This window comes from Eucyclogobius newberryi, unplaced genomic scaffold (assembly GCF_026437365.1).
Source record: "Eucyclogobius newberryi isolate DKJ021-1_F unplaced genomic scaffold, fEucNew1.0.hap1 SCAF_7, whole genome shotgun sequence".
NCBI lineage: Eukaryota > Metazoa > Chordata > Actinopteri > Gobiiformes > Gobiidae > Eucyclogobius > Eucyclogobius newberryi.
In genome coordinates this window covers 31,048,443-31,101,679 of record NW_027316389.1, presented here as the reverse complement: position 1 = coordinate 31,101,679, position 53,237 = coordinate 31,048,443, and the positions used below count along the sequence as shown (strand labels likewise).

Genomic DNA, 53,237 nt, shown 5'->3' with positions numbered 1-53,237 from the left:
CTTTTTTAAAAAAAAATGTTTTTGTTCAATTATACGGTGTTTTGCAATGTTGACTGTGAGAATATTTATTATTAGAAATAAAACAATTAACAAGCTTCATTTGTACATGTTGCCTTTAAATATCTGCTTCACCGGTAGCTAATGTCCAATTTACAGTAAAACATTTTAGAAAAAAATGTCATTTGTAACTTTGAGTAAGATCTCAAAGCCCGACAAATGCCACTTAAGGTTTACTTTAGAGCCACTTGTCCCTGCAATTTCAAATCCTTTTCTATAATCCTTAATTATAGAAAAGAGTGAGTTTAACACACTTTCATCAGCTAACAGTTAGTTTGGGATATTGTTGACCATCCTTTGTATTCACTTTTTGTGCATTGTTTAGCAGTTGTTTACCGATTAGAATTGAGTGTCTGGAAACTCATTTTTTTGTAGATTCACGCAAAATCTAGCGAGAACTGTCTGTTGCGCCCATGGATGTATTATAGCTTGCGCCCCCTAGTGGCTGCTCTGTTGGCGCCAGGTGCACTGCGCACTCACCCATCTGCTCCTCGTTAGCGCAGAACGGCCCCGACCACATGTTGCTCAAGAGGTTTGTTTTTTCACAACAATATAAACAAAACTGTAGAATTGGTGATCGAATTCGAGCAGAATCTGAGATTATATCACATTTAAACATGCATATTTGTCATTGAGATAATAAGTCCTGGTTTACATTTGCTGGTGAATAAAACAGGTAACTTGGCACGCTAGCTTCAGTTAGCATTTTGTTAGCGGTCAACGCCAGAGCAGGTGGAGAAAATTGGCGGTAGTGTTTTCCTCAGAGTTTTGAAGAACCTTTCGTTGAGAATATTTAACAAGGTTTTTCTTTATGTTACAGCCATTTGTACCAGAATCGAACATGCTGAAAATATCCATCTTGAAGGTAACATCAGGTCTTTGTATTTTTACATGGTGGTGATAAAATTGTTCTTTAGGGCAACACCAATTTGAGCTCCTTTCGTGTAATGCTACAAGTTTCTTCACTTATCATACAATTGTATGCTTGTGTTGGTACCACAACTACAGAGTTAAGTTAATGGACATGCAACCTAAACATAAACGTGAGCAGTACTTAGGGTTGCCAACTTGCTCAACCCCAAATGAGGGACACTTTCTTCCAGGTGGCTCCAACAGCTGACCAACAATAATGGAAATTGCAGGGTTTCATGAGCCATACCATAAACATACTAATTTCAGTGTAATTTGGGCAAACTACTACTGTACTTGCTTGGATGTATTGCTCATGTGAATAGTGAAGACAATTATTACAAGTTTCTCTCAAATGTCATGTTAGCATCAGACTATAACCATATGCCGCTGAAAAGCTTTAGGTTTTAACCAACCATTGTCAAACTACTACTGTATTGTCTTCTTGACTGTCTCTGTTGTTATCCTCAGTTGTCTGTGTCTTTGCAGTCTGTTTCATGGACCTCCTCTTACCCTGCAGTAAATGACAGAAACAAATCATTTTTAGTTTAAGAAATACTGCCCCTGACCTCTATGAGGTTATGTGTGGGGCATAAATAAGAATTTTAAATTAACAAAGTCAAAAGAAGACTCACCATCTAAGTTACTTCTTCCATGGATATTTCTTGCTACTCCTACTCAACCCTCCTCTCAGCACACATCAGCAGTCATCCACAAGAAGGATGCCCTTGCGCAGCAGCAGCTGGGTTTTTCTCCTCACGCCAAACTCCATTTTCCGTGCGCCTCGGTTTTACCTTCTCCTTGGCACGCGCGCCGTTTCTGTTTCCCTCTTTGGATATGAATAATACTTGATCGCTGGTGGTGGAAGTCAGAGAGCGAGGACAGGCGAGGTATTTCAGTTCAATCTAACCTTGGATTAGCGCGCAGCAGCCGCTGTTCGGCTGATTGGGTGAGACTCGAGTTTGTCACGGTAATTACAGGAAGTGGAGCTCTGAGATGCGCGTGGTAAATGTATCAGGCTGAGAAATAGATTTTCAAAGTTAGAGGGCCCCCCTGGCCCCTTATCTAAAAAGTTAGGGGCCCCCAAACAATTTCAGGGGCCCACAAGCGCGTGCGGCATCGCGGCGTCATAAGAACAAGATAAATGTGTTGTTTTAAACCTGGTTATTAGCATGTAAAACAATTTAAAGTACTTTTATCTTTTATTTGATATGAAGGAAGAGCACAAATACTGAATTCATATAAACCAGAAATCATGATCTTTCAATACTGTTTAATTCAATATAATGTTTCTTAGATACAAAATAAATACTGTATACAGCGTTTGACACAAGGAGATCTTGTGGAATATATAAAATCACAGCCTACAAAATAAACTACTAACATATACATTGCCCCGATGCTAACAACTCAACTCCAAAGGGGGCGGGCCCTTGGATACTTCGACATCGACACAGCTTTTGTTGCAAACAACTTTAAAAAGACTGAATTGTGGACTGAGAAGAGATTGACGCCCGCCAACCTAGATATCACTTTTGGGGCAAAATTAGACCAGGCATTTCCGAGTACAACCGAACGCGACCGCAAAGTGGCATGTCTGTCAAAACAAAACTTAAGCGATGAAAATGCCCCAAATATGGCCAAATTACTAGTTAAATCTTGATTTTTTTCGAGGAATTTCGATACAGGGGCACGGCGGGCCCCCTCCTAATTCAAACCCCGGGCCCGCCGGCGATTTGAGGGCTTACGGGCCCCCGTCTATTTTGCAGCCTGTGTATGCGTCAAGTTCAGTGACACTCAGTAACGGTTTCACACACACGCCAACAAGCAGCAGCAACTGTGTCCCATAGCAATGTTTGCTTTTAGCACGTTTACAGTGGCCAATTATTGGCCGGCGAGGCTGTGATTGGAATAATATGCACCCTTGTGGTGAGGGGGCCTATGTCTCCACAGACCTGACTTGTAACTTTTCTACTGAAGGGTCCGTCCCCTGCTTTTCCAATGGAAATATTTTTTGTGAAGAACATTCCCAAAAAAATTAACAATTGATCTATCACTGGAGATTATTCCAAAAGGAATCTTACCTGCTTTAAAGGCTATATAAAAGGTGCTCTTTTTCTAAATATGATTTTTGTTTGGTAGAATAGCACTTGTGGTAAATATTTATCATAGTTTTACTTCTGTCAAGTTGCAGTTTGTGAAGACATTTTGAAAAATAAAGTTTAAGTAAATTACATGAAGTGGAGCCAAGTTCTAAAACCCCATGTGAATCCCCCCAGAATCCAATGTGCCATTGTAAACCGAGATAATTTACACTTAACTGATATACTTTTCTGACCGTTTTAACAATTTTCTGCCCATGTCCAACCAGGAAGTAACATTATAAACTTACAAAAATCCTAAAACAAAAATGGTTAAACTGGGGACAAATAAGCAAAATGTAAAGTAAAACCTGAAATATAATTGTGTTCACTACGTTTTAGTGAAATATGTCATCTAACCTGTCTTATAAATGCCAACATTTCTCTTGCAGCTAATGACTGTTCAATACTGTTCATAATTGCAATGCAATTATGCAACTGCCCCTTTAGTTGTTTTGCAGTGCATAAAGCACGAGTAGCAATGTTCATCTATTGACCAACACAAGTCACAGAACTGCCCCACTGTCTGATATGCCAAATCTAATCCAAGTTATGCCTTTACTCGAAATGAGCTTTAACTTCCTGTTGTGAGTCTGAGATACGGAAGCCCAAAGACCAGTCGAGATCAACTTGTAATTCAATTAACTGGCTAAAGTGACCTTTTTACTTGAAATAATAAAAGATTGATGTTGTATGAAGACAACTTATTGCTCACCCTGAGTGCAACAGTCACCGTAACATTTTGATACTATGCGGCCACTTCTATTATAGTATAGTATTAAAGGTTGAATGGATGATTTTTTTGGCCCAAATCGGAGTCTTTTTTCCTCGTGGCGTGGACTGCCGATTAGTCCTGCCGATTAGTCCTGCCACGTATCAATCATAAAACTCACCTACCGCTCACCTGCAGCCGCGTGCGGCTCGTCCCACATTTCCGCGTGTCTAAGCACATTGATCTATCATAATATAGTTCCCTCAGTGTACGGGGCAAAATGAAGACGGAGAAAGACTGTTCGAGCTGCCTCAGAAGTAGACGGAAATCTACGGGAGACGAGAGATGCGATGCGCTAATAAACAAGCGCACGTGTGTGTTGTATCAGTCCGCACGGGGGAGTGCGCATGCGCACTTCCGCCTGCGTTCTCAAATCGCCGAAAAATCGTCCATTGTGCCTTTAAGTATTGTTGAATGCTTTTTACAATGCTGTTTTCTTCAGGTGGAAAGCCCTGCGTTCCTCTGGGGTCGTATTGTGGGGGCCACTGCAGGTGACGCGCAGTCCATGGGACAGTACGATCACATGAAAGCGGAAATTAACCTTTTCTACCATGACGTCACCCAGGACCAACACAAACTCGATCTCAATCACTCATCTTTTGAGAAAGGACAGGTGAGAAATAACCTTTCTATGGCTTGGATTTATGACCCAAACCACAGTCGCACTACATATAAGGTCAGGACATTTTATCCCTGCCCTTTCCAGTGTATACTGTCATTTTGTTCTTGACAGAATTTATGCTACCTAAAATATGTTGGCCATGAACATCTCCAGACAGCTTGTCCCACTGCGTTAAAGCTTAATATTGATGGGACTTATTAAAGGATTGAGATGGTCCTGGTTTTAACTCCTGGGGGGGTGTGGCCTTTCTGTGTAGAGTTTGCATGTTCTTGTGTCTGTGTAGGTTTCCCTTACCACCAAAAACATTTACTATAGGCTCCTCTCCTCTGGGGCCAAGACTCCCCTGAAAAAGAGAGGCTAAATCTCATTGGGACTTTCCTGGTTAAATAAAGATCAATAAACAAGTGAATGTTTCCTTCATGAAAAGTGCTTGTGTGCCCAAAATATGTGTGCATTCTGGTGCTGCAACGCCAACTTTGGCATTCCACGGGTTCATGCTCAAGGATGACGTGCTCTCCAATTAGCTCCCTTGGTCAGGCTGAGAAATAGATTTTCAAAGTTAGGGGCCAGGGGGGCCCCCTATCTAAAAAAGTTAGGGGCCCCCCAGCAATTTCAGGAGCCCACAAGCGCGCGCGGCATCGCAGCGTCATAAGAACAAGATAAATGTGTTGTTTTAAACCTCGTTATTAGCATAAAACAATTTAAAGTACTTTTATCTTTTATTTGATATGAAGGAAGAGCGCAAATACTGAATTCCTATAAACCAGAAATCATGATCTTTCAATACTGTTTAATTCAATATAATAATGTTAAAGTAAAGCGTTTGACATAAGGAGATCTTGTGGAATATATAAAATCACAGCCTACAAAATAAACTACTAACATATATACATTGCCCCCATGCTAACAACTCCAAAGGGCGGGGCCCTTGGATACTTCCACAGTGACACAGCTTTTGTTGAAACAACTTTAAAAAGACTGAATTGTGGACTGAGAAGAGATTGACGCCCGCCAACCTAGATATCACTTTTGGCGCAAAATTAGACCGGACATTTCCGAGTACAACCGAACGTGACCGAACGCAGCGGCCAATCAGATGCTTACTTTCATCGAAATTAGATCACGGACACCGCTCGGCCAATGAGAAGCGAGAATACTACGAAGTGGCATGTCTGTCAAAACAAAACTTAAGCGATGAAAATGCCCCAAATATGGCCAAATTACTAGTTAAATCTTGATTTTTTTCGAGGAATTTCTATACAGGGGCGCACGGCGGGCCCCTTCCTAATTCAAACCCCGGGCCCGCCGGCGATTTGAGGGCTTACGGGCCCCGGGCCCCCGTCTATTTCGCAGCCTGTTGGTGAGCTCATTTGGACGAATCCACTTACGGCACAGGCTTTTTAGGCGATAGTAGGTAGGGGACTCTCCTGCAGGAAAAGTGGGAGAACAAAACTGTAAGTTTCCAGGTAAATGGCAAATTTTACCAACAAGGTGGCTTTCAAACCCGGTGGCAGTGAGCTGTATTCTCCCATTGCTGTGTTCCAAAGCTTTTCCCGACAGGAGTGGCACAAGGCAACATGCTCACTCAGTCTCTTGCCATTTCAAGTATTTGCAATTTGCTCAAACCACAGCAAGTCATTCTCTTTATCCTCTCCACACTGGAGGAAGATTCGGCTCTATTGCATATGGTCTCCTCGCCATAGGTAGTAGATCCAGGTCACTGGCTTTCTCTGGCGGCTGGTGGAATTCTGTTGCCTCCCACTGAGGGCGCCTTGTAGCAACAGGGGTTGGTAGAGCGAAGGCTGGGACTGCTCATACTGGAGCTCTCAATCCCAGGTCCAGCTGATGAAGTGCAGTGAACCCCAGAGCCGGCGTAGCTCCTCAAGTAGACCCACCTTTCTTCTGCTGGCCTGCCATAAAGTCCCTCATCAGACCAAGGAGCTCACCCATAGGTTGTAGAGTAGCACCTCCGTCTTCATGAACTATCCTTTGGACAACAGCATCGACTGCATACTTCTCTTCCAAATTTCTTTGGGAACGGAGTGCTTTTCTCCTTCTTTGACTAGTCATCCCACTTCTGACAAAATTCATAATTTAACAACAGTTTTTAAATTATGAATTTTCTCAAAACCAAAAGAAAGTTTGAAGAGTGCTATACAAAGATATTGATGAATAATTTACAATATTTACATACAACAGCAGATAATAATAAACCACCATAATAAGCTCTCATATCTAAAATAAAATTACCGCAAAAATAGGCACCCTACACTGACGTCACTATCCTGCATGTGAAGACACTTAACCCGGAAGTGTGCGAGGCGGTCAGTTTGACAGTGGGAACGTCGAACTGGAGATGGATAGTGGCAAAATGTTTGTTACTGAATACAATTATGTACATGGATGATTCATCAGTATCAGTAGCCTAGTGTGCGCCCAAGAAAACTGGGATGGGATTTGGTGGTTAACACAGAGAACTGCGGAGACGGTCCAGGAAGGAAATTGATAAACTGTTTGGCAGGTACAGGGCTTAGGTCAGGCTACTCTGTCACAGTCATGCTTGGGGACACAACAACAATTTGAAATGTATATCCGATATCTACAAACTATATGAATAATCAAATGTGTTTTTCCAGGTCTGTGTGGTGTACTGGCCTGCTATAAAGTCATGGTGTCGGGCAAAGATGGAGGCAATCATCACAGACTCTGTGTCCAGTCAGGCTCGATGCTTCTTGGTTGACTACGGAGAACAGCTTGTAGTGTCCACAAACCAGTAAGATTACATTAGAATACAATATGTTCATTACTATTCCTTAGACTAATTTGATATGCTTCATATGACAAAGTGAAGGCTGGGGTGCTGCTTTAATAATATTCTGTACGGGTACAAACAAAATTTGCTCATTCACAGGAATAAAGTCTGGTTGCCCACCTTAACAGCAAACATTTTAATGTTTTTTATTACAAAAGAAATTGGAAAAATAAATCGACCAGTGCAGGGTTTAATTGGACCTAAATTATGACTGAAATTGGATCATTTTTATTGTCATTTATTTATTTTTGTGCTATGTGGAAGAAATTATGTGAAGCTTCGTCTTAAAGAAGCTCATTAGGCCCGAGCGCCACAAGCTGGCGAGAGGCCTGTTAATCTTGTAATGCCGTGCAAAGCACGGCTGTGAAAGTGCGCACATAGTGCGCACGAAATCGAGCGCAAAGCGCTGGCCCACTTCCAAACACTCACTAACGCACTCCTTCACTCACGCACGCCCCGTGCATACTAATTAGTAGTAGGAAAATGGAACATTACCGTTGTAAACGGGCGAAACCCGTGCAAAAGTGCGCACTAAATGAGCACTTTACATTCGCGGTCGTCATCCCCATATAAAGCACTCATTTGCAAGTAGCTCACGAATACGTTCCCCATATCTTGCATGTTCCGTGCATATAAGCATGTAATGCAAAAATTGAACATTATTACTGTATAGAGGGCCAAAAACACAAAGTGGGCGGAGCCCACTCAAAATTAACGAAAGTACCCGTCAGTGACCAGGGACCCACAAAAATGTATAGTTTATGATATTTGAAAAATGGGAAACATTGTTTTCGCATCGGAATATTATTCTTTCTTTGTTCTTTCTTTCTTTCTTTCTTCTCGGGACCAACCCCCCTATTTTTCACCCAGTGAACATTGACGAAAAGTCACAAAAATGTGCACACCTCTAAAAATCGTGCCTCTCTACATTCTGGCTATTTCCCTTTTCTAAAATAAAAAAAAATTGGCGCGTCAGCGCCCCCAAATGTACCAAAAATGCATTGAGATAGGAAATGACCCAAAGAAAATCTGATCGTAGAATCATGAAATTTGGCGCAGAGGTAGATGGTGACAAGAGAAGTAAAAAATATTATTACGGCAACGCCGTCCACCCAACCAAATGTCGGCCATATTGGTTCAAAAATGGCTAAGCATGACTCGGGAGTTTTTCCAAACGTCGTACTTTTACGAACTCCTCCCAGGGCGTTGGCTCTAAAAAGCTGAAATTAGGTGAAAATGGTACTGAGGAGTGGGACATCAAGTTATTCAAATTACATTGATACCTGTCACGGTCTCTGAGCGGCGAAGCCGCAAACTTTAGCTACAATTTCAGAAATCTCCCAAATTTAACATTCCTGCCGTTTGCGCAGATAAAGTCCGAATTGCGTCAAATTACAATCAGTTGTTAAACTCTTTGCCCTAAACCTACTTGAAGTGAAATTAATTAATTTGGTGCCACAGCGCCCCCTACAGATTTTATATGGAGGTTAAATGTTCAATTTTGCGAAATTATCTGAAATTTGACACAAAACTCAATTTTGGCATACCCATCAAAAAAGTAAATGAAACCCATGTCATAATTGTTACGGCTTTGCTGTAGCGATGACCGAAACCTCCCATGTTATTCCAATGGGGAAATCGCCAGAACATGTTTACACTTAATACTTTCACCAACTCCTCCCAGGGCGTCAGCCCTATCAACGTGAAATTTGGTGAGACTCATCTTCAGGTGTGGACCATCAAAAGTTATCCACATTTTTATTCAGAGTCACGGTGTCTGTGCGGCAAAGCCGCACATTTTGCCAAGAATTCAAAATAAAATTGCTTTTTGATGGTAAAACAAAGGGGAGAAGATATGACAGCGTCACAGATTCAGCAGTAGGCGTAATAAAAGGACAATTGGGGCGCGGAGCGATAATGGCGGCGCTCGCCATTCTCTTGCGGCGTGGCGAGGGCCGATCATTGCCGCTTGCGGCTATATTTTAACTTATTTCTGCATTTCAAGGGCTTTTTTGACGTAACATTCTTCATTGTTTGTTGTTAGGATTCGAGTGATCATGCCAGACTTCCTGCTGCTACCATTTTGGGTCCAGAGGTTCCATCTTTCAGGAATAAGACCAACACGACTTCAAGTGTGTGTGAATGAGGAAAATGCAAAGATGACGTGAGGCTCAACACAAAATGTATCTCAGTACCGTATACTGTAGAGCCTAGGTCACTAATACAACTCCAGTCCGTATCCGAACCCAAGTGCCGTCTCGTCCGGCCCGATCCACTGCCAGGAAACTCCTCTTCCACCCTCTCCTCTCCCTCTCTCTCTCCCTCCCCCTCCCCCTCTCACTCTTTCTTTCTCCCCCCTCACTCCCTTTACCACCTAGCTCGCTCCTAACACCAGCGCAGGAGGATTAGAATGCATCTCACATGAGGGCTCTCCTCTGCATGTTAAGCTTTAGAATGAGTGTTTTATTACAATACGACTCATGTTCAGCTCCTCTGCATAAAGGTGGAAAAGGTTTTGCCTGTAACACTGCTGCATTCAGTGAAGTTTTGTGCAGATGCTCTGATCAGTGCAAAAGCGGTTTTCTGCTTTACATGTCAGCTTTATATTCTACCTACACCTGTTGAGTGTTAAAAGCAATACAAAAATATAGGTTTTAAGGTTTATTTCTTATGTTTTTGTAGACCATCTTGTCACTGGGACAGCTCTGCTACACTTTACTTACATAATCTCCTTCAAGGTAAGAACATGTGATTAAACTAATATGCATTCTTATTTTAGCACTCTGCAACCAAGATATTTTGATATTTTTTTCCACTTAAAGGCTCCACTCAAACGGAAGCTGTGTTGTATGGAACAGAAGATGATTCAACATCAATCCAGCTCTATCTCATGTTTGGTACAGTTAAGGTGAAAAAACTGTAAAAATACAAAACTACTGCCTTATTCATATTACACAGTGCATACATTTTATGACACAAGTCTGCTAGTATGGACATGCAGTATGTATGTGTAAAATGCATTTTTTTCATTGTAGATTTGTGTGAATGACGAACTAGTGGCCAAAAAGTTTGCTTACTACAGCAAAGACCCAGCAGCGGCAGCAAGTGGCTTGGATGAGGAAGATCGAAAGCCAATGATGTTATCCTTCAACTTCACAAAGCAGGCTGTAAACTATTTAAAGCCTCTACCAAAGTCTGCTCCACAATCTCCGCCATCTGCAGGTAAAAGAGAAGAGCTGCATTTTGAATATGAAGCTGATATTTTTGAAATCTTTTATATTTAACAGCAACCTGCACAATGGATTCAATAGAGACATGCACTAGGCCAGCAGATGCATCTCAGGTGAGAATTACCCATGTTTTATACTTTCAGAAGGGCCCGACCAATATTTTTTGCCGATATGGACACTTGGATAACTATTAGCCAAACTCTGGCCAATATTATACATTGCTTTAAATCTTAAACTCTCTAGAATACAATCATATTGTCCAATTTACTGACCAATATTTAGCGCAGCTCCTTTTTTTGGTGCAGTAGTTTTCTTGTGTGTCTGAGACGCCGTAGTGCAGCTGAATGTAGCTCCAAAGTGACGCTCCTGTTTAGGTCTTCAACTATAGATTATTTTAGTAATTGAATAATCTTATTGATTTTTTTTTTTTTTTTGATTAATCAAGTAATCTTATTTTGTACATTCGTTAACTATTAAAAAACACATTTTTAAAATCAAGTTTTTAGTAATTAACAAATAGAGTTTCTGCTTAAAATAACACATTCTTAATTTCAGTTTGTCCCCAAAATGGCAACATTTCACTTCACCAGTACAAACTATTCTATTTGTATATAATGAATATATATAAAGGACTAATTTGTCACCAGACTGTAAACAGTTATTATAGCCTTAAAGTAAGAAACTTGTTTGTAAAACTGTATGTTGAGTGAGACGCCTCAGTGATCCCTGGTGTTTTGGGCTGTGGCTCTCCACGTTGTCATTTTTCGGCGTTGGTTTCGTGTGCCGTTCACTTTAGCCCAGTGTCATCGCGGCTGTTTCCATGGATGTAGAGGCTGTTTCAAAGCACAACAGAGGAGAGAGCGCTGTATTTTAAACTTACGATTGTGACTGTGATAGTGGAGCGGGGGGTCCAGGGTTGTAGGGCAGGGCTGGAGTTGCAGGGTGTCTGCGGAGTTGCAGTTCTACCGTATTTTCCGCACTATAAAGCGCACGTAAAAGTCTTTAACGTCCTCAAAAGCTGTCCGTGCGCTTAATAGTCTGGTGCGCTTAATATATGGTTTATTTCTGGTTGTGCTTACTGACCGCAAAGATATTTTGTGTGGTACATGGTGTATAAAGAAGATATGGGACACGAGACGCCGATGCGTGACTATATTTACAGTACTCCGGAACCGGAAGTCCCAACAACATATGTGCAAAGCATTCTGGGAACAGTAGTCTACCTGCACGCGGCGCACGCGAAACTTTGTCAAAACGTAAAGAACATTTTCAGTCAGACACAACGCAGACACCTACCGGTAAATGAAGGACCCCAAGATGGCTGCTGCCAAGAGACCATTTGAACTCTTATATTATTAGAAATGCGTTTATGCGGGCTAAATTATCAGTCAACTGTCGGAATCAAAAGGCCAGAGTTATCACTGAACTGCCGCGTGGGTCCGAGATGCGGGATCACATGACCAAAGAGATTTTTAGCACGGAGCACTATTGGCGCTTTGGCTGCTTTTACCATTATGCGCCCCAGCAGACATTAAACCGGGACACGGGACGTAAACAATCGGGGCTGTCCCAGGTAAATCGGGAGTCTGGTCATAGCTGTGCGGGATGTACTTCGGCGCATTTGAAGGATTTGATGACGAGGAATGAACTGAAAAAGTGAGTGTATTGTGTTGTATTTTACGTGTTGCAACTGAACGAGGTTGGTAGTTGTTGTGGATATGCTAACTGTCTTTTAGCAATATCAGACAGTGTTGTATTTTACGTGTTGCAACTGAACGAGGCTGGGAGTTGTTGTGAATACGCTAACGTGTCTTTTAGCGGTAGCAGAGTGTGTTCTGTGTTTGTATTTTACATGTTTACAAGTGATCTTGACTGAGAATTGATTTGGATATGCTAACATGTCTGTTAGCGATAGCAGAGTGTGTTTTGATGTTGAACAATGTTGATCTGAATGAGTAACGCGTTTCATAAAGCTCAACTGACTCTGACTTATCCGTCTGTTTTGTTTATCTTATGCGCTTAATAATCCGGTGCGCCTTTTCGTGCGCATAATACGGTACTCCTTTCTCTGACTGAGGCAGCACTGGATTTAAATACTCTGAACTTACGTGCAGACGTTATCAAAACCATTAAGCCTCATTTTCTCTGCAAAATAAGATGTTTTTACAGGCCCATGACCCGTTTACATCGCTTTTTAACGTGTGAAGACCGTGCCTTCTGTGGCTGCCGTGAGAAACCATTTGGCTCAGTCTGAGCACGTCACTTCACATGGCTGGTAGTGGGGATGCGTACTGGTACGACGGACCGAACCGGACTTGTAAAAACGTTTCGGTCCAAAAAAAAAACAAAACCCCGGTGAATCGGTTCTGGACTCGTGGGTTCTTGTCTGGGTCTTTGGTGTGGGTGTGAATATGAATGAAATAGCTTAAGTGTTATGTTGTGGTGTGATGTATTTGGCATTAAGTAAATACAAAGTCAATTATTGCTTAATTGCTGCATTCATTAATTGGAGTTTATATTTTGTAATAGTATTTTGTATTCATATTCTACAGTTGTCAAATATGGTCTGGTGTTTAATGCTTCTAATATGATGTATTATTTGATGTGTTGTGTAAAATATTTTTATATTCTTTTTTTGATACTGCTAAGTTGATTGCTTTATAGTGGTTCTAGTTGACTTTTATGCTAGTTTTTGTAACACAGTTTTACACTGTTAATTATTTACACTGGTGTATTGTCTGATTGAAGGGTTTTACCTGACTTTTTTTTAAGGGTTTTACCTGACTTAATAGCCATTAATGCCAATGGCTCTGCAAAATTAATGAGTGGAAATGTATCTAAAGGCAAAACATTGTATCAGATGAAACCGCTGCTTTGACCGCTTGACCCAGACTGACTCTGTCAACAACACTCGACATGCTCTTGTTCAGAAGTTGTTCCTCAAGTGAAACACATGAATTTGTGTTAACTGTTAAAGGCGCAATGGACGATTTTTCGGCGATTTGAGAACGCAGGCGGAAGTGCGCATGCTTCTGAGTCAGCTCGAACAGTCTTTCGCCGTCTTCATTTTGCCCCGTACACTGAGGGAACTATATTATGATATATCAATGCGCTTAGACACGCGGAAATGTGGGACGAGCCACACGCGGCTGCAGGTGATCGGTAGGTGCGTTTTATGATTGATACGTGGCAGGACTAATCGGCAGTCCACGCCACGAGGAAATGAGACTCAGATTTATGCCAAAAAAAATCGTCCATTCAACCTTCAAGCTATAGTTTAGCTGCTAGCTAGTAGCTTGTGATTTGTAAGATGTAACTTCTGTTAAAAACACTGCATAAACCAGGCAACTTAATTTAGCCAAGTAGCTTGTGTTATGCTGTTATAACATTATGCTAATATGGCATGGGTTTAGGCCCGGACTCATTAGGTCTGGACCTGAACCTAAACCTAAGCCTTTGGATTTGAATCTGAACCCGAACGTGGGTTTAGGTATGCATCCCCAGCTGGTAGATGACACATTTGGCTAAAATCATAATACTACTATATTATGTTTTTAACTAAAAGACTAGCGGGTGAGCTCGTAGTTCTAGGCATGTTTAGAGAAACTCGTGCCTGCTCTGGGAGCAGGTGAGGTGTGAGCAGGAGCAGACGGTGATTACGTCGGGACCAAATCAATGCGCATTTTAACCAAGAGGATTTCATAAGGAGCTTTAAAGACACTACTGCAATTCAGAACAGAGCATCTACCTCAAGACAAATGTGATGACGATGTAAAGTGATCAGTGCCAACCTCTAAAATAAATGCGTGAGGAATTATCTCCCAACTCTCCTAAATGATCAGTTGAGACAAGTTTCCTCCAAATAACTTCAATGTAAGAGATTTGAAGAGGGAAAGATGAGGTCTGAAAAGACAATCTGAGGAGTCTCTTTAGTCTAAAGTAAATAAAATGGCAAATTCACAGAATGGAAAAGTATAAAGGCTGATTTTACTCTGAATAAAAAAAATCAAGCTCATTCAAAATACTGTTTTACTACAATCAAACTCATTCATGAAGAAATTTGTCTAAAGTCCTATGGCGCACCAGCGGACCGCGAGCGTGCCACGAGCCCCCCGGTTCAAAAGACAACTGGCGTGTCACTATTGTGCACTACATGTGTAAATGTCTCATATTACAATGTGGGCACCTGTGGTTTATCATCAGGTGCGGCCCGTATAAGTACAATTTCTGTTTTCTTTGTAAATTTATTGTGCGGAGCACATACAGGAGCGCTGTATAGCCCAAAAAGAACGGTATTTATTTTACATTACTTAATATCTGCAGTTATATTGACACCTCCAACATCCTTATATTGGTACCCCAATGTCCTTAACGGTCGGGCCTTAATATGTACAGTATACTATATAGTAAAAACAACATTAAGTGTGGTTAAGCCGTCTACCTTTTCAAAATATAGCCAATTTATTTTTAGATTTTTACTGCTAGACATTTTGTTCAGCAGTATTGTCTCCATTCTCTCACCCAGATCCAGACTGGTAGAAATGTGACTTAGTGTATAAAAATGTTATGATAAAATGTGTTTTTCTCAGACTTTAACTGAAATGGCTAATGCTGAAAAAGACAGCTTTACAGATGTGACCGAAGCAGAACTACTCTTTGACAGCCCATCAGATAAAAGTTCAGTTGCTTGTGCTGCCGAAAGGTAAATTGTACATGTATAACCACCTTTAGGCTTCCCTGTTCACTCACTTGCATGTTGTGCTTTTATGGTTCAGTCACTGTTCAGAAGAGACAGAATCCTCTCTGGCTGCAGCTCTGACCAGAAATCTTAGCTTATTTAAGTGAGTGCTTCTATTCCATAATATTGAGTGTTTGTTTATTATAATAATGACGTGGTGTTCCTTTTAGGTTTTTAAAGTTTTTGAACCCCCACTCAATCAATCACACGGCTAGTGTAAGTGTGATGGGTCATGGTCCTGTGTCTCTTTATTTTTATGTACTTCTTCCTTCATAAATTACAACGCTACATCCTGTGAGTACAAATGACACAATTTGATTTGATTAAACTGGCCTTTTCCTTTACAGAGCTTTAATCGAGAGGACAAACTTAAAAACCCAGAAGACACTTCTGCAGCCACTGAAACTTGCACACCTTCCCAGTATGGAAATGGTTATTTTGAGGAAAATATTACATAATGTTTAAACAATAAGGAATTAATCATTTATTTTACAGTGAACCTTTACTTGTAAATGATGTAAAATTAAGTGTAAGGTGAGAATAGCTGATATATTAAATTACATATTAGTTAAGTCCTTTTTCACAATCTTTACATGCATTATAAACACTTTTGCAGAGGAAACAATGACTCTCTACTTGAGCTTGAGTTTCAGCATCTTAGGAATGATACCAAAAGGTATTTTTTAATGAAACCCCTTACAAGTATTCCTGGTTAATTCTTAAAGAATATATTGAGTTTGTTTCTCTTCAGCAGTGAGAGCAGTAGCTTGTGTGGGTCTGAAACAATGGAGAAGTCCTGGAGAAGTGAGGATCACTGGGCCTGTTCACGGTGAATATAGCTCTAAAATACTTTCATATCCTGGCAAGCCAGTGTCTGTGATCATTCTCGCAGCAAATTCGTTCTTTTTTTTCTGCCAGTCCAATCACAGACGCTTATTTCCTTTCAAGCACATCACTCCCACATTTAAGCATTGTTTTTGCTTGTATTGCCAATTTGCCTGAAATGCATTGTTTCTCAGTCCTTTTTTCCTTCCTTAAATTTTTTATTTTAATTTTTTTTCTTCAGTTTTTCATTCTATTATCTGACTGGTTTAGCCGGTCAATCTTACCTATTGGGATTCTTAATAAAGGATAGCATGTATCTTTGCTGGCGGAGCTATAGAATGTACTTTTTCATTCGAAGATATATTTGTATGCAATATGAATTCTTGGCTAATGACTGTTTCCAGGCTTTTGGAGTGGTTGAACCCAGATCCCCTAAATCATGATGTTGAGGCAGAAGAAGCGGCAGTATGTGTTTGTTTGTTTTTTAAATAATTTGCAAAGCTATGTAATTGGAAACGATATTAACAAAATAATCACTACTGTTGAAAAGCATTTTCTTTTTCTACTTCCTTTTGTCCTATTTCAATTTAATAATTGCTATATATTTTGGTCAGCCCAAATAAAAACTTTGTACATATGGAAAACAAATGGTAACGTTACATTGTGGTTTGAAATATGCAACATATACAAATGGATTAATTGTAGTTTCCAAACAAGTGTGATTGTAATACTTTCATTTTAGCTTCTTAATTACAGTTTAGAATGTTGTGCTGTCATCTGAAACACAGCAATTATCTCATAGGCCAATGGTATTTTATACAGATGGAGGGCAGCGGAAATCAAAATAGTAAAAATTGAGATTTTTGTTGTAATACAAATAAATATGACTGGTCTTTAAAATATTTCTAGATTTACCTTGTATATATTTCATGACAAAATACAATGTTATCTATAAGGAAATTTGGCTCTCGTGGAGTATAACATCACAACCGAGAACGCCAATTGCCTTATCTTGGTCATGTTCTTTATTTTATATATTTATATTTTGTCAGGTTGCACCAGCAGTGGATCCAGAGAAAGACTTGCACCTGGTTCACTCTGTGCTTCCCCTGCAGCCATGTCAAAGCCTGGACAATGCACCCGTCACTGATCATCTCCGCCGGGTAAACAAATGCTTGCATTAGTTGTCTTCTTTTTAATTTTTTTAAAGTAAGTTTTTAAGGTGCTTGTGGTCCTTGTGTTCATCTTTAAATACTTTGAGTGGCATTATTTAGCACAACAGCTAAATGTTTTTTTTAATATTCAATCTACAAAAGAATGATCTGTCAATAAACATTAAGAACAGAGGTGTCCAAGCATTTTTCCCTAAGAGCCATATCTTTGAAAGGGCCACCATGCCTTTTAATTAAGCTTGGGACATTAATTTTAGGTTTGAATAGCAATACAATGTTATTGTATTGAGGTTGTAGAGGTGGTATTACTTTAGAATTACTTCAATTTGCAGTAAAAACTACATTATTGTATAATCATTTGGGCCAATTAAACTTTAGGTCATTTGGCTCCCAGGCCAGCGTCTGGACATGCCTGATTTAGAATAATAATAGAATAATCACTAGAGTACACAAAAGTATAATCTCCCTTTTGTATTGTAAACTAGAATTTAATATTTATTTATTTGGCCAGGACAGTGCATGTTAAAGGTCCCATAACATGCAAAATCGACTTTTCAGAGCTTTTAACCTTCTTACATTGCTATTTGTGCTTCATATATGTACCCAGAGTGTTTTTTTGATTGATTCCCACAGTGTTTAGCTATATTACAGACTATCTCCTTTCCTCGAATCTCCAAACTGACGGGGGTGTCTACAAGACCGCGTCATACCCACAGGCACGCGTCATCATCCCCCCTCTCCAGCCGCCTCCCGCCCCCTTCCCCCCGGCTCCGCGCTGCTCGTGTCTCCATACAAGCCCGGAGTTTTTCTGCTTCGATTTACAACAAAACACGGCTCAAAGAGGCCCAAAACTTCATTAATGATATCGCACTCTTTACTATTATCACAATGGTGAAGGTTGATGTGGCAGTTGATGCAGCAACCGGGAAAATAAACGGAGAGAAGTTCTATCCGATACCGAAAAACCAGAAAATAAGAGCACGATGGACATAAGACTTATATATATATATATATATATCTATATCTATATCTATATATATATATATATATATATATATATCTATATCTATCTATATCTATCTATATCTATATATCTATATATATCTATATCTATATCTATATATCTATATATCTATATATCTATATATCTATCTATATCGATCTATATATATCTATGGATGGATGGATGGATGGATAGATCTGTTCAGCGCACGCTGTAGAATAAACACCAGATTTATTTAGTCTCAAAGTAGTGTTGATCTGAAGTTCTATCGTTTCTCACTCACGGGTTGGGCGGGGGAGCCAGATCGCTCTTCGCAAGGGTGGGGGCGAATATCAAACCAAGCCGTTTGCATTTCCGGGTTGGTGAGGGGGTCCAAGGTCTGGGTGATATTTCTAAACTATTATGTTAAGGGTGTTGCACAACACTTATTATTATCAATTATACACTTAGGATAGACTACGAAACGTGAAAAAAAGCATGTTATGGCACCTTTAATGAACATCCATGAAACGCATGATATAAACGCCGGATTAGCTGTAGATTAATTTTCATCTGTTGTCCCGCATTCACTCTCATTCATACAAACACAAGTTTAACAATGCTTTCACAGAGTAGTGTTAAACTTTGGGAGTTTTAGTGTTTTGGAATTTCAGGACAGTCGGGTGTATAGAGCAGAAACGGGTATGAACAACAAACAAACACTGGTCTAAAATTAGAACCTTGAAACAAACATTTCTTCTATTCCTTGTCTCCTTATAAATGCGTCTGTCCACAGCTCATCCAGAGGAAATGGCTTTACTCTCTTTCCGCTGCTGACCGGTACAGCTGGCCGTCCGTGGCTTGTGGATGTAACAGTCTGATCGTGTCTCCAAACGCTGACCAACCAATCAGCTACCTCCCCCCTTTCCTCACTCATGTCCTGCACAACTCCCTTTTCTCCTCCCTCACCTCTAGCACTGGGGTGAGTAGGACTGACATTTGGCCTCTTTTAAAGAGTTAATGCGTTACATTTTCTGGCTTGGCGCGAACTTAAGGCTGCAAGATTACAGTGAAATAGAAAATGCAATTTGAATGGCTGCAATTATGAAGGTATATCTTCAAATTACTAAACTTAGCAGGGGTGCTGTGTTTGAAACTCCTAAACTGTTTGTAAATTGATTTGATTCTTGTATAAGCTAGCAAGAATCTGTTCATATTTTAATCATTTCTTAAAAGTGAATGCTCCGAAATATTGGAATCAAAATGGTTTATTGCCATTTGTCAATTAACAGGGTTCACAAACATAGGAACTTGTCCTGGTGATTCGGTGTAACACAAACATCAAACACTGAACAATTAATTCAAAAACAATGGACAATGAATATCTACCGGATATTAAAAATAGGTAAACTAGCGATACTGCAATTATCGATTATATTGTGTATAATAACTCTCGATATATATCATAAAAGGCTCCACGACAGACTGTCGTGCTGGCCCTTTAAGGGGCGGAGCCTAGAGCACCGTTGAGCGATGTGTGCTAGGTCCGAGAGGAGAGCTAAAGAAGAGTTCGCCATCAAAGTTTTGATAGGTTTACCGTTTAAATTAGCAGTTTGTTTGCCTCAGTAGGGATGCGTACCGTTCCGCAGGACCGGATCCGGACTTGTAAAAACGTTTCGGTTCAGGTCCAAAAAACCCGAAACACCGGTGATTCGGTTCTGGACTCATTAAAAATCTACCACTCACATTCTATATCCTTTACGTTCTAGAATCCAAACCATCTTAAACCTTCCATAGATCGCAAAATTCGCGCTAGAAAAGACGTAAACTCTGACATCACTGTCACTCTAGCGCCCGGAGCCATCAGTGACGCACGCGTCTTCCCCGCGGCAGAAGTTGAAGCCGGCGCAATGAGTTTAAAGACGCGAGAGACCGAACATTGAGGCAGCAACTTGTATCACTGACTTTATTTGGACCGCTTTAAGCCGCCGCGTGCGTCGCCGCTTGTGTCGCTCCGTGAGTTAGTTTAAGACGCTTGTTAAAGGAGCGGGTTGTGCTTTGGTTTGGGTGTAAATATTGTAACTTCTCCCTCAGGTCAGTAATGCTGGTTTAGTGCTCACAAGTTGTCACTTTATTTCTTGAACAGAGATGGTTAATGTTGGCCGTAACCACGGTGATGGAACAGGAAAATCAAAAACTACCTCGTCTCCTGAGCCAGGCTGAGAAATAGATTTTCAAAGTGGCCCCCCCAAACAATTTCAGGGGCCCACAAGCGTGCGCGGCATCGCGGCGTCATAAGAACAAGATAAATGTGGTGTTTTAAACCTGGTTATTAGCATGTAAAACAATTTAAAGTACTTTTATCTGTTATGAATATGAAGAGCACAAATACTGAATCATATAAACCAGAGATCATGATCTTTAAAACTTTTTAATTCAATTTAATGTTTCTTATATACAAAATAAATACTGTTTACAGCATTTGACACAAGGAGATCTTGTGAAATACCCTAAATCACGTCCTACAAAATAAACTACTAACATATATACATTGCCCCGAAAATTAGACCGAACATTTCCGAGGACACATGAACGCAACACGAACGCAGCACGCAGCTCGCACCGCTCGGCCAATGAGAAGCGAGAAGACGTGCGAAGTGGGCATGTCTGTCAAAACGAAACTTAAGCGATGAAAATGCCCCGAATATGGCCAAATTACTAGTTAAATCTCGTTTTTTTTTTTTGAGGAGGGGCATGGTGGGCCCCCTCCTATTTCAAACCACGGGCCCGCCGGAGATTCAACTGCTTGCGGACCCCGGGCCCCTGTCTATTTCGCAGCCTGTGAGCCCACTCTTAGCTCCGCCCCAGAGACCGCACTAGAGACTAGGGTCGCTACAATATGAATGAAATAACTGTTATGTTGTGATGTAGCATTTATTTAGGTGGGTTAATGTGCAATATACATATTTATACATCTAAGTAAATACTAAGTCAAAGTAATATTGTTTAATTGCTGGTTTCATTAATTGGAGCTTATATTTTGCAATTGTATTTGTATTCTACAGTTGTTAAATATGGTCTTGTGTTTAATGCTGTTAATATGATGTATTGTGTGTAGTGTAAAATATTTTCATATTCTATTTTTGATACTGCTAAGTTGATTGATTTATAGTGGTTCTAGTTGACAGTTTTTGAAGGTTTTTACCTGACTTTGATGCCAATGGATCTGCAAAATTAAAGAGTGGAAATGTATCTAAAGGCATTAAACTTCAAGTGTGGGGAACAGCCCAGTCAAACCAGTAACACACTTGACAAACATAGTATCAGCAGAAACAGCTGCCCCAATACCAATACTCAACTTGCTCTTGTTCGGGAGTTGTTCCTCTAGTAAAACACATGAATGTGTGTCGGTGTAATCCCTCATTCGTCCAGGCGTGTTCCATAGTAGAAAAAGCTTCAGTTGTAGTCATCTGGACTCAGTTTGAAAAAGTAGACGTTTCGACTCTCATCCAAGAGTCATTGTCAATAAAAGAATTTAGGTCGAGAACTCCGATATTAATACTATTCTGTGGTAAGACCCGCCCATTGGGAGGAGCCTTCCTGAAGTAGAAAGAGTTGTTTGTTTCAACAGAAACTCCCCCCTTGTATCTACCGAGCTAGCCTATTCAGAATCTTAATGGGCTATTAGAAACCTCTTTGTCTTTGTGAGATCCTGGCTCAACCACCCTGAGTACCTGATTAGCATCTGAATGTCCTCTACCTTTCCAGGGGTTCAGTAACCCATTATAAATAACAGGAAGATTAAACCTTAGCCCTCCATTTCTGTTTAAAGAAGGTCTTTCTTTTTTTAACAAAAATAGCTTCCTTAACTCCTCTTTCAAACCATCTTTTCTCCCTGCTTAAAACCTTCACCTCACCGTCTTCAAACGAGTGATTAGAGGCTTCAAGATGGAGATCTGTTGGACATCTGTCTGAACACCACTTACTTTCAATTCCGGGGACAATTTTACAGACAGATTCATGGCTGTGCCATGGGCTCGCCCGTCTCTCCCATAGTGGCCAACCTGTACATGGAGCACTTTGAGAAGAAGGCACTGTCCTCATTCTCAGGCATAGCCCCAAAACTGTGGCTCCGCTATGTCGATGATACTTTTGTAACAATTAAGAAACAAGAGCTGGAAACCTTCTCTGATCACATCAATGCTGTGGACCCACATATTAGGTTTACAAGAGAAGACGCTAAGGAGAATCGCTTGGCCTTTCTTGATTGTTCCACGATCAGAGGAGAGGACGGGAAACTCCAAATAGAAGTATATAGGAAACCTACACACACGGACCAGTATCTGCTCTTTGGTTCCAACCACCCACTACAGCACAAGCTGCGGGTGATCAGAACCTTACAACACAGAGCTCAAGGTGTGCCCACCAGCTCAGAGGGCAAGAAGAAAGAGGAAAAACATGTCCGAAATGCCCTCTCAGCCTGTGGTTACCCCGCTTGGGCTCTCAACAGAGTGAAGAGAACCAAGAAGCAGGACAAAAGGGAAACTGAACAGAGAAGGAAGGGTGTCTCTATCCCTTATGTGTCTGGCCTCTCGGAAAAACTGCAGAGAATTTTTAGACAACACGAAGTCCCTGTTTATTTTAAACCAGGAAACACTTTAAGACAAAAACTGGTTCACCCAAAGGACAAGTTGCCGACTCAAAAACAGAGCAATGTAGTTTATTCGATCCAATGCAGTGAAGAAAGTTGTAAAGAACGTTACATAGGTGAGACGAAACAGCCTTTACACAAGAGGCTTTATCAGCACAGAAGAAATACTAGTTCAGGACCTCAGAGTGCCGTGCATCTCCATCTTGAAGCCTCTAATCACTCGTTTGAAGACGGTGAGGTGAAGGTTTTAAGCAGGGAGAAAAGATGGTTTGAAAGAGGAGTTAAGGAAGCTATTTTTGTTAAAAAAGAAAGACCTTCTTTAAACAGAAATGGAGGGCTAAGGTTTAATCTTCCTGTTATTTATAATGGGTTACTGAACCCCTGGAAAGGTAGAGGACATTCAGATGCTAATCAGGTACTCAGGGTGGTTGAGCCAGGGTCTCACAAAGACAAAGAGGTTTCTAATAGCCCATTAAGATTCTGAATAGGCTAGCTCGGTAGATACAAGGGGGGAGTTTCTGTTGAAACAAACAACTCTTTCTACTTCAGGAAGGCTCCTCCCAATGGGCGGGTCTTACCACAGAATAGTATTAATATCGGAGTTCTCGACCTAAATTCTTTTATTGACAATGACTCTTGGATGAGAGTCGAAACGTCTACTTTTTCAAACTGAGTCCAGATGACTACAACTGAAGCTTTTTCTACTACATGAATGTGTGTTAGCTAGCTAGTAGCTTGTGATTTGTAAGTTGTAACTTCTGTTAATAAACAGTGAATAAACCAGATAAATTGAGTTTATTTCAATTTGCAGTTAAGCCTTGTGTTTGATAGTCGTCCATGTTCATGTGTCTTCAACTTAATTTGAGCCAAGTAGCTTGTGTTATGCTGTTATAACATTATGCAAAAATGGCATGAGTTCAGCCGGACTCATTAGGTCCGGACCTGAACCTAAACCTCTGGATTCGAATCCGGACTTGAACCTGAACGTGGGTTTAGGTATGCAGTGATCCCTCGCTATATCGCGATTCACTTTTCGCGGACTCGCTGCTTCGCGGATTTTCCAAATGCTTGGGCCTGTAAAAAGGTTTTGTTCCTTGCTTTCAATGTTTTATGGAGTATTTCATTGTATAATAACTGTAAAAAAATAAAGGTTTCTACTTGGCGGATTTCGACTCCCGCGGGGTCTTCTTGGAACGTAATCCCCGCGATAAACGAGGGATCACTGTGCATCCCTACTCCTCAGTCTAGCAGTGTGTGTGTGGTATAAGACCATAATATGCCCTCTGGCAAACAAGATGTAAAGAAAAGCCATCATTAAACTACCCTCAATGAAACAGCGACTCTTGATATTTGAGTTCTACACATGTAAACATCGATCCCATTTGTGATTGATTTTGCTCTCGCAGGAGAAGGTGGCAGCTTCGCCTGGAAAGGGGAGTTTACGCCTGGCTGTGTCGGCTCTGAGCGGCTTTCTCAAACAGCTGCGGGTGATGCCGCGTGAGTGGGCTGTGTGCTTGTTGGTCATGTTTCCTGTGCACTGAACTTTTGAAACACAGTTCTTGCATATTGCATAGTCCTCTTGGAGCTTTGTACCATCTGTGCTGGAATAGAAGCCAAAGTGAGTCCATACTTTGGACTTAAATGTTGGTGGTGCGTCTTGTGCCGCGACTCACTATTGTTTTCTTAATCCGACACTGCCATTTCCGTGTCCGTGTACGACGACTTCTTCCGCCCACAGCCAATCTCGCACTGTGCGCCCCCTAGCTAACTCAAAGGAAGTGTCTCAACAAAGGAACGGTGAATAGCCATTTATAGCGGCTTTTTACAACGTTAAAAGATCGATACTTGGCGAGAACATATTGATAATCGATCGCGGGTGAAAATATTGCAATATATCGATATTTTGACGCACCCTAGTTGATATGGCGGTGTGTGTTTAGAGAGTTCCTTCAGTGTACAGCACTAAAATGACCACAGAGAAAGACTGTTCGAGCTGTATCAGAAACCAAGACCGAAATCTGTGGAGACAAGAGATGCGATGCAATCTGTCGCGCTAATAAACAAACGCAGGTGTAGCAGCGGAGCTGTCCTGTACGTCCGCACGGGAGTGAGTGCGCACATGCCCACTTTTAAAAAAGGGACTAACAGTCGCTTGAGTTCTCATGGCGGAAAATCCTTATTCCTTTTCATTTTGATCAATTCTAATTTGTTTTTATTTTGTCTTAAAGAAATTTAAAAGTGCCTTTCAATTTTGATTAAATGACCATGTACACAACTGACTTTTAATCGTTGCCATTTAACTGAAGCTCAAGTTCTTCCTCCGAAGTCGGAACCCTGCTCAAAACCACAGGATTGTCTTAAGACCTCTCCATTCATAAAACCCAACCTGAACAATGTTGTGCTTGGATGTATTTTATGATGAAATACATTTTCCCCTCAAATCTGTCGAAGCACTGGCTCCTCTATTATAACTCTGAAGTTCCATCTTAAAATGTTTTCTTTTCTGTATATGTCTTAGCCCATTGTGGTGGTGGTGTGTCCTGGTTGGGAGAAAGCTCAAGCTATATTTGACCTTCTGGAGGAGCTCAAAGTCAGCCACAGCCTTCACCCCATGATCATCCACATCGGGGTTAAAAAAGATGAGGCCAAATCCATTAAGATCCCCAAAAATTGTCAGTTGCATTTCATAACCACAGCACGAGTCATTTTATGTTTTTTCTTTCTAACTCTTTGCCATGGTTTCAAACAGGCCTGCTCGTTGTGACCACACCCTTCAGTTTAGTTCGAGTCCTTTCCCTTCACTGCTTCCTCTTTCTGCGCATGTATCACCTGGTGTTGGATGAGGCTGACCAGCTTTTCACACTGGCCCCTGATCAGGTACTATGTTGGGCTAAAACAAAGTTAATGGATGAGTGTTAATTTGATCAATATTCATAGTTGAAACATTAAAGCCATAAATTATGCAAAATGTACTTGTAATCTGTAATCATCTTGTAAATCATTTCCAGCAAAGTGGTCACTTTCCAACAGATGCAACAGTTTATGTTGCATGTTAAGTTTCTTTTGTCACTGCCTTATCACTGGGAGGTTGTGGGTTTAATTCTGGTACTCCTAAAAAACTCCTAAAAACTCCTAAAAATTAAGTTTTGAGCTCTGTGCCTTAACTGTTACTGTAAGTTGTCTCAAACATGTAGATTATCCATTGTCAATGAATGTAAATTGTCATTTGTCCTTGTTTGTGAAATCAAAAATATTTCCAAAGATGGGGTGCCAGTTGTAAACGACCTAATTTGCACTTATACATTTTTTTAATTTGAAATCAAAATTTCTTTTACAGATGACTACTATCCTGCAGCATTTCCAGAAAGTGACCTCCAGCGAGGATAAGCTGTCCTGTCCGCAGCAGATTGTGGCTGTGTCCAAACACTGGACCAGTCAAATGGAAAGTTTAATAACCGTCCACATGCCTCATCCATCAATCATTATCACTGTCCCTGAGGAGGCTGCTCTCTATGCAAATGTACAGCAGGTCGGTTGGCTCGAAAACACTTAAATTTGTAATTTTCTTATTATTAAATATTTACATATTTATTTAACCTATAAATTCAACCCCCAAATCTAGGTCATTCTTATGAGTCTAGAAAGCAACAAAATCAATGTACTTCTGGGCACTTTGGATTTCAACCCGGATGTGGGACTGAAAACTTTAATCATAACGTCCTCTCCTCAGGAAGCAGAGGATGTTTTTAAGGTAACGACATTTTGTACATATCACTTTACTTCAGTTGTTCTTAACCTGGGTTCGATCGAACCCCAGGGGTTCGGCGGAGGTCAAGACACACATCCGACTCGTATGATTCGTGATGACCCGCCCCGCTTGGTCTGTCTGTGCTGCAGGGAATCTGGTGCGCTCAGTAGTCGACTTGTGACTGTTGTGATGATACGTCTTGTGATTTCTTTCTTAATATTTTACACTTAAGCAAAGCCCTCCTTTTAGGGTTAAGTCTTGGCACCAGCCTGGCTCCAAAAGGTCAGCCTCTTGGGCCATTTCCATTGTCCTTTTCTATAACTACTATAATATAATATATTTGTGAGCAATCCTTTTGAGGATGCTGGACATAAAAATGAAGAAAAGGAACAGACTTTGTTGCGAAAATAACATGAGAGCCGCATTTGCCAAGGTAAAGGTGCATTTCTGAAAGGCAACAGCAGAAGTCACTGATTTGCTGTAAATATTAATTATGTTTTTGTGTGAAAATGTTGTTCTTTGATCACAGTGATGTTGATGCACACATAATTTTTATTTTTTCCAATTAAGAAAGGTTCTGTGAACGCGCTTATGAAACTGGTGGGGTTCAGTACAGTGAACCCTCGTTTATCGCGGGGGTTACGTTCCAAAAAGAACCCGCGATAGGCGACATCCGTGAAGTAGAAACCTTTATTTTTTTTACTCCATAAAACATTGAAAGCAAGGAACAAAACCTTTTTACAGGCCCAAGCATTTGTTTAACAAATAAAAGTACTGTATAAACGTTTGTTGTTGTTTTAAGTTTAACTTTTTCTGCGATAGTTAGCTTCTTCCTCTGCCTTTTGGGCCTGACCGCAAGTGCCATTTGTTAGTTTCTTAAGTTTCACTTCTCTAAGTTTCACTTCTCATGCCTGACAGCTAGGGGGCAATACTGTTCTGTTTACCTGTATTACGGGTGGGACCGAGGTAGACGTTGTTGTGTTGGTGAACGTGGTGTTCGCTAAATAAATGAACCAAACCTAAAGTGGAGTTATCATTTTGACTAACACCTTTGTCTGTGCAGAACGTTTTGTCGACATTGTGGGTGTCAATAACGGTGTAACGTTATTGACACACGGGTAGAGAAGACGCGGAGAGACTGTTTAGTCAATCAGAATGCAGAACACAATGCATGATGCAAATCCGTGAAGCAGCGAGACCGTGAAAAGTGAACCGCGTTATAGCGAGGGTTCACTGTACCTCCAAAAAGGTTAAGAACCACTGCTTTACTTGAATGACTATATTCTGGATCAGAATCCGAAAAGGTTTGTCATTGTCAATGAACCAAATTCACAGTTCGGAACTTGATCTGGTGATTCCGTGCAACATACAATAAATAATAAAATAAAAACGAGATGCATAAAATCAAATGGGGTATGCTTAAAAGAAAATTACAATTTACTGTAAGATAAAATAGGTATGTACACATAATATCCAGTTATATTTACAGATTTAGTGCAGAAAGTGAACAGTGCAGTGAGTGATAACATTTTAGTCAAAGTGACATGTGTTAAGAGGTGTTTATGAGTCCAACGGCAGAGGGAAGAAACTGTTCTTATGGCGGGAGGTTCTGGTCCGGATGGACCGTGGCCTCCTGCCTGAGGGGAGCGGCCTCCTGCCTGAGGGGAGCGGCCTCCTGCCTGAGGGGAGCGGCCTCCTGCCTGAGGGGAGCGGCCTCCTGCCTGAGGGGAGCGGCCTTCTGCCTGAGGGGAGCGGCCTCCTGCCTGAGGGGAGCGGCCTCCTGCCTGAGGGGAGTGGCCTCCTGCCTGAGGGGAATGGCTCAAATAGTCAATGTCCAGGGTGAGAAGGGTCAGCTGTGAACCGACCTGTTTGTCCCAGATTCCTGGAAACATACATGTCCTGCAAAGATGGAAGTCTGCAGCCGATCACCTTCTCAGCAGAGCGCACAATTCGCTGTAGTCTCTGTTTGTCCCTGGCTGTGGCTCTAGCTTACCACACGGTGACGGAGGAGGTGAGGATGGACTTTCCTTAGCTGCCGCAGGAAGTACATCCTCTGCTGGGCCTTCTAAAACTGGTCTCCAAAACTGGAACAAATTGAATCTTCATTGTCATGTGCAAGGTACAAGGTGATTGGAAAGACATACTTCCCAACCCTCCCAATTTGGTCTGGAGTCTCCCGATTTTAAGATATTCCAATGAAAAAAATCTAAAATCGACCTTTTCTACGACAACATCATTTATTTTGGTGGCGAAGGCAAGCGGGGGAACAGCTTACATGGGCGCCGCCATGTTTGTTGTGATTACGCTAATGCTGTGGGCATGTTTCCGTCCCTGAATGCTAATTGCAAAGTTAAAATGCGCAGGTGGAATTAAATATGAAATCAACTACGTGAGTGGTGCTGAAACTAGTGGCGCTGACGATGACAAACCGAAAAAAAAATACAGGTGTAGGTTCAAGACTGCATGGTCTGTTCAATACAGAAACATATTAAGGAGCGAAAAAGGGGACGGCTATGCGTTCTGCAAGTCATGTGGCTCGTATTTCAGTGTTTTCGTTAGTTTTTATTTGTTTTTAGCTCTTAATTCTGATGAAATTTGAAATCTCCCTTTTAGGGGGGCTCACGCTTTTTTTATACGTTATCTCCCCCTGGGATGATAAGTTGGGAAGTATGGAAAGAACCATTTTGAACTGTTTTTTCTTTCACATCTACAGGCTGTGAGCAATAAGTCTGCCTTCTGCATGAAGTCCCACGAGGGTCTAACACACGAGTTTGACTTTGTCGTGCAACAGTGGAGAAAAAGCATTGGTCCTGGAACTCATGTTATACTGGGTAATCTAATATCAATGTCTTTTTATAATAAACAATGAACACCAATACTTGTTTTTTTTTATTTATTATTATTTCATTCTAGTGACAACTGATGAGTCTCTGAGATGCTTGGGTATCTGTGATGCCACTTGTGTTATCCATTATGGATTCCCTGCCTCTCCCAGAAAGTTTGGCAGTCGACATTTCTCAATGGTCAAAAACTTCAGAAATCTCACCGAACCAGTAAGTCGACACAAATATTCATAAAATTTGGTATTTTTTTTAATTGTTGGCTTATTTTCTTTTAATCAATTTCTGGGTTTTTCAAATAACTTCATCTACAGTATTAGCCTTATTTTGCTTATAATGTTGTTTTTGTGAAATTCAATGTTATCAATAGGGCTGGGTATCATGGCCAATTTCCTAAACCGATTCAATTTCGATTCATAACGTCCTGAATCGATTAATCACGATTCAATTCAATACGATTTAATTCAATCTGTTCTTAAATAATGAAAATGGCTCAATTGTGTTACAAAATACTAATGTACTTTATTTTTTCTCCACCATAAACAGGTTTTAAGTGCAAACTTGCAAACTTTGAATTGGACAGTTTAAACTTCAGCTGTAAACAAAACTGTCAAGTCTCAAAAGTGCAATTTTGAAATATAAAACAGTTTTTAGACCTGCTTGTGAGGCCAAGTTCAGTGGGTCCAACGTGCATCAGCTGCATTATCTCTACTGCACTAACCATTATTTGCAGCGTTGTCCGTCACGACTGCTGGGTCTTTGCTGGTCAGCCCCCCACTCCTGTATGGCCCCCTCAAAATATTAGCTATATTATTAGGCCGTGGCTGCAGAGCCGCGGCGCGGTCAAATGGCCAAGCAGTTTCAGGAACGCTAACCTTAACCCGGCGCGGTCTAAAATGGCGCTAAAACGCGGTCAAATAGAGCAGCAGTATCAGGAGCCGCAGTGCGCGGCCGGCACAAAATAACATGGCAGTTTCGGCCGCGGCTCTGTAGACACTCCCACATTATTAGCGGTGTGGCTCGTCAGGTCACTGTCAGGTACGACTGCGTTGACCGTGATGTCCAAGTGTAATGCCGACTCTGCAGATTCTGCATTGTCGTTAGGATAGCGTATTTTCACACACACCGGATAACTTTCTGTCAGATGTTTACGTTGCACCATAACGTAGTGGGGATCTAGCAAATGAACAAGCCCCTTGAAGCGTTGGTTTTGCACTACCGAGTACGGGCGTAAATCTTTGCAGAAAAAAAGTTGCGATGGCCTCTGTTATCTTTATGACCAGCGGAGAATCGGCTGGTCATGTTAGTGATTCCCTCAGTTTCATTTGTTTTTCCGGACGGCTTGTTGTCAGAAGCTAACGTTAGGTGTAGTGTGATACCTGGTCAAGTGAGGTTTGTAGTATTTCTACAATAACTGACCACCGCTTCGCAGATTTGGCAAACCACTTTGGTTTTATCCGGCTCTTTGTCCTTTGTTGTTTTAAATCCGAAATGGTTCCAGACGTCAGACTTGACGCTGAGCCGTCCCAACTATCAAGCGTCCTGCACGCTTGACAGGCGGATGTAAACGCGTCACTGCTGGGGTTAACTTCACGGGGGAAAATCGATCTCATGCCTTATGAATCGATATTGCAAAATTTAAATGACATCGATCCAAAATCAATTAGATCGATTTTTTTTACCCAGCCCTAGTTTATCAATACACTTAGTGACATGGTTTCTAAACCTTTTAGATATATTTTAGACAAACTCACCATGGGAACATCATGGGACTGCTCTCTGCTTGCACTGCAATTTTCCGGTCTGATATTGACACAATCAAGTTGGATGAAAATGTCTAAATTGCTCCTTGCGTCTATGTCGTGCAGTGTACAGCGAGTTACGAGCTGCAATTATCTGATTGCGATGACCTCACAACTGCTGGTCTTATGGTGGTAGAAATTTCTGACCTGATTCCCAGTGCTACTGAAGCAGAGTTAAAGCGTCGTTTAAGCAAAACTGGATTAACATATATGAACACTTTCTGTTTGACTTCACATTTAAGACTTCAACTTCATTTGATGACGAATAAGCTCATGACAGACATGTATTTTCAGTCAAAGTCGAATAATTTAAGCAGCTACTTTGATCTCCAACTAACGTATCCAGTACAAATGTATTCGTCTAAGATGGTTTGAAGGATTTCGCACTGTAGGTGTTTACATGGATCGTGTCAAGTATTGGTCATTCAAATCTTCTACTTGACGCTGGGTTCCTCTGCACGTTCCTGCTACTAGCCGTACATGCATGTTTTGGAAGCGTGGATTAGTTTGCCGGTGTCCTCATTATTCCAGCTCCACTTGTCAAACTATGAGCACAGACAATGTGCAATCAGCAATCTCAGTCGTGGTGCCAGGTGGTCGAGTGGTTAAGGCACAGCACTCATATGCCAGGCTCCAAGTGCAGCCGGCCACAGTGTCGTGATTTTTCACACTTACCTCTCCTGTCTAATAAAGCCTACTTAAAACAATCAAACAATCACAACAACAATCGTTGGCACTAGCTTGCCGGAAGACTGGTTTGTCAAGAGTGTTCCAATAAATGAATACATAAATAGTTATGTATTCAAATTACTTGCACATCTTTCCCTGTGTTTATCCAAGTAGCTCAATTAAATCTTGTATTCATCTTCATCATTGTCTCTATTTTTCTATTTGATGTCCAACTGCCAATTCATATAGGAATATTGTTTTTGTAGGGCTCCCAAGATAAAATAGAGACTGGCCGCCGCCTTTCCAGATCTGTGCTGATCATCTCTGAAAGAAACGGCCGTCATGTGGTTGGAGTTTTGCGTTACTTGGGTCGAACGAGTGCCCCCCTCCCCCCAGAGCTGCTGTCCTTTGCCCAGGGTGTGAATGTGGCCAGAGAGGACCAGAAAACCAACAGGACTCTTTGTGGCTACCTGAAGAGCTTTGGAACATGCAGGTTGGTTATCCCACTGAAACTTTATTGTAACCTCTGCAACACTGTTAAAATACTGTAATAATAATTATCCGTTTTAATTATCCAGGGACGGCAATACGTGTCCCGATCGTCACAGCTGGAATTCACATCTGGATAAGTCTGAGCTACCAACATCTGGAGTCATAGAAGTTAGAACACTCATTTTATCTAGTGAATAAAGACATTCAACCAAAAAATACAAAGGTAATTAATTTAAGGTAAAGAGGATGCCTTCAAGTGATGTCGTCGACGTTAGCTGGTGTGACGCTAACTGGAGGCATTGAAGCTTTCACGTTACACTTTAATCCGTCTTAAATTAACACAATCTGACCATAAATAATGGATTTAGTTGGAGGTACAACATTTGTTTCAAGTCCTTTTGTTTCAAATAGCACTAGCTAGCAGTCACAAGCTAGCTTTAGCCTTTTTCCCCCCCAGTCATCAGCAACTTTTTGTTCAAACAAAAGTTTGTTTTCTGCGTAATGTGTCCATTGTGTTACAGAAGTTCCTTGTTTACCTTGCCAAACATTTGCTAAATTGACAATTGACACCAAATTAATCTAATTGGTGTTCAAGGTATTATATTCAGGCTCCAATCCCATGTATGAAATTAATAAACATTTTTGTAGGTGGTGCCTCTCTTCATAAAGACCGCCTCTGTGTTTTATGGGCGCATCGTCACAAAAGAGGAAATAGATTTTGAAAGCATTGCAGCCGAAGTCACTGCTTTCTACGCTGATAAGAAGCCAACAGCCACTGATGTGACTGAAGGAGCTCTGTATGCGGTGCAGGAGGATGATGTCTTTCACAGGTGCGAACACAATTTAATAAATCCACTCGCGTAATTATTATATTCTTGAATGTTCTGTACCTAGAAGTACATAAAACGTTTATTAATGTTTTGAAGATATGCTATATTTGAATACCGAGTAGCAGTGTTCTCGCTGAGGCCTTTTGGCATGGCGGCCCGCCATGCTGAAAAGATGCTGCCAAGTATTAAGATAACCGTGCGCGCGCAGCGGGCATTTTAGGGTGCTGTTGTGCTCGCTCGTGCGGACGTTGTCGTGCTGTTAGCTCACGCCGCCTGCTGCGCTCGGCCAAAAGTATGGAAAGCTAATATGATCACACTCCGCCACTTAGGAGCGCCGTCTGGCATAAATTACGGCGTGTTAAAAGCGCTGCTTTATTTTCCTAAAAGTGTTGGAAAATACACTGCGATACGCCGCTCCTAAGTGGCGGAGTGTGATCATATTGGCTTTCCATATCGAGCGCCGTGGGCGGCAAATTTTTTAAGTACTTTTGCTTTTGTCCCACCGCCATCCTCAAACCTGAGCCCAGCGAGAACGCTGGAGTAGGGGTGGGACAATTCTAAAAAAAATACTATCGATACTGGTTGTTCAAACCGACTTACTAAAAGGAATTACTAAGATATGAACTTTGAACTATTACGTAGTCAAATAGAGGAGAGCTGTGTTTTTAATCAGCGGCAGAGGTGCTCCTGGGGCAGAAAAATGCAGACATGAGAGAGCTAGGCAAGCACAGAAATATATTCGATATAAATGATCAAAATCAAAGTAAAATGCATAAAGTAGAAACCTCTGAAGGTTATTGTATGTCTAATGGTTTTAAGTACAATATCTGAGGGTTTCGGAATGATGACAAAGTGGGGCTGTCGCCCCAGCGATTAACAATTGAAAAAGTTCTCAATCTGTTGCAAATATTGATTCAAAAAATGCCGTAAAATGATTTAAAATCTTATGGGGGGAAAACATATAAAAGAGAGTAAACAATTACCTCTGCATATTTGGACATACAAAAAAATATTGAGTGTGTGATATTTTTCAAAAAACTAAATGTGAGAACAAATGGAAAGCAGCATTATATTTCAGTTTGGGTTAAGTGGTCAGGTGGCACAGCACACATAATTTTGCCAGACTGAGTGCAGCTGTCTGCAGTGAGTTCAAATCCTGACTCTTGAAAGTTTACTGCATCTTCTCCATTCTCTAACAAAATCAAAAACTAAAAAAATAATGTGCACGGATTTTTTGTTTTGCTTTGGCCTTTGGGAGCAAAAAAACACATGTTTGAGACACAATAATTAAACATTCAGATCCATAGTCTCATTATTAAACTAAATAAACAACAAACCCCTAACTTATTTACCAGCAGACTAGATTGGGGTGGGCAAACTACGGCCCGCTTGTCTTTATAATCCGGCCTGCCAGTAATATTTAAAAAAAAATATATATATATATATATATTTTTAATTTATTTTTTTTGCCCTCAGGCATCTGTCTGCACTTGTATCCTTAATAAAGACGACATGAAATGAATTAAATAATAGATTAAATAGCCTATATTTGAGAGAAAAGTTATATTTAATTTGATATTTTTTAGTTATTATTTTCACACCAATGATCGCGGGCCAGCCCTCCACTACTTCCCTGGATTCAAATATGGCCCTCGGGGGAAAATAATTGTCCACCCCTGGACTAGATGAATGTATATTGCAGTCAAAACTCATTCTTTATTTTGCTTACGCTGAAGCGTGTTTCACTACTTTCAGAGGCCAGAGTGAAGTTTGAGCATCATGCCACTGCTAATGAAAAGCACCAACATTACCTCCTGGTTTGCAAACGACCATAAGAACTGCTTTTACAATGTCCTGTATCTGTACCAAGACAAAACATATTTTACTTTATTACATGAAAAAACTGACTATAGCCCTTGTTCTGGTCTTTGCAGGGTGAAGGTCCTGTCCATCCCTGACAGAGGAGACCGACTGTTTTTCAGTGTTTTTGTTGAGTTCATTGACGTTGGTAAAAGGGAAGAAGTCAAAGCCCATCAGCTGCTTCAGTTACCGGAGCAGTTTCAGTCCGTCCCATGTCAAGCCGTGGAAATCATCGTGTGTCGAGTGAAACCGTCCGACTCTGAGAAAGACTGGCATCCAAAGGTTTGCAGCACACAACACAATACAGACAAGATGCCAAAGTTTCACAGTTAAGTCGTGTATTTTGCATTATATGTGTAAAGTACATTTGTGTGCCGCTAAAACGGTTAAAGTAAACTGCAGTGAATGCAATTTGAGCACCAACATTAGAGCTGCAATGATTAATCGAGTAATTCGATTACAAAAAAGTTTTGATTATTTTATTGCCTCAGTGATTCGTTGAATTTACATATTTAATTAAAAACACGGGAATCTGTGGCACACAAAGCCCACGGAACGACTTGTGGCGCTTTTGTTTCCCACGGAGCTTGTTGTTGAAGCAACTGAAGCACAACAGAGAGCGGCGTGTTTTAAACTCACAAGTGCGACCGGGAAGAGTTTTGTTGCGTGAAAGAGCACGGTGTCCCAAGCTGCCACTCTGACCACCGCAACGAGCTCCATGTGCCCTCCCGCGCTCTCCCACACAACAACTCTGCTTCCCAGTCACACTTGTACATTTAAATCACGCCGCTCTCATCTGTTGCGCCTTGAAACAGTCTCTACATCCATTGAAACAGTCTCTACATCCATTGAAACAGTCTCTACATCCATTGAAACAGTCTCTACATCCATTGAAACAGCAGGAGGACCGCGACCATTATAATAATCTGATGTCCACGATGACATGGAGCCAACGCAGCAAAATGACAAGATGCAAAATGTAGAGCCAGGTATTCCTGGTCCCACCCAAAACAAATGTCTTATTTGAAGTTATGGGACATAAATGCAAATTTATTCATAGCTACTGTAACTGTTTACAAACAGTCTGGTGACAAGTTAATCAGTCCTTTATATACAACAGAACACTTTGGACTGGTGAAATGTTGCTGTTTTGGGGACAAACTCATGTGAAATTAAGATTGTGCTATTTTAAGCAGAAACTCAATTTGTCATTTGTTAATTACAATGAACTATAACGTTTATTTTTAAAATGATTTTTGAAATGGTTTACATAATGTACATAAAAAAATACCAATTACTCAATTAATTGAAGAAAAATCTATATATTACTCAATTACTAAAATAATTGCTGCAGCCCTAACCAACATGATTTAGAACTAGTCAGATGAAGGTGTATGGACTGATGGGAAACATGGAGGAGCTAATACATCATCACCAAACTTGTAAAAAAAAAAATACTAAAACATACTTGTACAAAGGAGTCCAAAAAAAATTCAGAAGGCATAGTATGGACCGTTTAATTGTTTATACAGTTGCTTTTTCGATACTTAACACAGATTCATTTTAGACCATTTGTTTTGTATATTTTCTATGTTTTGTTTGGCTCACAGGTCACGATAGCAGTAAGTCAGAAGATCAAAGGCCTGCAGCACAGAGCTAAAGTAGTTCTCAGTCTGGGAAACACAATCTTTGTTGACCCAATGGTAAGCCTTAAACCTATGCATAAGTAATTTGGCAAATTCTGAATTATTTTTCATATTTCCGCTTCTTATTTAAGATTGAGTTGTTGTGGAAATGAAAATACATTCTGTTTTATTGTACTTGTGAAGGTTTTAAATTCCTGTATTTCTGTAGTTTGATACGAAACATGATTGTGCTTCAGGTGCGGGTCACTCAAGTACCAGGTGTGAAAACTCTGATAAATGAGTACAACCTCCAGTCTGAGATCTTAAACAGTGGGATGGCCGAGAGTAACCCAGAGCACATCAACCTCCTCAAGGCGCTGTACGAGACCGACGCGAGCTGCAAAAAGCTCTCTGTGTAAGAGACATTAAACTGTATTCAGACAGCGTAAAGTCGTTTAAAACAGTGCACTAAAGGCTAAACACTGATCATTTAGCCTGGTCCCGACCAGGTTTGTACCCAAGTGCGTATTACTTTGGTTAGCCACGTCGATGGAATGTAACTGAGGATTTAATGAGCCTTTAAGTTTTTCTTTTTCAGGTTTAGATACTAACTTCCTGGTTGTAAATCATGATACCGCACTAGAAAATTCCTGTTTTCAACCATTTTGGACATTTGGCCAAAACTTAGTCAATTTTTTTTTTATTTGACAAATAAAATGAATAAATACTTCAAGGATCAGAAAAAAATGTATATGTAAATTGCCCCAAACGTTTGTATAGTCTCCCCACTTGTGATGTCAGGTTTTATTCCACCAAATAAACTAGGTGAAATGATAAAAACCTGTACCCATTTAATCTTGCTTCATGGAATACCCTGCTGTCTAATTATAGATGCTCATTAACTCTTGATTGTTTTTGTTTCCTTAGGTCCATTAATGGCGCAGCCTCTTTAGAAAACCGCATCCAGGCTGAAGAGGAGGTCCTCGCTGATGCATTTAGAGCGGCTGAATTCAGGAAACATGCGGCTGTAGTGGAACGACCTCAGATGCTGTGTCCCATCTCCATCATAACCAAACCAGTGGCCCCCTGTGCACCTACACCCCCATCGTCCCCCCTGCCTCTGTCACTTCCTCCTCTGAAGCTTCTGAATCATGCCCAAATGATTGAACCACCAATGGCCGTTCTAACCAGTCCCATCAAGACTGTGGAGCAATGTACAAGGTTCGGGTCTTGCTACTTCTTGCCCTAAAGCTTCATCATGACATGCTGGCATATATTTAATCTTAAATCTTCATAATATTTACAGTTGGGCTCCATATTTATCTAAAACGTTTAAAGGACACATTATACAAAATTTACATTTGTTCCATTTGTTTACAGATGCGTTCCTTCTTGCTCTGCAGCACTGTCAAATATTCTCTGACCGCTTGCTCAACTACTGTTGACCCTCGCGGCCCTGTGATCCCCGCCTCTGTCCTCTACTTTTACTAATCAGCCCTGAGTTGTAGCTAAAGTGCAGACTTTGTTCTCCATTCTGTCCGCGCTCCTGCAAAGCACGGCTAGGGTTGGAACATTATAGGCCAGGGATCAGTTTGAGAACCTTTTCACAAGCTGATGCCCAGAACTGGCGTTTGTTACTTTGCCAATTTTATATCATTGTATATTATTAAATTATAACATATGTCAAGACTATTATATTAGGCCTAGTTATTTTTCACAGATGGTTTTAAAATAAATGTCTATTTTATTGCGCATAAGTAGGTTTTTGGTAGAATATAAAGCTGATGTGGTGTAGAATTCTGATAAGTCAAAGGACACAGGGGAGCTTGGGACATTGTTCAAGTCCCTATGAACATTGTCTAATCTTTTTTTTGTTTGGGACAATTGTTGTTGTGATTTTGGGCGTTACAAAAACAAAAATTGAATTGAATCAACATCACACACTGGACTGACGTTCCTCTGCTCAAAACTTGCCAGAATGCTGCGCTAAAAAGCGAAAAAGTGAATCGCTGTAAAGTGAACTCATCAGCAGCGCTCTATTCTTATATAAAACAGACATCACGTCCAATGTCCCGCAGTGTGAAAGCTTTTGCATGCTCTGTTGTGATCTGACGCTCGGCCCGCGGTCTGGTTAGCAGGTCGGGCTCCTGCGTGTTTGGAATGAGCGAGGATGCGAAGGAAAGACTTGAACTCCCACTTTTATTTCTTATAACACATGGGGAGGCTAATCTGCTTGTTCTCTGTGAATGATGGGCCGGTGTTCACTCCAAAGTTTTGTGTCAGAGGTTCGGGTCCGGATGGGCCTGCGCATTTGGCTATTAAATGGCAGAACAAAGTGTCAAAAATGTTATTTTTTTTCAGTACAAAATGTTGACAGGATGAGAAAAGGGTTCAGTGGAAGACTGACATCGCTGCGTTGAGGTGAACGAGCAAGGGAGAACACTTCTGTCTGCAGCCTCGTGAACCTCACGTGGACTATAAATACTGCCTACGTCTTATTTTCTTGTGGGAAGTATAATCTGACCTGAAGACTCCGTGGTGGTGTGAGGTACAGGGGGGAGAGCGGACCTCCGAGCCGCTGCGACATGATCAGCTCTGTAACTTGTGTTGGTTGATGAATGAACATGCTTCATCCATCGACCAATGCTTCAAATGCACAATTAAAAGGCGCGTTGCAAAATTGCATAGTCATAAACTTGAGCGCATTGACAATATTTGTCTGTGCAAATAATATGCAAAAGTCAGTGAGACTAAATTAAAACATAGGTTGCATCGGTGCTGCTAGTGAAAAGGCTAGTCTAGAGCCCTGCCTCTAAGCTACAAGAGAGCAAGTTGTTTTACCTATTAATATATAATTTGAGATGTAAAAACATGCACAATAACATTATGAGACTCGATAAATGTGTGCGCGCGTCTTACGCTGCATGAGTTATGGGTTCCATGGAGCAAAGTTGCAGCGACTGCTGCAGCCAACTACCATTTATGCCACGACCCAAGCGCCGTCCCGTCTGGGCCTTTGACTCTAAACTTTGGACTTAACCACGGGATATTCACCGGTTCCGCACTTGCTGCGCACATTTTACTTTGCTTCAACTGCGCAGGAGATCAGTCGTGACTCATGTCTGAATAAGAAATAAACGGTGCGCAAGCTTATGGACTTTTGGACCCGCGCTCAGAGAGGACAAATCCCTCATTTAGTTTTGAGTATGCTAAATGCTGCTGTCCGTGCAGCAAATTTTCCTCCGCTGCATAAAATTGCAAAGTTATTGCATGTACCTCAAATCAGATAATCACATTGCTGCATACATTGACAGATTTTGTCCATAAGTATAAATCAATTGTGTGTCTGATGATCTGAGTCAGAACTACAGAACCGCTTATGCCCACCGCTGCTTGGAAATGCCCAAACTCATCGGAGTCGGTGCAAAAGCAGAATTCTAATTCACACAGCCCATGTCAGCTTTATATTCTACTTCATATGATCATTAAAAAAAAAAAAAAAAAATTAAACTATTGTTTTATATCAGATAGCAAGAATTGGTATTGGGAATTTGTGAAAAATGCGTTATTCTGACATAAGACCCTGTAAAGTTATTTTAATTGTTAGATATATTGCATTACTATAATAAAAGTAATGCAATAATCTTTTTACATTTCACATTTCCCAAGTCTGGGTGGACTTTACTGATGGTAAATAAATTTCTCCTGCCTCAGACGTCCTGCCTCTCTTTAAAATCCTGGGAAACTTATTTTCCTTTTAATAATATGATGGTGTTCTTATTCTCTTACAGAAGGAAGGAAGATACCACTTTACAGACCAATCCAGTTGTTCACAATGGTAAGGGCTGTAGGAATGTTCATCTGTTTGACAATACTGCATTGTTTTAACTCTGCCTTTGGTCCAATGGTATTGTTCCCATTGATCCCAGCTGTTGTTGAGAAGTATGAAACTACCAGAAGAGAGACTATCAGCAACCACATTGGTGGTGAAGATCAGACCAAAAGGTAGAGCTGTTTGATTATAGAAAATGTAATGATCACGATTATTTTGGTGGTAATTATAATCACAATTATTCAAAAGATTATTCACTTTCAACGTGATTTATTTTTTCCCCAAACAACACAAATGTTTTATTCTGTCCCCATAGACTTTTAGATTAAAAGATCAGTTTGTAGTATTTCCACTCCCTTTCTGCTAATTTACTCTTCTAAATGAGTATTTCACTCCATTATTAGTTTTGCCTTTTTACGTTGCCATTCCACTGGCCTATTACAAATTATGAATTATTCGAGTAAAATGTGGACTTATTTACTGAACTATTCTATAGACCTCTGGGTAAGACATTTGATTTGTCAGTGACTGCAGCTATAGTGAAATTGTTTATGTGCAGTGTTTTATGTAACCGAGCCAATTTTATTTATTTAACAATATAAAAACAAATACAATGAAAAAAGAGAAACTAGACATCCAGCAAATAATAAAGCCAAAAAAGAGAAAATCAAGACACACAAAACCCAAAGAAAACATCGCATTTAGTCCAAAGTCTTGTCAAATGTGTCGGAAAGTGATCTCTGTCCAATGCTAGTGAACAATAGGACAATCCCAGAATACATGATAATGGTTTGCCTCCTGCTGCCACATCCTCTCCAGCTGTCTGCTTTTCCCCGTGAGTCATGGGCACTTTGACATAGAGTTATGATGAGACAAGAGACACTTTTCCAACCGAATTCCCTCCTAACATGTGATCCTGTGGTTCTCCAAAGATGTACTTCCCCACTCTTTGTCATCCAAAACATGACCCTCTCTTTCCCATTTATTTATATTGGTAATTATTTTTCCCGTTTTCTAGCTATTCCTTTAAGATTGTTTTGTGCAATTGAGTGTCAATTGACTGTGATCAAGCAGTTTACTCTCTGTGTGTCTCAATCCTTGGTTTGTATTTCAGCCTACACCCCTTGGTCCGCTGGCACCAGACGTCCAACTCCATCACTGTGACACTAAAGCTGACAAACCCGGAAGTTCAGAGCTGTGGTTTCTCATCAGATCGAGTTGTGTTCAGGTCTGTCTGCAAGCAGGCCGCTCATGTTTATCAACTTTCACCATGACTCACGTTGGAGCCTCCTCCCCATGACCTTGTACACAGGAGGCAGTGGTTATGTTCAGCTCCAACAGCTTGTTTCTCAGTTGTTCATAAGTGTTGTGAGCTTGTGAACAGAGGTTATTGGTTTGTGTCCTCCCATTTTTGTTCTGCTTTGTTTTTGCTCTTTTATATTCTTTTAATATACTCTTTATGACGTCTTGGTCTGAGCCTCAGAAATACCCCCTGTCGCAATATTCCTCCGGTTATTGCAAACAGATCACTCATTCGAACCCTTTCTGCATTCAAATTGGGTTCATTACAAACGCATAGATATACTGGCAGGAAGACCTTATTGCTATATGGCTGCTTAAAGGCTTGGAAATTGTAACATTGCTATTTAAATGTGTGTTTAAACACAGCCAGTCATTTTAAGTTCTAAAACTTGAAATACAAATGCCAAGCATGCATGTTTCAAAGTCAATCATATAATGCACAATCTATCCACTTAAAAGCGATGGTAAGTAAAAGTTAAACTCAGGGGTGTCCGAACTTTTTTTACTGAGGGCCGCATTTTGAAAGCTATACGGAGTAGAGGGTCACAAACAACCCGACAATGTTGATTTTGCAGAATAACTAAATTAATCATTCAAAATGTTGCATTTCACATTGTCTCAATGAACCTCCACACCTTTAATAAGACTGGGGACACTAATATTAGGTTGGTATAACATGTTTTTGATGACATTATTCTACAGTAAAAAAAGTACTACATTTTGTTGTTTGGACCAACTTAGCAGAAAGCTGGAGGGCCAACCAAATTGGTCTTAGGGCCACATTTGGCCACCGGGCCGCAATTTGGACATGTTTGCTTTAACTGATGTGATAATAGCTTTACGTCTCGCAATGATTATCTGTTTATCCTTTTTAATGCAAAAGTGCCTTCTTGGTGTATGCTAGGATGAATGCAATAACAAAGCCTTTAGCAGTAAAGAACATGCAAGGATCTGTATTACAAAGTCTAGTTGGGCAAGTTGCTTTTACATTGTACTATATTAAATAAAAGATAAACAGCAAATTGTTGCGTGGCTAAGCATTTACATGATTTATCTTGTGAGCAAAGCACTCGTGTGGAATTGAAGTTATAGCTTTTGCCGTTTGTACTGTATTTAACTTGTGGTGTTGAAATTGCAGAGGGAGGATTGACAACAAATGGTATGAAGCCAACCTGGACCTTAACAAAAGCATTGCAGCTGATCGCTGCTCATGGGAAATCAAGTCCAATGAACCGGTTTTCACACTCATCAAGCAGACACCCATCTACTGGGAGAAACTATTGAAAGAAAAGGTACTTGATTATCATTCTTATTAAAGTCATTTGTGACCAGTACTTTTGTGTGGTACGTAGTAGAGCTGAAAATGTTAAGTGATGTCATTGTTCATGACGAGGATGCAGAATTGAGTGATAACATCAGAGGGACAGCTCAAGTTAGAGATTAGAAATTCTGTTGGACAGAGGAAGGATAGTGAATTTATGATTTAAAACGGGACTAGTCAACATCAGGCCTTGGGGCCAAATCAGTAATCTGGCCCATGACCCATCTTCCAATTATTAAATATATATAGTTTACTATTTGAGACCTGGTTTTATCTGTTTAGTCCCTATTTAATTCTACTTAGACCTTCTTTTGATTCAGGGGTAGTCCTGGTTCAGACCTGTTTGGTATTAGTCTAGAGTCCTACCTTAATTCTGTTTCAGTACTGGATGGGAAATTTTGCAACGCAATGTTGCTGAAGCGTTTTGTCATTTCTCACAAAAATCTAATCTTTCAGCAACTTGTATTGTATGAACTCAATTAATTGAAATAGACCCAAAATGTTGTTACAGTAGTGGCGTGTTGTGCACTTCCGACCTTAAGGCCTTGGCCCTCCAAAAAATCTGGCCCGGGGAAACTTAAGTTGAATAGCCCTGGTTTAGAAGAAAGCAGCCGTTGCCTTGAAGATCAAAGATGAGATTGATGGTTGTTGCGTGAAATGGGACCTTGGACCTTTTTAGTAAAAGAAAATTTCTAACTGTTCTTTCTCTTTCTCTCTGCATTTTTATAATCAAAAGAATATATTTGTGAGCTACGACTTGGATCATTTTGAGGAAAATGAGGACCAAGCATGTAACGGTAAGTGGTCAAGAGTATTCTATCTGAAATCACTCTGGTTACATTATTGACGCTGTGGTGTTGTGTTCAGGCTTATCTGTTTTGGCGGACATTGGCGAGGACAACTTTTTTGTGTATTCAGGAAGCGACTCCGACATTGACTGAAACATTTTATAATTTTCCCCAAGTTGGTCATGTTTTGTTAAAGTTTAAAATTAGTTCACAAATGTTTAATACTTACTATACTAATGCAAAAAAATATTGCTTCCTCTAAACTCTAGTAGTGCTTTATAACTGGGATTTGCAAGTGTATCTATAGTTGTCTGTAATCCGTGGATGGCAATAGTGATCTGGTTTGTCCCTTTCCCCTTACTCAGTTTTTTCAGGCCTTTAGACTCGTTAGGTGGGCAAGTTATGTTTCTTTATTTTCCTTGGGTGTAAAAAGCTGATGCTCTGCCATAGTGTAAACATAGGTAACATCTAGTGATGCAAAAACAAAATACAACAGGGTCTGGTCAGCCAACCCATGCTTGCAAAAGAAAAAAAGTGTTTTCCTATAGGGCTAAATGAAGAAAGATAGGTGTTGCCATTGGCTGTTGCATAAATCTAGGTTGGGCTTTGTATAATGGAATCTTGTATCTGTATTTAATAGTTTATTATTTCCTTTGCCTATTTAATTGACCAATCAAATTCATTTATCTGCAGACCTGAAAAGTCACATTGTCTACTTGCCAAGTCGTTTTTGTTCTACCAAGATAGACTAACGGTGGTCGCTGCTATTTCAGTAAATGCTAGGAATGCTCCGCTATATCGGCCCAGTATCGATATTGCCTGATATTCACTGCATTAAGTTATATATCTGTATCAGCCAAAAGCACGGATGCCAGTCTGCCAATATTGCGTATCCAGTAATGAAAAAGTTTACCTGCCGTCCCCTTTGCTTTTTTCAAACGGAGCAGTGTTTAAGTTTACAGTCTTTATTCTGTTAAAAGGCCAATAAATTGAAGTTACATTTTTAAGGCTCTAGTACATTTTAATACAATAAAACAATACACAAAAAAAATGGTAAACGTAATGCTAAATAAATTATAGGCCTATCAAACATTTAAAATGTTTTACCCCCAAGTGAAGAACAATGTGTGTTACAAACATATCCTTATTTTATATTTAATGTGAGATCCATTGTGACTAACATTTGTATAATTAATAGTATTACAGTGTTCCCGCTGGGCTGAGGTTGAAGGATGGCCTTAGGTGGCGCGAGCGAGCTGCACTACGGTGAAAGCTGCTTTTTCCCTTTATACATCGTTAAAGTCAGTTTAGTTTTAAAGGAACCATATGTAAGATTTGGATTTAAACTTTCATAAACATTATCAAGCAGTTTTGAGACACAAAGTTTTATTCCGGTCTTTCGTCTGGATAATGAAATGTGTACGTACAGCGGGGAAAGTAAATATTTCAAGACTGCAATTTTGCAAGTTCTCCCACTTAAAGGCGTAATGGACAAACGTACCTACTGCTCACCTGCAGCCTCCTCGGCTCGTCCCCAGGAGAGCAGCATGTTTCCCTGTTTCTAAGCACATTGATCTATTATAATATAGTTCCCTCCGTGTACAGGACAAAACTATAGGCGTAATGGACAATTTTTCGCCGATTTGAGAACTCGAGCAGAAGTGTGCACTCCACCCCTGCGGACGGACAAAAAAGCAAAGTGTGTTTGTTTATTTGTGCAACGGATCGCATCTCTTGTCTCACGTAGATTTCCGTCTCTTCTGAGCCAGCTCAAACTGACTTTCTCTATCTTAAGGGTTGAATGAACGATTTTTTTGGCCCAAATCTGAGTCTCATCCGAGTCCTGCCACGTATCAATCATAAAACGTACCTACCGCTCACCTGCAGCCTCGTCAGCTCGTCCCCATGAGAGAAGCAGTCTCCGCGTGTCTAAGCGCATTGATCTATCATAGTTCCCTCAGTGTACGGGACAAAATGAAGACGGAGAAAGACAGTACAAGCTGACTCAGAAGAAAACGGAAATCTACGGGGGAGACGAGAGATGCGATGCGATCCGTCGCGCTAATAAACAAACGCACGTGTGTGTTGTATCAGTCCGCACGGGGGAGTGCGCATGCGCACTTCCGCCCGAGTTCTCAAATCGCCGATTTAATTTTGTTCTGTACACGGAAGGAACTATATTATAATAGATCAATGCGCTTAGAAACAGGGAAACGTGCTGCTCTCCTGGGGACGATCCGAGGAGGCTGCAGGTGAGCGGTAGGTGCATCCTATGATCCTATACGCGGCAGTCCACGCCACGAGGAAATAAGACTCAGATTTGGTGCCAAAATATCGTCCATTGCGCCTTTAAAACTTAGGGAGAGGTCTGAAATTTTCTTTGTAGGTGCATTTCAACTGTGAGAGACCGAATCTTTTTTTTTTAAGGCCGTGGCTGCAGAGCTGCGGCGCGGTCAAATGGCCCAGCAGTTTCAGGAACCGCGGCACTGCCCTATAGCCTCATGGCTAACCTTAACCTTAACCCTAACTTTAACCCTGACCCTAACCTTAACCCGGCGCGGTCAAATAGCGCAGCAGTTTCAGGAGCCGCGGCACAAAATAACATGGCAGTTTCGGCCGCGCGCCGCAGCTTTGTAGACACTCCCTATTTTGAAATCCAGAAATCACATTGATTTTCACAGGTGTTTAAATACTTATTTGGAGCAACACCAGGTTTGCACACACTGCAGCAGGGATTTTGGCCCACTGCTGTTAGTTGGAGTGGACAGTTGTTATGCCGCTAACAAGCTCAAGCAGGTCCTACTAATTTAGATTAGGTTTGAGAGAGTCAGAATTCTTGCTGATTGGCAGGTGTTTAAATACTCATTTGCAGCAATAACATACAAATAAATTATTTAAAAATCACTTGATGTGTATTTGTGTAGAAAAAGATTGTTTTTAGAAAAACTTTTCAACTCTCATCCAAGCGTCATTCTCAATCTGTGAATCGAGTCTGGGAAGATATTTATTCTACTCTGAGTAGGCCTTGCCCACTCGGCGGGACCTCCTGATGAAGGGAGTTTTTGGTTTCACTTGAGACTACTCTCTTAGTTTACAATAGGATGTTGATAGCCCATTACAGGGCTGTAAGGTAACAGACTGTTACTCCCTCCTCACCGAGTACCTGATAAGCATCAGAATGCCCGAGTGGCAACCGCGCCAGGGTTTCAAGACACTATTATTTACCACTGGAAGGTTGCATCTGTATTCTTAAACCTCCATTACAGTATAAGGAATGTTAAAATGTAGTGAAGAAAATTGAAAAGAGTGGTACATGTGAGACCAAACAGCCACTTCACTAGTGGCTTTATCAGCACAGAAGACACGCAAATTCAGGACCCTAGAGCGCTGTGCATCTTCATCTTAAAGCCACAAACCACTCTGTCGAAGATGAGGATTCTAAGCAGGGAGAAAATATGGTTTGAAAGATGAGTTAAAGAGGCATCCTTTAACTTATCCTTTTAACTTTAAAATAGAGAATCCTTCCTCAAACCTTAATGGAGGTTTAAGATTCAACCTTCCAGTGGTTTAGAATAGTGTCTTGAAACCCTGGAGAGGTAGATGCCCAGGGCATTCTGATGCTAATCAGGTACTCAGTGAGGAGGGAGCGAAAGTTAGTTGTTGATTATATTATAGGGCTGTTGGTTAACAGTAGTCTCAAGTGAAACCTTTATCAGGAGGTTCCACCTGTTGGGCAGGGCCTACTCAGAGTAGGATAAATATCCAAGTTCCCGGACTCGATTCATAGATTGAGAATGACTCTTGGATGAGAGTCTAAACGTTTTGTTTTTCTAAAAACAGAGTCCAGATGACTAAAACTGATCTTTTTCTACAATGGAACACTCCTGGACGAATGCAATGTGAACTCAGAAGAAAACGGAAATCTGTTGCGATTACAGTACTTTTTTTAAACCAGTTACATACGGTTCCTTTAATACCTAAATTGTTGAATTCCTTTATTTTATCCATTTATATTTAAAGGCGGTATGGACGATTTTTCGGCGATTTGAGAGCGCAGGCGGAAGTGCGCATGCGCACTCCCCCGTGCGGACTGATACAACACACACGTGCGTTTGTTTATTAGCGCAACGGAGCGCAACGCTCGTCTCCCGTAGATTTCTGTCCACTTCTGCGTCAGCTCGAACTGTCCTTCTCCATCTTCATTTTGCCCCGTACACTGAGGGAACTATATTATGATAGATCCATGCGCTTAGGCACGCGGAAACGTGGGGACGAGCCTGACGCGGCTGCAGGTGAGCGGTAGGTGCGTTTTATGATGATTGCGTGGCAGGACAAATGATTTATCCACGCCACGAGGAAATATGATAAAAAAAATTGCTGAAAAATATCGTCCATACCACCTTTAATAATAATTATGCCTTACACTTACAAGCTGCGTCATTTGTCCCTCCGACCACCACCAACTTTATACTAGGCAATTTGGGAGAAGTCTCTCCTAAAGAAACAATAACTTGGTCTGAGGTGGACGAGTGCAAGTCAAATACTGCTGTTTCAGTTGCTGCAGGTGCAATCAGCGCAAGGTATGAGGGACTCTTTGTTGATTCAGTGCACACTATGTGTATCTATCTTCTAAAAATAAGAGTCCATTTGCAGAAAACGTTTCATAGACCTGTAATTTATTAAGCACTATGTTTAGATGCTCTATAGGTAGTTTATAGGCTATATTATTTATTAGAATTTCTTGTTTTATTTAGATATTTATCAGACTAAAGTCTCTAAACCTCCAGTCGCGTGTCATCGTGGTATTGCTCTAACCCTAACCCACTTACAAAGAAGTTATATGGAGAAAATGTGTCTGAACTGATGGGAGAGAAACTAGTCAAATAATGTCTGAAAAAAACATTGAGTTTATCGCATCTCCTGGGGGAGTTTGTCCCACATATATTTAATTATACATTTGTTTAACTTTTGAAGAGCTATTCAAAGCTTAAAACTTTTTGATACTAATACTGGGCTGATATATCAGTGAATCTCAGCAGATTAAAACAAACAACTTTTGGGCCATCTTGCTACTTGGAGAAATAGTACTTTTCAATGTATTGAAAAAAGAACACAAACCTGAAAGCGAAAGGGACACCACAAAAACATGCATCAGAGCCAGTAAGTGACAAGCCCAGCTAAAGTCTGCAATCTCAGACCACTGCATTTCATTGATTGGGACATCACTGAATTCACAAGAGACCAATAAATACCATGTAGAGTTGAGAGAGTGTTTCTGTGACTGATTTAAATCAGTTTCAGAAAAATCTACTGTAAATTACCATGAGAGGAAGTAATATTTTTTACAAAATATATCTGCATTTGAAACAAATTCTATTTTAGAGTCCAGTCCTTTGAACTGACTGTTGTGATAGTGGCTATAATATATACACTACTTTTGGAATCAAAGTGGTAATACCATAAAGAGAAAAAAGTGGCATATAATGTAGCAAATATGGTTCATGTGGTACTTTGCTAATGGTATTTGTTTTGCTGTCTTTTTGGGACCGGGAATCATCTCCTGACACACTAAATTGGTAAATGATTCCATTAAATCCTTGTGCAAATCAGTTCAAACTGGATTTTTTTTTTTGTTCAAAAAAAAAGAAAGAAAAACGCACGACCCGGGAACAAATCACAAAACTATGTTCGAATGTTGTTGTTTTTTCATTTGTCTCATTTCTGTTGTCAGTCTTGTCCTTGTCATCCATTTCTTTGTTATGGCCTTTTTTCCTGCTGCAAAAAGCACATTCCAAATGTATCTATTCATTGGTCCCATGGCAGGAGTTTTGAGGCCCAAATACATAATTCTAAAATCAAGTTAAAAACAGTGCATTGCATTCAGTCAAAGCATTTTGAGCAACCGGTTTGACATGGTGATATGAAAAAAAGTGACACATTTTTCCATCAAAACTCTCCAGGTGTGATTTTGTGGTCCAGAGGGCTTTACACACATTTTTCACTCTTTGACTGTCCAAACAAGATTACTTTCTCTTTCCCATTTGTTTTTAATATATTGAGTAGAGAAGCTGTCCAGATTAGAAATGCATTGATACAATTTATATATTATAGCCCTCGAGAGTTCTGATTTAAAAGCCTTAATAAATATCTGTCAGTTATAATGGCCATTACTTTGTTTTATTTCATGTTTGTAATAACTCATTTGTAAATACCTTTAAACGTCCTGTTCCTCCGAGCCAAAGGATTCCTTCAACATATCAAAGCATTTCATTTGATTATCCTTTACAATATGGTGAAAAACTTTTATACCTTTTGAACCCAGACCTTGAATCTCAGGTCATTACTATTTGGTACAAAACCTTGGTCATAAGCCAACCACCAAGATAAAATATACCTGACCTACCTGTGCCACCTGTAGTGTCCAGACTGTCCAGTTAAGTCATACAGAGTAAAAGTGGTCAGCAGTTTCTACCTGTATAATCTTCCTGTTTCTGTTCTTCGTCGTTGTTAGGCCGTTCCCCAAATCTGCTGAAATTCAACAACCCCATCAACTGCTTCACTGAGTTATACTGGCCGTGTTCAAGAAGTTCAGTTGCTGCTGTTTAATTTTTTGAGTACTGATGACAAATTTTCTTATTTACATTGCAATGTATGGCTGTTTTTTGTGTTGTGATAAAGTTACTCAAACAAAAGTGAAATATGTTTGTAAAATGTTATTAATTTGCACTTTGTACAAAATAAAATGATCAAGCAAAGTATAATGGTTCCTTGTGTTATGGCTGTATTTTTAAGGTGCTCTAGAACTTTTCTGGTGGGAAAACTCAAGCAGACTGGGACCTGGGTAGGCCATGTGTTAGTACTGTCTCGATTTCTCAAAGCACTCGAAGCACACTTTTCAAGCTAAACCTAGTGTGACCGCAAAGATGTACAGTTAAAAATACGTATTTTTTTTCTCACTTCAGTTAGCTTTTCTGGGATTCAGGATACACGCCTCTTCAGTTTGAGTCTGGCCACCACGCCCACCGTCCTGCCTCTAGTCCAGACACGGGCAAACTACTATGGCCTGCAGGCCTTCATAATCCAGCCCGCAAAAAAAAAAGTAATTTTGTTATTTATTCATTTTTTTTAAAATATTTTTTGCTCTTGGGCTTTATTAGACAGGAGATGAAAGAATGAAGGAGGGGATGAGAGAGAAGGGGAGGACGTTTCCCCAAGAGATGGCGCACTTTGACCTATTGGGCGTCCTGTTCTGCTCTGTACAGCTTTTACCAACTAACCTTTCTATAAAAACATGCCAATGTCACGTCGGATGGATCACCAAATTTACCTGTAAAAAACTTTGGGCTGCCGAAAAGAATCCAGGACAAAGTGAGGAGGAAAACCCTGAGCAGGATGTTACTTTCTGAGGACCTCAGGGACCGGCCTCCTGCTGGTGCCAGAGTCAGGACTTCCAGAGTCTGGAACAGTCTTCCTGAAGATGTGAGACAGGTTCTACTCTGACAATGTTCAAATCTAAGCTAAAAACAGTTGTTTAGCTGCGCTAAAACGCTGAAACGACTGAAAGGATTTTTTCTTTGCACTCTTCTCTTTTGTTTGTGATTTTATTAGTTTAGACAATCAGTTGGATTGATAATTTTTAATTTAGTTAATTTTATTGTATTTCTGTTTCTGTAATTTCTTTGTGATTTTAATGCAATTTTCCTGCTGTGTGAAGCACTTTGAATTGCCTTGTGTATGAAATGTGCTCTACAAATAAACTTGCCTTTCCTTCACTGTATCATCCTTCAGGAATCACTAAGTCTCTAAAGGGACTCCAGCATCGTCACACAATCTATTCCTGGCCCGGCCCTTCGGTCAAATTTTAGAAACTACTGTGGCCCTAAAGTCAAAAAGTTTACCCACCATATAGCCTCATGGCTAACCCTAACCCTAAAGGGGCTGCTAACCCGGCGCGGTCAAATAGCCCAGCAGTTTCAGGACCCGCGGCACAAAATTGAACAGATTCGGCCGCGCGCCGCGGCTCTGTAGACACTCTCCTAGTCAAACTCAAGAGTTCTGTGCAAAATGTATATATTTCTTTAGTGTCTATTGTCGACTGTTTTTTTTTTTTTTAATCAATATTGGGATTTACAATTAAGACTATCTGAAATCTAACTATTATAGTTGCTACTAAGTAAGGCTACTTGAACACTAAACTGTGGAACACTGCAGACAAAACTCAATCTGTCCGTGGAGACTATTAGGTTGCACTCTCCACAAGAAAAGTTACATAGTCATTTTTCAAATGCAATGAATGAAAGGTGCACTATTTGGAGGAACAATGTGCAGAGATAATCATATACAGATTTCCATTTCCTGAATGTTATTGTTTGAGGGTGCTTTTCTGCACAGGACGACTGCACTGTATAAAGGAGAGAATGAATGGAGCCATGTATTGCAAGATTCTGGTCAACGACCTCCTTCCCTCAGTCAGAGCATTGAAGATGACTGGGTCTTCCAACATGACAATGATCTGAAGCACACAGCCAGGAGAACAGAGTGCACAGACGACGAACATTTCTGACCGACCCATTTCTAAGTGGGAGAACTTGTAAAATCACAGGGTGTTCAAATACTTACTGTCCTCACATAGGGCTGCAACGATTAATCGAGTAATTCAATTACAAAAAAGCTTTGATTGTTATTTTTTAATCAAAGACATGTGAATCTGGAAACCCATTTTTTTGTGAATACAACACCAATAACCAAAACATGAATCCATCCGATGATGCATATTTATTCCATAATTGCAGATGGTTTCACATGATACAACAAGGCCTCATTAGGCCTCTTCTCTCTCTCCTGCTCCCAGGACGGATGCAACACCAGTCATACCAGTCTATATTCCATTGACCACAACATTGTGATGAGGGAAATTAAACTTTATTTTAATTCAGAAACTTTTTAACGTAAAACCATCTCCTGCCCAAACAAATTATTTTGAGCTTTCCCAGACCCAGGCACTGCCACGGATTGTTAGGCAAATTGTCTGCTTCAACAATGCTTGGCCACCTCATCCCGACGGTGCGTTATACAATCGTGATGGCACTTTATATTAAACCTGATTAATAAACCTGAAATACTAAACGGAACTAACGCAAGCCTCGTAGCAGGGCCACTCTTTGATGCCCCCACAGCGACACCCTGTGGCCGCTCCCAACACTACATCTCTATCAGG

General features: G+C 40.6%; 1 protein-coding gene across 1 annotated transcript; it reads left to right on the top strand.

The window, feature by feature from the left end:
• The first annotated feature begins 531 nt into the window (after window positions 1-531).
• Window positions 532-44,173, top strand: tdrd12 (tudor domain containing 12). The gene is made up of 34 exons (XM_072434440.1): window positions 532-589; window positions 878-922; window positions 4,322-4,492; window positions 7,138-7,274; window positions 9,358-9,477; window positions 9,996-10,051; window positions 10,136-10,221; window positions 10,349-10,535; window positions 10,601-10,656; window positions 15,133-15,245; window positions 15,898-15,957; window positions 16,036-16,110; window positions 16,511-16,571; window positions 17,159-17,269; window positions 19,057-19,242; window positions 25,430-25,583; window positions 25,661-25,788; window positions 26,249-26,440; window positions 26,534-26,662; window positions 29,373-29,490; window positions 29,573-29,712; window positions 32,237-32,463; window positions 32,549-32,630; window positions 33,111-33,292; window positions 35,227-35,434; window positions 36,763-36,855; window positions 37,035-37,192; window positions 37,705-37,998; window positions 40,569-40,615; window positions 40,707-40,782; window positions 41,724-41,837; window positions 43,050-43,203; window positions 43,969-44,029; window positions 44,100-44,173. Exons 2-34 carry the CDS (start codon window positions 899-901, stop codon window positions 44,171-44,173), a joined length of 4,074 nt encoding a protein of 1,357 aa, XP_072290541.1. The 5' UTR covers window positions 532-589; window positions 878-898.
• The last annotated feature ends 9,064 nt before the right edge of the window (window positions 44,174-53,237 follow it).

Coding starts and splice junctions, on each gene's coding strand:
- tdrd12 (XM_072434440.1), top strand. CDS start 899: ATGCTGAAAATATCCATCTTGAAG. Junction 15,246..15,897: donor GTTGCTTGTGCTGCCGAAAG/GTAAATTGTACA, acceptor ACACTTTTGCAG/AGGAAACAATGACTCTCTAC. Junction 16,111..16,510: donor GATCACTGGGCCTGTTCACG/GTGAATATAGCT, acceptor GACTGTTTCCAG/GCTTTTGGAGTGGTTGAACC.